The sequence below is a fragment of the Adiantum capillus-veneris genome, chromosome 13 (assembly GCF_014529385.1).
Source record: "Adiantum capillus-veneris isolate H3 chromosome 13, ASM1452938v2, whole genome shotgun sequence".
Taxonomy (NCBI): Eukaryota; Viridiplantae; Streptophyta; class Polypodiopsida; order Polypodiales; family Pteridaceae; genus Adiantum; species Adiantum capillus-veneris.
This window is the reverse complement of record NC_140943.1, coordinates 125,251,758-125,323,846: the sequence shown is the minus strand read 5'-3', so window position 1 is coordinate 125,323,846 and position 72,089 is coordinate 125,251,758.

Below are 72,089 nucleotides of genomic sequence, written 5' to 3'. Positions count from 1 at the left end.
GCGTCAAAGGCTAAGAAGGATGGGTCAAGAGCAAATGGAATCCTTACGAGAAGAGGTGGACAAGTTATTGAAGGTAGGGTTCATAGTCCCTATGGAGACCACAGAATGGGTGAGTCCAGTAGTAGTCAGTCCAAAGAAGCATGGGAAGTGGAGGATTTGTGTAGATTTTAAACCCTTAAATGCAGCCACTAAAAAGAACCCATATCCTCTTCCATTCATTGATCAGATCTTGGATTCAGTGGCAGGTTATGAGAGGTACAGTGTGTGTGATGGTTTTTCAGGCTATTTTCAATTGATGATTGCTCTTAAAGACCGCACAAAGACAACTTTCATTACGCCATGGGGCTGCTATTGCTACACAGTACTGCCATTTGGGTTGTCAAATGGACCTTCCTTCTATCAAGAGAGAGCAAATTGGGTGTTGGAACCATTCATTGGTAGTTGTGTTAAAGCTTTTATGGATGACTTCTGTGTCTATAGCAGTAGGGCTGATCACCATGAGAAGCTGCAGATGGTATTGGCTCAATATGATGAATGTGGAGGACAACTAAATCCAAAGAAATTTCATCTAGCACAGCCAAGGGTGAAGTTATTGGGCCATATGGTGTCAGAAAATGGCATTGAGGCTGATCCAGATAAGGTGAAGTCTATTATTCTTCTTCCATCACCTATGAGTACGAAGCAATTGGCAACCTTTATACACAAAGTGAAGTACATGGCACGGTTTATTCCATTGTCTTCGCAGCTTCTTTATCCATTACAGCAAGTGGCAAAGCATGATCCATTGCAATGGGATGACAAGTGTGAAGAAGTGTTTCAAGAGGTGAAAGAGGTGTTAGGGGGGTTGTCAGCCATGCAGGCTCCTGATTGGGAGAAAGTTTTTAATGTAAATCCATCATTAGGGGATGATACCATTGGAGCCATGCTATTTCAAAAGGGGAAGGGAAGCCATTATATGAGGCCACTGTATTGTGCAAGCCGAGTGAAGTTGGTAGCGGAGAGAAAGTTCTCGGAAGTAGAGCTAGTGATGGCCAGTGTAATATTTGTTTGTCGACGATTTTGTCATTACTTGCTACCATGACCTTTTGTTTTCTTGATGAGTTCTGCCTTTTTGCGACAGTTAATTAATGGTACTAACATGTCAAATGTGGTGAAGAAATGGGTAATTGAGCTGCAAGAGTTTGAGCTCTCTTTTCTAGTGGAAGACAGTACAAGGGCTAGCCTAGCTGATTTGTTGACCTACAAGGAGAATCCCCTTATTGTTAAGGAAGAGGTGGTGAGAAAGGTAGTTGAAGAAGTGCCACAGATCAGCAATTCACATGCTTTGTTCTTTGATGGCTCATACAAGAAGAGTCATGATGCGGCTTCAGGGGGTATAGCACTTTATGATCCAGAGAGGAAGCTAGTATGCAAGAGAGGGTTCAAATTGAATGCTCATAGTAACAATGAGGCTGAATATGCTACTTTGGAAGCCGGATTACACATTTTTTTGAAGCATGGGGTTAGAAGGTTGAGTATAAAAGGTGATGCCTTGTTAGTTGTGAAGCAAGTGTTGGGTGTGTGGAAGAGCAAGAACAACTCATTGAAGGAAATGTGTTTTAGAATTAAAGGCCTATTAAAAACGTTTGAGGCATGAAGCATCAGACACACTGAACATGCTCTAAACCGAGAGGCACATGAAGCAGCTCAAAGCATGATTGGGGAGTTATTTGTGTTGAGGACCACTTTACCTCTTTATCATGGCCGGGAAAGTTTGGCTCAAGAAGAGGAGTTTTTGCTGACAGGAATCATTCCAAAGAAGATTCAGAAGTCTAAGAAGTATGGTTTTGTGCATAGGGCATCCAGGTACAAATTGATTGGTGATGTATTGTACATGAAAGGGGATGATCTTGTGTTGAGACGTGTACCTTGGCGGGAGGAGATTTACAGACTGTTGGAAGAGAATCATGAAGGCGCATGCAACGGCCATTTTGCTCTAAAGATCACCTTGCATAAGATCTTGCAAGAGGGGTATGTATGGCCTACTTTGCACAAGGATGTTCACCATTGGTGTAGGTCTTGCAATAGGTGTCAAGCATTTTGGAAGAGAGTGTTGAAGCCAGAGCTACGAAAAACAATTATGGCGTTTGATGTGTTTGAAAAGTGGGGGATTGATGCAATAGGCCCGTTACCTATCACAAGCAGTGACAAAAGCTATATTTTGATGGTAGTGGACTATCTCTCTAGATGGGCAGAGGCTATAGCAGTAAAACAGATCACTGCAAAGGATGTGGCAAAATTTGTGTATGATGAAATATGTTGCAAGTTTGGGGGGCAAGATTTTGCGGAGTCGTGCACGAGTATTCCACAATAACGGTGCCACTAGAGCTACTTTGAGATAAGGGGCTAGGATTTAGAGCTAAACCGCTAGACTTTTTATGTGCACAGATGAAGATTAGGCATCAGCATACCACTCCTTATTACCCGCAGTGTAATGGCTTAATTGAAAGATTCAATGGTGAGTTGGTACAAATTCTTTCGAAAGTGACAGAGCAGCAAGGAAAGAATTGGGATTTGGAATTGCCTAGTGCATTATGGGCTTACCGTACTTCGGTGAAGACAGGTACAGGGTTTACTCCATTTCATTTGGTGTATGGAAAGGAAGCATTATTGCGTGTGGAGGTAGAGTTTCCTGCTGTCAAGATGTTAGAGAAGTTGCTTGGGCCGCCTAGTGATGCATTCAAAGAGAGGCTCTTACAGTTACAAGAGGTTCAGCTGGATAAGATGAGTGCATTGGAACATTATGGACAGATGCAGGATAGGGCTTTGGCAAAGATAAATGAAAAGGTCAAAAGTAAGGGTATCAAGAAGCATGACTTGGTTTTGGGCTACAACAGTAAGCTAAACAACACCTTCCAAAAGAATTTTCAAATTAAGTGGGAAGGTCCTTTCAAGGTAGTGGAGTATTTTCCGAATGGTACATATCAGCTGGCTAACCTGGATGGGATTTTACACAAGTCAAGGGTAAATGGATTGAGTCTTAAATTGTATCATGCTAGATTGATGATGGTGGAGCAAGATGAGCTGTCTGTGGAGCAAGTGATGTCTGTGAGGGATGAGGAGACCTGTGATGAGGCGAGCCTCATATCTCTTTTTGTTGCTGCTGATCATGAATGATCTAGCAGGCTAGGGGATGGGCAAATTATGTCAGGAGTTTTTTGGAGCAAGGGATTGCGCATATGTACATACACATGCATGATGCATCAAATAAAGGATTGCCCATTTTCCACAGCCAGGTGGTTACGTGGGGCCCACATGTGTACAGGTAGGACAGCATGTACATAGTGCATCGATTTTCATCATTACCAGTACCAGTGTGTCTTTTCTATAATAATGAGGAGTTGGTAGCACGTAAAACTTCTCAAGGAAGCTATCCGCGGGCCGATGACATGAGGTAAGCAGGTGCGTCAGAATCGGATCAATACTTGCACGTGGATATGTACAGACATGAAGTGGATGTTTTCTTGTGCTAATTATGCAAAAAGGTCATCATGAGGACCATATTTTGGGGCCACTTCATGTGGTGGCGGGATGAATTATTCGAAAAAGCTGAGTGCCAGGTGTAAGGATGATGCAAAAAGGTGACAACTATGCACTGCGAGGTTAGTTTTTGGTCTGTTTGGGGTTCGTTTGAGGTCATCTTAAAGGCCAAGGGTGCCCAAATAATAAAGCTAAGTGTGGGAGCTGGAAAAACATAGAGAAGACCAGAAAAACGTGGAGAAGAGAGGAGGAACAGCCGCAACTATGTTTTTGGGGTTTTTGAAGCTTGTTTTGGCCGTAAACTGCTCATCCGAGGTCGGATTTGAGCACTTTGACATTGTATATTGGGGTTTTGGGCCGTTTCGGACGCGATGGCGCTGTCCATTTTGCCAAATTCCTCACTCGTTTTCTGTTTTTTTGGCTGTGTAATTTTCTCCTATGAGCGAAGCTTCTGCTTCAATTTGTGGTTGTATCTGGCAAGTTTTTACCTATATTGTGTGAGCTATTTGCCCCATTGGTGTTGGCCCAAGCTCTATTGTATCTAAACATCAGAGGTTCTCCTTTTTTGAGCTGAGTTTTTGGGTGTGTGTGTGAGTGTCTCTCTGTGTGGAGTGGGTAAAAGGGTAGTCTCTCTCCTCTCACTCCATCGGTTTAGGGTTGTTATAGAGGCGTTCTGTGTGTTTCCATCCCTCCCACAACGCCTAAAAAAGTAAGCAATTAACCTTCGAGGTTATTATCTGACGCTTGTAGGGTGCCAAAGGCACATGCATATGCACTTTGGTCGTGTGCTAGAGATGGAGCAACTAAAGAGAATTTTGACTTGCGCGAGTTCTCATTATCCACCTACCTTAGGTTCCGGGCCCTCCGCGGGGACCCAAGGTAGTACAAACCAAGACCCAAACATAGTGGCTAGTAACTCTTCCTCTGACTATGACATCATGGAGGGTTTCCCAATGCCTAATCCCGATAGCTCAAGCCAAGACATGCATGCCATGGGCCCACGGCTTGAGTATGCTTAGCCGCTTGAAGGAAACTTTTAGTAGAGCCACTCACTCCGAACATGGAGTTAATGATGTAAATGAGGGGGGCCGGGAAGTAAATTCTCCATTCATGACCGACATAGACCCTATGCCCTTAGAGAGTGTGCACGTGAATACTTCATTCACTGCACCCCCTAACTCTTCAGAGCCATTCCCCTCCGAGGTCATATTACCTGATGGTATAATCCTTGCCGAAGTGCAAGAGGTTGAGTGAAATATCATTGCGACTAGGGAAAAGAAAATTGAGAGCTTACGCAAGGCGGAGCAATGATGAGAGTTAAAAGAGAAAGCTCCTATGTCAATATATTTGCTAGGAGAGCAATTGAGTGCTTTGGAATAAGCGACCACTAAGGGTCAACCCATAGAGAGCCACATTGCATCTAGTTCAAAGGACACCCCTAGCACGTCAAGTTTAGATGGAGCATTCTTAAATGAGAACTGGGTGTACGAAGTAGATACGAAAAACTCTAACTGACCTATACAAAGGTCACACCTATCACCTGGGTTGGTTAGATGTCCTACAATCCACAACAGGTGCTACTAGTGTGGAGGATCAACAACAAAGAGTTTGTGAGGTCATCCATAGGGTTATTGAGCTAGAGAGACAGAACAAGGGAATCCACATGCCTTCAACGGGTCTCATGAGATTCTTGGATACAGAGAAGGCTAAACAACCAACCTTATCGCAAATGGATACTCCCTCAATTAGTCTGATGGATCCTCCATATGTTGTTTTGCCAGGGATCTCAGTGCAATCTAAGCCCACAAGTGATAGCTTTAACTTTCCAAGTCTGGATCGTCATTCCCTTGATGACACCACGACTACCATGTGTACCCCAATGATGGGCACTCCGAGAAACATTCCATGGACTTCATTTGTTAGTGAAGCACCGCTACATGGTAGCTCAATGCCTGCAACAATACCTACAAGTGTGTACCAATTGTATACACCCATGGTCCTCGTTCTCATGTAGTCCCTACCCCTCCCATTGTTTCAACAACCTATGCTCCACAACCACAACACCCAAGTTCTTATTCCATGGGACTATACCGGCTAGCATTAGCATGTCACATTGGATGTCTGCTATGCCTAGGGCCACACATATGAACTTTGGGCCACCACATGGCACAACATCATACCCAACGTGGAACCCAAGGGCTTCCTATGCGCCAAGCCCAATGCAAATACCTACTCCACATGTAGTCTCTGGAGCACCTTCACCCATGGTGCCTGCTCACTTAGGGGACTTGGCAACATTTTCTCAAGCTATTGGTCGATCTATTGCTGAGAATATGAATAACACGCCTGATAGAGAGCCTAGAAGTAAGGTAGTACAGATAGCCAAGCTCACACAAAAATTTAGTGGAGACGGGGATGTGAGAAATCATATCGAAGTGTTTGAATAAATATGTGATTCTCTAGGAAAACACAATGACCTGCATAAGAATAATGCTTTGAGCCTAGCCTTAAGTGGAAAGGCTAGGGATTGGTATAGGACCCTAAGGGTGGAAGAAAAAACAATTTACCCTACTCTTAGGAGACTGTTCTTAAAAGAATACATACGAGAGGGAGTGCTTTGGGGTGTAGCCTCTCAGCTCCAGAAAGCCCAATGAGAGGAAGGAGAGTCGGTGAGAGACTTTATTAGTCGCTTAAAGCATTTGAATTCTCATTGTAATCGTAATGAGTGCTTCAATAATAATCAATTTCTTGATAGATTCATTAGGGGATTACGATATGAGGATGTCTACAATGGCCTAGTCATTAGAGGTATCCAATTGGAGGATAATTTAATTATTCAAGGAGAAAGAGTGTCTGTTGAGCCCAAATCTACTAGCTCGCAAGCATCGGGGAATCATCCAATGACCCTAAAGCCTATTGCTAAGGAGCCAAAGATATATGAGATGAATTTAATAGATCTCACCAAGGCCATTCAAGAGAGTCTTAGAGACAATCGTTCTCCGCAAAACAATCATATATATCCAAGAAGGGAGAAACAATGGTGCTCAGTATGCTATGGACCGCATAGTACTAGTGAATGCCCTACTTTTAGAGTAAAATTCAATGGGAACTGCAATGCCTGTGGGAGGTATGTTCATCAATCTAAGGATTGCATAGTATTTAAGCGCGCGATGGCCAATAGAACAACCTTAGCATGGATAGACACACCTCAAGTGCCTGCATTGACGCCGGCCCCACCTCTTGAACAAACGTCACAACACATGGTCCCTAGGGCCCAAAATGTTTTTCAAACAACACCCTTACCACCTGCAGTGCTAGGACCACAACCACCACATCCAAGAATCACTTCTATAAATCATTTAGGTTGTGAGTCATCCATTGCTTGTTTGGAAGGCTGTGAGGAAGATATAGACCCTAATATTTCCTATGGGATGGATGCGCTTGAAGAAAGTCCACTATATGGAGGACTATTGGGGACAAGTCAAACATGTCTATCAAGTAGTTTCTCTTGCGTCAAGAGGCTAAAATATCAATTACATTGCTAAGAGACCAACTCTTCAATGCTATGAGTGTGGAGGTCCACATCGTGTAGCCGCGTGTCCTATTAGGCTACAAAAGAATGCCACACTAATGCAAACCAATTAATCGAGCATGTCTACAATGCCAATACTCATGTGTAATCAATGTGGCATAGATCATTTGATTGCCCAATGTCCAAATAATCCAAATGCACCGAAGATCACACCATTAAACTTGATTGAGGTTATTGAGGAGCCATCACAAAGTACACCTGTGGTACTAGTAAACGTACTCATACGATAAATGCTCCAAAAACAAAATTATATTCTTGAAGAAAGAGACACGGCATCAATTTCCCAATCTCAAAAAAATAAGAAAACACGAAGGAAGAGATCGGAAAAAGCAGCGAAGTCAGACCCCAATTCAAGGACCAACATAGGGATTGGTGATGACCCCGTATATATGAACAACACTGAAGAGGATTCTGATTCAAGTGAAACCATGGAGACCAAAACGACCACTAAGATAGAAACCAACAAGGAAGATCTTCATGAGCCACAATGGCCAGGATCCAAGAAGAAAATAGGAACTTATCTAAACCCTACAAAGGAGATGGAGCGAGTCAAGCAATTAGGGAGTTTGGTAGAAGAAACCCAAAGGGATCTAGAACTAGCACCTAGGCAGATCTAGATTACAGACACAGTGTTACCTACGCAACAAGAAGCTCACCAAGTCCATAGACCCTTAGCCATACCTAATGTCATCCAAGAAGAAAGTGATCTAAAGTCATGGGAAAGTGGGCGTACTCACTTCTTGATAGAAAGAATGTTTACAGAGGCACTACCTAATCCTATCCAAGAAATGAAGATCTCATCTTCCCCACGTCAAGGGACTGAAGCCCAAATGGTGCCATTAAACATTGCCAAATTTATGGATTTCATGTCTTTAGAAGTTAGAACCACCATCATGTCCAAACTGTATAAAGACCTTGAGCTAGTCTCAGCTCTTCGAGTCTTCCTAAATCGAGAACTAAAGTTTAGGCTACCACAATTTGCACAGATGGATGGACCTGGGGAGATGCCAATAGAGGAGGAACACTTAGATCCACAACACAACCTACATGAGAACCTTGTTATAGAAATAATTGTTAACAAGTTGGGACAATGCTTTGAGGGTGATGAATCCAATGTGACCATACCAATCACAACTAAGGGACTAACTGTGATCGGAATCCTTGATGGTGGCACTGGGGTTAGCATTGTGACTAAAAATTGATGGGAAACTATGGGAAGACCTCACTTTGCAACCACAACCATAGTAGTGAAGATGGCCAATGGGTCTATTGGTAAACCTATTGGGATGCTAGAAGATCTCAAGATCAAGGTCTTTGGACATAAAGTAAGAGTTACCTTCATTGTTATGGATTTTTCCAAGTACACTATGGAATCTGAGATGATCTTAGGACGTCCTTTCATGAGGGAAGAAAAAATGATGCATGATTGGTCTAAAAACCATGTCTACTTGCAGTTCCAAGATTCTGTCATTCGAGTGTATCTTGTAACTAGCTGAGCACATCTCCTAGGAAACAAGTTTATAATTGATCATAGATCTGACACCACAGTTCACTCGGGCCCATTGCAGTATTGTTACACACGTAACGTGGACACTAATGGTGGGGAAGATTCTCCTTATATGGATGTACTACCTGGGATGATTGAGTCGGAGAATGTGGATTGGGTCCACCTAGCAGTAACCATAAACACTTTGGGGAACCGGGGGACGACCTAGGTAACACCTGAGGGGGATGAAATGCCACCACTCGTACCCTTAAATATGCTAGAAGCAATGCATATAGCTTCTAACAAGATTCCTCCTCTTATAACAAAGAAAACATACAAGTGGGTCCCTAAAGATTCTTTAACGACCATAGCTAGTGCTCAAAGACAGGAGCCTGGTAGGAGATGTCCAACCTGACCCAAGAAATGTAAAGAGAGGTTGTGTTGGATTCCTAAACGACTATTGTAAGCCCAAGGCTACTATCAAGGAAATGATCAAATCTGGGTGTCAAAACGTAGATTGTGTTCTTACTTGTCACCTGACCCATGTGAGTCCAATTATGTAGCTCCAAAATGAATTGAAGATCGTGGAAAGGAAAAAATCACAAAATGCTACACAGTCTCTCCAGAGCTAGTTTAGGTACCGAAGAAAGAACGATTTGTTCCACCTAGCTCAGGAACAGGGAAATCAAATGAAGCTTCTTGCTCTTCGTGTAGTTCTTATATGGAAACAGAAGCTTCGATACAACCTCCATCTACCATTGTACATATCTATACAAGCAGGAAAGAGATTGCACGTCCCGTTCTAAGTTCACCACCTACAACAATGTTGCAAATAAAATCATGGGAGAGTACCTTACCACCCTTGCAACTAGATGAAACGCATAGGGTGGTCGAAAACTATTGGTTAAAGCCTTCACCCATAACAGCTTGGAACAATTGGTTTCAAAAGGTGACGACATCATTCCAAAAGGTATGATCTACCCAAGGAAGGGGGGAGTGTTTGTTGACATCCATCATTCACTTGCTTCCCTCTCAACCTTCCTCCCCGACCTCTCAATATCCAATCTTAGGGAATGTATATATAAAGCCTTATACTCACAAAAACAAGATAAAAAAGTAAAAGAGAAAGAGCCATAACAAAAAATTAAAAAAACACATTATGCACAAGAACACAACCCTTGTAATATTTGCACTCTAACCATCATCTATTTGTGTGTACAGATACGGCTAGTATGCTAGAGTCATCCACTCCTGCCTTGGGTGAGAGGTATCCTCGTTACTTTTCACAAATGTTTCACATGGTCTTTCCGGTGCTTGTCTGTGAATGGGATTTGGTAGGTATGCTAGCATGTGAGAGGAATTTTGAGGAGTTAGAATGGCTGATACGTCTCTTGACCACGATTGATCCATACTTAGTATAGAGTGTATTTCCCATTGCACAAGCCTATCCTTTTGACCAAGATGGCTATAGGCATCTAGTGACCTTCTTAGTAAACATTGGTGCCTCTAATGATGAATAAGATTTACATGATTATACGGATGGCACATATGGTCTCATGGATGATGACTTTGTTATTCTCAACTATGAGGATAGGGGTTTAGCCTTAGGTTTTCCCCCCAATCTCTACAATATCCTATTCCCTTGACTCTCGAGGGAGAGTGCAAATAATTAGGTTTGGGTTCCTTATGTTTTTTAATTGTGTTCAATTGGTACCTTTTCCCAATGATGTGCCTCCTAGAGGTATTCTTTGTGTTTCCTAGTGTGTACAGGAAGCTGTTGCTGTTGTTAGGATTTGGACCTTCATGGAATCTTTCTCTCGTTCATACTTCAAATCAAACGTGATCATCAACATAAACAGGTGTTTCTTGTCCATTAGCATGGCCCCTTATATTTTTTGCATCTATGTTTGTCTGACTCAATTATGATGGGTAGCATAATATTCAAAGCATTTGCTTAGTATCAAACATTAAATTCAATGTAATTTTTTGTCATAACCCCTTGTCTAGGTTTAAAAATCAAGCAGTTGGACTAAGCTAGTTTGAACAAGCTAGGTGTTACAGATCTCCTCTTAATACCATGGGGAATGCCTTCCTAATAGTCAATGTTTACTTAGGTTCTTAATCCAATTTAAGCAGCATTGTGTGAAATGTACTAAGGCTTTCTAGTGGGCTTAGTCCCTATTGACCTTTAGCTTAAGTATTATAAAGGGATTTTACAAATGTGATGAGCCTGGGGAGGGTAACAATGTTGTATGACCCCCCAAAGTAACAAAATTAAAATGTTGAAAACGAACAAACAAAAAAATCAAAGTGCCACAATGTAAAATCTTAAGCTGGAAGAGAAACCTCGGCTTGATTTGGTACTCAACTCACATGTAGCACCTATGGTACTAGAGCCCTAGAGGTTCTAAGTGTGGGTGATTTTCCTTGAAAAGAAAAAAACCGTAGGCATACAAAATAAGCACGCACATTAAAATTGAATCTCTGTCAAAAGACTTTGGGGGGTCAAAGGAAAGTAAATAAGTCAGGCGATGATTTCATGAGAATTCCTTTTATCATAGCTTAACTACGAGGTCTTCTAGGCATAGCCTCTAGTCAGCCCTCGGACATGAAATACTTGGCTCTCGCGATTAAACAACTTAATTGACCAGAGAAAATTGAGAAGCTTGCCCATGGTATTGATAGTTGATCTTTAGTGCCTTTCTATCGTTAAATTAGCGACCCTAGACTTGTTTAACTTTCTATCTTAACAACTATTTATGCATTTGATTATATTGCAATTTAATATTTACTACTGACAAATGGTTTACAATTCTGCTACCAATCAAATTTTTTGCCTACAACTGCATATGCTTTTTAATTGTATATGAGAATGCAATTATTGTGCCAATGTTTTTTGATTTTGCAATGAGTGAAGAAGGCTAAGGACATTCGTCTCAAATGCTCTTCCACCTTGACGAACAAGCTTCAACTCAATGGCTTCCGAGGATGGAATCTAATTCAGGAAGGGGGACATGGTAACCCTCACGCACATTCCTATCACCTAAGACAGACGCCGTATTATAATTTATTTGGTAGAGTCAGGTACCTGTCTTGTCATTCCAATAGGAAAAGGGTAAGAGTGATCACCGATGAGAGGCGTACTCTAATTAGAACATTCAAGGGATTAGTTGGCTAAGCATGGGTGCCCAAGTGTGAATGGGGGGAGCTCATATAAAAGTCAACTAAACCTAAAATTCACTCATTCTTTCATTTGCGCAATTAAAGAGTGCTCTTGCTCCTTCTCCATATTCTTCTTCTTCATCTCCTTGGGCGTGTGTATGTGCATGTGAGAGAGAGTGTGTGTGTGTGTGTGATCGAGCATTGCGACGACGGCACGGTGGCGGTGAAGCGCGGCACAACAGTGGCTCCTTCTTCTTCGCGGCGAGGAATCCTCCATGAAGGTGAGTGTAGGGCGGTGAGTGACACACCATCTTCATCTTTGACAGATGCGCACAGACACCATCTTAGAAACCGTTACATATGCAAGGTGGGGGTCTATAGTTGCTCCCAACCATGCATATAAACCCATCAAAAACCATGGCAATAATGAGTTATACCAAAAATCATGATGGTCAGCCAAAAAACTAAAAGAAAACGATGGTGAAAATAGGGAACACTCTCTCATTCACAATGATAACAACGAGCTTTCATGACAAAACCTGAGTGGCAGGCATACACGCACAAGTGAGATCTACTTCATGTAGCTTCCACCTAGGGGATTCACTCTATATACAAAATAGGACACCACCTGCAGCGGACAACTTTGATAAAACCCCTATATACCACTCATATTAGGAAATATGACCCCCCTTTCTACGCTTATACGGAAATCAATGAAGAAAACTATCATACCCCTATCTTACATATAAAATCTAGGTCTCACATTATCTAATGGAGTAAAACTAGTCAAAGAGTGTGTAGCATAGTGACTGGCAATGTACTAAGGAACCACTTCTATTCATAATTAGATGTACCCTCAATGTGTCTTAATCTGACTTTCAAACTATGTGCCTGATCAACTTGCACTCTGGATACTCTGCAATTTTGACCCATTCAAAGCTGGTGTAAATCAACCCTTGACCTGCTCCAAATCAATCCTTATCTATGACCGGCTTGAAGAAAAATTTATTGTGTGACCTGATAAAAAACTTTCCCTAAATTCATCCAGGTTCTAGTGCACATTGGTGACCAATCATTACAAGTAATCAACCTGGGTCTTGGAAGAATCTGGTCGAAGCATAATTAAGGTGATGAGTATACAGACTTACCTCCCTTGGGTCTAGCCTCTTCGTATACTCACTTAGCTTAATTGGATGTCTTGGAAAAATATTCTTATTGGTGGTTTATGGTTACACACACACACACACACACACACACACACACACACACACGCACACACACATGTTCCTTGATATAATTCTATAGTGGGGTGGCTCTCCTTTAAACCTCTTAAAGACATTCCATACCAGTGGATAAACTGTCTAGCTTATCGAACCTGACTTTGGTTTTTAATAAGTATTGCTTAAAATTAAATATATGGCTTGAGGATGGGAGACGTTTGACTTGGGTAGTGAATGAGTGTTGGTTGGTCTTGGGTCAATCTCACCCCTTTACATATCTGTATAACCTTTCTATTGGCTTAGAACATCTTGTTTGTGTACATCTGATGGAACTCATCCCTATACTATATTTGACTAAACTGCCAAGACAGGTGAGAACACTACCTAAAACTTTCTTTTAATGGGTTTACTTCCCCTGGAATGATTTTGTACACACTCTTAAAGGGAGTCTCTCATCCCAAGCATGAGTTGATTGTGATACAAGTTGTGGACCTTGCCTATTGCATGAAAACTTTGTCCATGGCCCCCCTCCTTCTTCCTTCTTCCCTCTTCTCTCTTCTCTCTCCCACTTGCGCCATCACGGTGTACCTACATATTACACATGGAGCTGCAATATCAAACTCATAGATCCTCTTGTATACAGTGCCTTGGGGAAATTTCATGTGCTAATAGACTAGGCGGTCTTCTATTTTCTACTATTCATTAAGGTGAGGGTTGAACCTTCGTGGTTATGTGCTGATTCTAGGAGTAGAGCCTGCAAATGTTACCAGTCTTATCCAACTAATGGTAACTCTATATAAAGCTGTGGAATCCTCTCATCACTCACTTAGCCTTGAATCTCGTCTGTTTTGCATGATGTGAAGTTAGGAGCATGGTTTGCTTACTGGCTCACCGTCTGCATTGTGGAGATCTTTAAACTACTGTAACTTGGATTTGATGCTCTTTCCCAAATTGGATATTGTTTTACTCTATGATACAATAAAATCTACTGAGGCTTAACCTATTGATTAACAATTGCATTTGTTGTTATTATCATGTAACTGGTTACCTATCATTGATGGAAAGTTTATGCCAAACCGGGCCATGTTTTCTTCAAATTCTTCACAAATTGATATCTCCATGAGGATGATTGAGCAGTAAGAGCTCCTTCTTAGTGTTTTGAATTAGGTAATAATTTTTTGTGGTTATCGTTACATTCTATTGGCTCGGAGTGCTTGCCTAATTAACGAGCTTTTAAGCTTCTTTACTTGATATTGATTCTGCTTTTTAAAAACGGGGCACATTAGTTTTTTTTAGGGTTTAAAGGATATATTTTATCTCATAAAGAATTATTGGTTCACTCTTTGTTAAACTCATGGTTCTTAACCTACCTAGTGCTGGGTTGATAAACTAACTAAATTTAGGGCATTTTTTCACTACGTGATAACATTGGCCATCAGAGTAACGGCGACCATTTGTTGACTTGGTATGCCTGTCTAGAATGGTGTTATTAGGCTTTCCCACTTATCATTTGATAGACTTTAAAAAAATCCACATTTTCTTGCTGGGATGCCTAGCTGGGTTGAGATCAAGATATCTTTTTGATGATAGGATTAAATTTTGGTTCGCGTACTGGTAATAATTGGTTTTACCTGCTTACTATCATACCTACCTAGCTTATGATGCATACTTTGATGATGGTTATTTCATAACCTACTTGGTGCTTTGGAATTTGCAAGGAGCATTTGGACTTTGGAACAAACTAAACTAGGTGAAGCACTGCTGTTTTTAGAGTGTGTAACGAGAATTAGGGATCACTTACATAGTTTAGTTTTGAAATATTCTCACCTCATGTAAATGAGATATTCCTCAGAGTTTTTTCTACAAATTAAGGCTTTACATCCCTTCTTGGATTGGTTACTAATAAGGAACATGACTAGGTTTGTTATTACTTCTATTGCTTAGGTTAAAGATCATTGCAGGTTAGTGCATAGCTATTAATTTCCATGCTCCTGTTTATGGTACTTACACTCTAATTGAAAAATCAGATCCTAGTCACCCACTATGGTGCTGATCTGATAGCCTTAGATGGTTTCTCATAGACATTAAATTTGTTCTTAGTAAATAATTATGACTCTTGTTGATAAAAAACAATGCTAGTTCCTAATGCCTTCATTGGTCCGGTATTTATAGAAGTACTCGTCCCTTACTTCTGTTTTTTTGGTGTGCTTTAATGACACTAATAAATGTATATTATTATGTCCTGGAAATACTCAGGCATACTTTGTGGATTTATTATACCTGGTTGGGGCATTTGGGAGAGTCAAACCAAGAGAAACCTTCTTGTTAATAAATTTGTTTCCTCAATAGGCTTTATTAATATGATGAAGAATGCTAGACTCACACTTGGGGGATGTCTTCTATGATAAAAAAATTTGTATGTTCCTTAAAACAGGACTTAGGTTGTTATTTACTGGTTTGTTTTGGGCAATCTCGCTCCCTTAAGGGTAATACTTGGGATGGTATGGTCCTAGATCTACCCCTTGAATACAAAAACCACTTTAATTGTAGGAGGTTCAGTAATAAGGCGGATTCAAAACAATACCATTTGCCGGCTAAGAATACTTGTTGGTGGTCACTAACTGGCTAGATTACCTGGCTCACTTGGGGTTGATAGGCCTTCCTACTTAGTAATGTTTTGGTACTAGACTTGATAAACTGCTCACTTTTTCCCTTTTAGGCTATGAAGGGGTTTTTTCATCTCAAAACTATCTTATCACTAGCATTTCCATTGATGAATGTTGATTCATTACTTTACTAATGCTTGGTGGATAACTTCTTTTTTTTATATGTTCACTAGGAATGATTTAACATTTGTAAGTCTTGATTTATTTCTTAAAACCAACTAGCTATGTGGCATGGAAAGGGAGTAAGCCATTTTTTGGATTAAACCATAGATTTGTTTACTTGTAATTGATTAAACCTTTTCTTGACCATGAATTTCATTATAAGCAAGAACATCTTAGAAATTGAAGTGGTTTGACAAAAAGGCTTCATGGGACGGAAATGGTAAAACACTTGGATTCGGAAGGGGTGATGGCCTTTTGAAAAGAATTTAATCTAATTAAATATGTATAATTTCCTTAAAAAATGGGATATTTATTTACTTTTACAAACTATTCAAAAAATTCCACTTGGATCAAAGGGGGTGATGGCTTTCTAATCACAAGTCTAAAATAAAAATTAAGGAAACACACACACTTTACAATGAGGGGTTATGGCCCCCTGATCTCACTATGATAGACTCATAACATTTTTCAAGAATGGATACTTGCTGATATTTTACATTACAAGGATGGTAGGTATAACTTAAAAAGGTTTTGACTAGGACATGGATAACAATTGACAGGTTTGTTGACACGTGTAATATGTATGCAAGGCTAATGAATCTATTGTCTTGTTTATATGGATGCAAGTGAGGACTTTATCTTTATGTAGGATCTTTTTGGCTTTGCTGTTGTCTGCCAATGACATACTTGGCCTTGGTCACTTTAGTACTAGTTGTTCTTAACTATCTTATGTAAAAACCACTGGAATGATACCTCATTCTCACTATGATGTACAAGAATGCATCAAAGACTGGGTCGTTTTTGTGCTAATCTTTGTCCTTTGTCTAAAGCCAACTACCTTTTGAGTTGATATGTCCTTTTCTGTATAAGTAGTAGTTTAAAAACATCAGCACACATGTCCTAAACACAAGGTTCTCCTAGTTTACTAGGTAACTAGGATGTTGGCTTTGGAACTTTTTGTCTATAGACTTGGATTCACCCACTGTCGTTAATTCCTTGTTAGGTTGATAGGTGTTAGGTGATCCTTTCACGTCTATAGATTGGATTCCTTCTCACAGCTGTATTCTTTGATTCTGCTAGTTTTAGGAACAAAATTAATTTAAAATTACTTACCGTGGTTTAATTCTTTTTATTCTTATGATTTTAGGAATATTTTTCCTATAAACAAACTTCTCTTGGTTGGACGTTTCATTTGATGACTATCCATTAAGAGTGACAAAAGCATGAACAATTTCTATGACTGATTACGAACGTCATCCATACTATTTTCTACTAGGTAACAAAGCCTTAAAACATTGACTGGAGTATAACCTCCATGTTTACATTTTCAATTATTGCTCCAATAAGTTTCATGGATTTTTGGATATGATACAACTCTTCTATTTCAAGACTAAACGATTCTACTCTCATCAACTTGATGAGGGAATAGTCTCATACTCAATGGGCCTATTGCCGACTTATTGAGTATGGTGCCTGGGTTAATGTAGGCATGCCTGCGCGTGCGCACACACACACACACACACACACACACACACACACTTGGTCACCTTATCTGACTATGATTGCTTCATCCAGATACAAACACTTGTAACACCTGAGCTAGTGATATAGCTAGTGACTATTTTGTCTTGAAATAGAGGACTACCTTATGCCTGTGTCTTGGAAGAATCTGGTTGAAGCATAATTAAGGTGATGAGTATATGACCTTACCTCCCTTCGGTCTAGACTCTTCCTATACTGAGCTAGCTTAACTGGATGGCTTAGAAAAATATAGCTATTGGTGGTTGATTTGAAGATATTTCTTACCAATGGATAAATTTTTTGGCTTATCGAACCTGAATCTGGTTTTTTAAAAGTAATTCTTAAACTTCAATCTTTGGCTTGAGGATGGGAGCATTGTGGAGCTCTTGGCAAAAACAACTGCCAAAAATACTACATTTTTTTGGGCTAAGACCCTTTCTACAATAGCTTGGCTTGGGCAGTGCATGAGTGTCGGTTGGTCTTTGGTTGATCTCACCCAGCTGTATATATCTATATAAACTTCCTATTGGCCTGGAACATCCTTCTTGTGTACATTGTATTCCTAAATTATATTTGACTTAATTGGAACAACTTGAGGGTGAGAGCACTACCCAAAAATTTCTTTTAATGGGTTTATTACCCCTAGCATCATTTTGTACACACTCTTAAAGGGAGGTAAGTTGATTCTGATGCAAGTTGTTGACCTTGCCTATTGCATGAAAACTTTGTCCCTGGTTCTCCTCTTCCTTTTACCCTCTTCTATCTTCTCTCTCCCACCTGTGCCATTGCAGTGTACTTCCATACTACACATGGAGCTGCAATCTTAGACTCAAGCTGATCTTGTATACAAAGCCTTGGGGATATTTCCTACACTAAATAGACCAGGCGGGCTTTCATTTTCTACTATTCAATAAGGTGAGGGTTGAATCTTGTTGGTTCTGTGCTCATTTTTGGAGCAGAGTCTACAACCGTTGCAAGCCTTATCCAAATGATGGAAATCCTATATAAAGGTGAGGGATCCTTTCATACCTCACTTAGACTTGAATCTCATTTGTATTTTCATGATATGAAGTGAGGAGCGTGGTTGCTTATTGGCTCACCGTTTGCATTGTCAAAATCATTGATGATGCTAAAACCTCTCATGTTGGTGCCGATATTAATTTTTAATGATAATCTTTAGACTATTGCAACTTGGATTTGGTGCTCTTCCCCAAATTTGATATTGTTTTACTCCATGATAGAAGAAAATCTACTAAGGTTTAACGTGCTGATAAACAATTGCATTTGTTGTTATTATCATGTAAGTGGTTATCTATCATTGATGGAAAGGTCATGCCAAACCGGGCCATGCTTTTCTTCAAATTATTCACAAATTGATATCTCCATGAGGCTGATTGAGCAACAAGAGCTCCTTATCAGAGGTATGGATTAGCGTATAATTTTTGTGGTTATAGTTACATTTTGCTGGCTTGGAGTGCTTGCCTAATCAATGAGCTTTTGAGCTTTTTTACTTGATATTGAAATTTCTTTATTAAAACAGGGCACATTCATTTTGTATAGGGTTTTAAAGGATATATTTTATCTAAACAGAAACACTGGTTCATTCTTTGTTAAATTGATCATTATTAACTTACCTAGTACTGGGCTGATATATCGACTAAATTTAGGGTATTTTTTCACTAAGTGATAATATTATCCATCTTAGTGATGGCGGTTATCTATCGACTTGGTATGCTTGGCTGGAATGGTGTTATTAATCTTTCCCACTTATAGTTGATAGAATAAAACACAATTCATATTTTCTTGCTGGAATGCCTAGCTGGGTTAAGGTCAAAAAACTTTTTGTCTTTTTTTGATGATAGAATTAGATTTTGGTTCACATAATGGTAGTAATTGGTTTTACCTCCTTACTATCATACCTACCTAACTTATGATGCATACTTTGGTGATGGTTATTCCATAACATGCCTAGTGCTTCAAAATTTGCAAGGAGCATTTGGACTTTGCAACAAACTAAACTAGGTGAAGCACTGTTGTTTTTAGAGTGTGTAACGAGAATTAGGGATCACTTACATGATTTAATTTTGAAACATGCTTACCTCATGTAAATGAGATATTTCTCTGAGCTCTTTCTAAAGACATAAGGCTTTATATCCCCTTCTTGGATTGGTTACTAATAATGAACATGACTTGATTAATTATACTTCTACTACTTGGGTTAAAGATCATTGCAGATTACTGCCTGGCTATTAGTTTCCATGTTGTTGTTTATGGTACTTACACTCTAACTAAAAATCAGATCCTAGTCACCCCACTATGGTACTGACCTGATAGCCTTGGATGGCTACTCCTAGACATTAAAACTGTTCCTAGTAAAGAATTCTGGCTTTTGTTGGTAAAAACATTGTCGGTTCATGATGCCTTCATTGATCCGATATTTATACAATTATTGGTCCCTTAGATTTAGTTTTTGGTGTCCCTTTAATGACACAAATAAAGCTATATTATTATTTATTGGCAATACTCAGGCATAATTTGTGAATCTAATATACCTGGTTGGGGCATTTGAGAGTGTCAAACTAGGAGAAACTTTTTTGTTAATAGACTAGATGCCTCAATAGGATCCATTTATATGATGAATAACGCTACACTTGGGAGATGACTTCTATGATAATCTTTATTGTATGTTCCTCGAAACAAGATTTATGTGGGGATTTTATATTTGCGAGCTTTCATTTTTTAGATTTTGGAAGTGAGACATTATTTTTGAGCTTTTCAATGCTTGTATTACACTAATGATATCTTCAAATATTACAATGACGTGAGAAAAGTCTACTTTAATTATGAAATACTTCAATCAAAAAATAGTAAAATGTAACATGCATGCCTGTCTTTGCTTGTGGGAATGTATGCTCATGCATATCTCTTATTAGCCCGAGGTGTATTTTTTAAAAAAGCACCATTGTTTTGATCGAACAATCAATTTCAATGAATGTCCTTACTCAAATGTGGTACAGACAACAAGATCTTGAGAGCGGGCAAACAATTGTACCATGCGAGTGTTATCATAGGTGAAGAAATCTCTTAACACTAGGTTGGTAATGGGACACTTTTATGTCCTGTTAAGTGACCATTTTCCTTGGATTATGTCAAGAGTTTCAAAATGGATTTTGAGGTGCTATCTGTCTATAAAGCTGTCTCATGAGCTGAAAAAAACTCGACATTTTTTTGGAATATCAATTCCATCTTTAACCTTGTCCTTGCACAACATTTCACAACCTAAACTGTGTGAAAAAACAGGTCCTGTTTTTGGCTTTTTTCAACTTTTTGCAACTATACCACTCTAGAATTCATGTTTGTGAGGTCTATAATGCTAGAGAACTATCTTTAGTAGTCCTCAACATGTCCTGATGCTTCTAGGGAGAAATAAATGTTAAAGTTGTAAGTTATGGCCAAATTACAAAAAATGTCAAATCCTGTTTTTTAGCCAATTTTAGCTCTTCTATGATTTTTTTGGTGGCTTTCATGATATCCAAATGCAGTTTTGATTTTCTATGTCGCATATTGTAACATAAAGCTAATATTCCTTGAGTTTTGGGGCACCTAATACCCTATTTTGCATAGTAGACAACGATGGTTGATTTTTTCAATTATAGAAGAAAATGAAACATTCTAGTATATCAAGTATAGCTTTTTCAATATTGTTAGTTTCTTGTAACAACTACATGCATTTTGTAGGTAGTAACCATATCTAGTCATAAGGATCAAATTTGGCTAGATATTGAATAGTTTCTATGGGATTCTACAACTCATAATGTTGAACCCAGTTTTTTCATGTTTGTTGTATTTAGTACTTCATCTTTGTCCCCAAGATCCCCCTTGGTAAGAGATGTATTATTCTTTTGACATACTCCATGGCTCCTTATGAACCTAAAGGAAAATAGGGAACTAAGAAAACATGCATATAGTATTTGTATTCAGCGTGGCTATAGAAACTTTGATGATAGGTTTGCAGAATGGTAAAAATTCAACTTTTTTGTACCTATTTCTTTTGGAAAAACAAAAAATAGTGAGTGAGAAGCAATCATATGTTCTGATCACCAACCCATTGAAGTTAACTAGGGAATTTATCTCAAGTCCTACAAAAATCTGTAATCTTATTTTTATGCAACAAAACATAAGAAATGACTGTTTTGATGAAAATGTACTAGTCCATCAACTTTGGAGGCTTGGTGTGACCAAAAGATGAGAAATTTTACAAGTTTCTTATTTTTTCCATGTGTAGTAGGCCTTGAACTATAACCTCATGAAAGGATTTTACAAAATGAGTGGATCTACTATGGTTTTGGAGGTTTTTTTCAAAACCCTGAAAAGACACTTTTATGTCCTGTTAGGTTACCAACCTAGTGTTAAACAAGGTGGGACACATGGAGAAAAGAGTGCCACATTCAACATACATATCCACCAGTGAACATAGCATGAGAAAAATCTACGTCAAAATACAATCATGGATTAGCTATCTTATTGAGCACACCACCACAACACAAAAAATAACCTTGCTTGGAAATCTCATCACCAAATAACCCCAATTCCAACATTGGCTCTACGCATACAAGCATAGATCATATCAGATATAAGGATTTTCTCATGGAGAAAAATAGTCAAGAGCTTGTTGGCCTTGCGCAAGTGAAGTACACTTTGCTATCAAAGCAACATAAGGGACAACCCTACAAGAATGAATCTTCTCTAGTATACGTATCGTTGACATCAAAGAGATTCAAGAAAACCTTGCCTAGAAGTCTCATCATGGATATTCTTCCTCATTCCATGGGCTAATCCCAACATAGGGTCTAAGGGTACAATCATAGGCCATTTCAACTACAAGAATGTCATCATGACACAATTGAGTACATGTTGTTTTCAGAGAATTACAAAAGAATGCTAGGAGAAGGGAGATTCTTCAAGACACTTGATGTTGACATAGAGCACAACACTTGGAATACATATTAACAAGAGAATTAGTACACATTATGATACTTACTAAGCACTTTTTGAATCACCCCAGACCTAGATGAGCGTACCTTGTAGCCATAACACTCCAAGAAAGGATGATACACGAAGGTAGGGCAAGTTTCCGCTCGCCAAAATGTTTTCCTTCTATGTGAATAAAAAAACTCCAATACACGCAAGCATTGCCTTAAATACACTTGTGCATACCAAAGGTGTAACATTTAATGCATTAGTAACTTGTGTGTAGCGGAAATTGATAACATAGTGAGCATTTTGTTATGAACAAGTTCCTAATGAGCATAGAGAGAGTACTTAATTTGAGAAAACAACATAGCAATTTACACCTAGCTAATTTGGCATTGAAAATACCTGAAAAGGGAGAGAAATATAACAATTGACAACAATTGAGGACCAGATTTACATGGAGCCGGTCCCCCCTCCAAGTCCCCCCTCCATAAAGGCTTTGTATTATAGCTTCTCCCATCAAAGGAGACTTTTGTACAATACAATATTTGTTTTCCTTGACAAAACTAGTTGGTACAATGAAGATGGAAGCTTCATGCACCAAATTATGATTGAAAAACACACCTAGTGTCCCTTACCTCACTCCCAAGACCTCACATACCTTCAAAAATGGTGAGAGCTAGTAGGGAATGAGGATAGATTGAGAGGAAGAAGATGTATCTTGCAAGAAAGAATCACTCCAATAGCATAGCTTAGCTTAGTAATTAGCATGGTAGAGGAAATGAGCATGCCATTGAAGCTTGTCTCTTGGTTGGATTTGCATTCCATAGCCAAGAGTTATTGGTGTAGGATTCTTCTTGGGCTTCATCAATAACCTAATGTCATTTTATCCTCCTTTTCTTGGCTGCATGCATTCTTTCTAGCAATTCGTTGGTTAGCGGCAAATTGTACTTTTTTAAACGGCATCCGCTAATCCAATTAGCCATTGGTTCACCATCTAGGGTGGACAACTTAACTGCTCCACTTGGAGATACATCCTCAATGATAAACGATCCGTTTCCCCTTTTCTTAAACTTGGGAATGTGTTGCTAAGGGAATAGACTAAAACTAAGTCCCCTTTCTTGAATATTTTTGTAACTAGATGGGAATCAAAAAACTATTTTTGTTTTCTCTTCTATGCATAGATATAAGCTACAATAGTTAGCCTTTGCTCATCTAGCTTCTCTAAATCTTCAAATCTTTTTAACAATTCATGACCAGTCCACTCAAGTTTCTTTGCTACCCTTGGGGTCTCCAATAGAAATTCTATTGGCAGTATGGCATCAAGACCATAAACAAGGTTAAAGGGTGTAGAATTTAGAGCTGTTTTGAATGAAACTCGATAAGCCCATAGAGCAGCATGGAGATTCATTTCCCAGTCTGTCCTTCCTGAACTAACCACCTTAGTCAATACTGAGTTAAGGATCTTATTTGTATGCTCAGCTTGTCCGTTTGCTTGTGGGTGATAGGGAGATGACTTGTTATGGATGACCATAAATTCATTAAGCAGATACTCGATGACCTCATTGAGAAACTGAGTTCCCCTATCACTGACAATTTCTATTGGCAGACCATATCTTGTGAACATATACTCATATAAGAATGCGGCAGTGGTTCTGGAATCATTCTTTTAAGTTGCTTTAGCCTCGGCCCACTTAGTCAAATAATCCGTAGCTACAATAATATATTGAGCTTGGGTTCTACAAGCAGGTGGTTGTATTGGCCCAACAAAGTCTATACACCATTTTGCGAAATCTCTAGCTCCCATCATTGGTCTTAAGGATGCTATCTACTCCTGTTGGCATTTTTGCTCGTTGACAAGCATCACATCTTCAAACATATTCTTTTGCATTTGCAAAAAGTGTTGGCCACCATATGCCTGCCATCAAGATTGCTCTTGCGGTGGTCTCACTAGAAAAGTGACCTCCAACTAATCCGACATGTGGTTGTTCTATAATTGGAATATATTTGTCTTCATTTACACAAAGATGCAGATGTTGATCCTCACCTCTCCAATACAGTTGATTCCAATAAGAGCATAGTCTCTTGCTTCAATTTTAATTTCTCTTTGACGGCGTTTACTCATATCCTCAGGAAATGTTCGGCTCGATAGGTAAGTAACTAGATAGTTACTCCACTTAGGAACATGTGACATTTGAAAGAATATAACATGAGGTATGGGTGTGTGTTTTTGACATTGAGGACCATCCTTCACAAAAGAGCGAACATCACTCCTCATAGTAGGCCAAAATACTCCAAGTCTCAAGATCTTTAACATAGTTTGGTCTTCCGCAAAATGAAGTACCACTATGGTATATGTGCTTGACTTAGGTATTGGTCTTTCTCTTCTGGGTTAATGCATAAGAGAAATATTCCATCTCGGTTTCTTTTGTATAGCCTACCAGCTAGTAATTGATACATAGATGATTGCTCAATTAATCCAATTGTAATAGGAAGTGGTATTTGCAAATCCACTTGAGCTATGGTCATCAGTGATACCATATTTTCCAACCATTGAGGTATCATTTCCATGGAGAACAGATATGCATCTGGTAGATCATCATCTACTCCTTTAGGAGGTTCTCTTGAAACAATCCTAGACAAATGATCTGCTCTTTGATGAGTAGTGCCCTTTTTTACAACTACGGTGAAATCAAATTCCAGAAGAATGATGAACCATCTCACTATTCTTCATGTGTTGCATGGATTGTTGACTTATTACAATAAGGCTTGGTGGTCCACAAAGAACATAAATTTGTTTTCTAATAGGTAATGTCTATTATTTTTTACGACATAGATCATTCCTAATCCTTCCCTTTTAGTGGTGGTATAATTCGTTTCTACCATGTTTATACCGGCTTGCATAAGAATAAGGAAAATCAAAGTTTTCTTCTCCTGGTTGAGCTAGTATACACCCTATGGAAAAATTGGAAGCATCTACATGTATGTGGAATATCTTATTCCAATCTGGTGCTTTCAATATTGGAGCTGAGGTGAGAGTTTGCTTAAGCTTCATGAAGGATTCTTTACACTCATGAGTCCATTCAAAGTGTGTAATCAAGCTATACATGGGTTTTGCAATTATAGCATACATGTAAATGAACCGTCTGTAATATCCACAATGTCCATGAAGGCTTGAACCCCCTTGACTGTTGTTGGTTTAGGCATATTAGAAATAACATGATTTTATATCCATATGAGTAGCTATGCCATTTTTAGACACTATATGTCCAAGAACTTTTCCTTGTCTACCCATGAATTTGCACTTTTCAGGATTTAAGCAAATCCTATAAAGTCTACATTTTTTTGAATACCTTTTGAGGCATTCAAAATGATCAGCCCGGATTGACGCATAGATCATCCATATATACTTCCAATAATTTCCTTAGATATTCTTTAAAAGAATGACTCATCAATCTTTGAAATGTGGTGGGAGCATTAGTTAACCCAAAGGGCATAACCCGATAGGCAAAAATACCCCATTCCGTCGCAAAAGCAGTTTTATGCTAATCTTTTGGGTCAACCAAAAGTTGATCCCAAAAATCCATCTAAGAAGCTGTAAGTTTCTTTTCCTGCAACTCGTTCTATCACGTGCTCAGTTTTCAAAGAGAAAAGTTGTCTCTAATGATAGCCACAGTCACTTTCTCGAGGTTGACACACACTCGTAATTTTCCATTCTTCTTAGGTACGACCACAATTGAAGACACCCAATCTGTGTGTTCAATTTCATAAATGAATTTGGCTTCCTTTATTTTCTCAATATCTTCTTTGATCTTCTTGGAAAATGTTTCATTGTATGTGTATGGCCTTTGTCTACTTGGTTTCGCATCATCTATCACGGTGTGAGCGGGATGAAAACACACACAGCGCCTCTATAATGACCCGACACACACTCTTGGGAAGATACACACAGACACACACTATGGGGCACCACACGGCTTACACAACACACCTGGCCGAGACAGGGAACACACCTCTGGAGTGAGAGGAGAGAGACTATCCACTTGCCCACTCCACACAGACACACACACACACACACACACACACCCCCAAAAAACTCAGCTCAAAAGAGGAGAATCTCTGCTGTTTAGATACAATTGAGCTTGGGCCAACACCAATGGGGTAAATAGCTCACACAATATGGGTAAAATAAGCCAGTTACAATCACAAACTAGAGCAGAAACTTCGCTCATAGGAGAAACTTACACAGGAAAACAGCAGGGAAAGAGTGAGGAATTTGGCAAAATGGACAGCGCCATCGCGTTCGGAACGGCCCAAAACCCCAGTCTACAATGTCAAAGTGCTCAAATCCGATCTCGGATGAGAAACTTACACAGGAAAACAGCAGGGAAAGAGTGAGGAATTTGGCAAAATGGACAGCGCCATCGCGTTCGGAACGGCCCAAAACCCCAGTCTACAATGTCAAAGTGCTCAAATCCGATCTCGGATGAGAAACTTACACAGGAAAACAGCAGGGAAAGAGTGAGGAATTTGGCAAAATGGACAGCGCCATCGCGTTCGGAACGGCCCAAAACCCCAGTCTACAATGTCAAAGTGCTCAAATCCGATCTCGAATGAGCAGTTTTCGGCCAAAATAGGCTCCAAAATGAGCAAAAACACACCTGCAGTTGTTCCTCTTCTCTTCTCCACGTTTTTTCTGGTCTTCTCTCTTGTTTTTCAGTTCCCACACTTAGCTTTATTAGTTGGGCACCCTTGGCCTTTTAGATGACCTCAAACGGACCCCGAACAGGTCAAAAACTGACCTCGCAGTGGATAGTTGTCACCTTTTTGCATCATTCGCACACCTAGCACTCAGCTTTTTTCCAATAATGCATCTCGCCACCACGTGAAGTGGCCCCAAAAAAAGTTCCTCATGATGACCTTTCTGCATAATTCTCACAAGAAAACACCCGCGTTGTGTCCGTCCTCATCTGCGTGCAAATATTGACCCCGTTCGGCTTCCTGACGCCACTAGATGCCATCTGACGCACCTGCTTACCTCATGCCGCTGGCCCGTGGATAGCTTCCTTGAGAAGTTTTATGCGCCAACAAATCCTCTTTATTATAGAAAAAACACAGTGGTACTGGTAATAGTGAAAATCGATGCACTATTTACACCCTGTCCTACCTGTACACATGTGGGCCCCACATAACCACCTGGCTAAGGAAAATGGGCAATCCTTTATTTGATGCACCATGCATGTATATGTACATATGCGCAATCCCTTGCTCCAAAAAACTCCTGACATAATTTTCCCATCCCCTAGCCTGCTAGATCATTCATGATCAGCAGCAGCAAAGAGAGATATGAGACTCGCCGCATCACAGGTCTCCTCATCCCTCACCAACACTGCTTGATCCACAGACAGCTCATCTTGCTCCACCATCATCAATCTAGCATGATACAATTTAAGACGCAACCCATTTACCCTTGACTTATGTAGAACACCATCCAGGTTAGCCAGCTGATATGTGGCATTTGGAAAACACTCCACTACCTTGAAAGGGCCTTCCCACTTAATTTGAAACTTCTTTTGGAAGGTGTTTTCCAGCTTACTGTTGTAGCGCAAAACCAAGTCATGTTTCTTGATACCCTTACTTTTGACCTGTTCATTTATCTTTGCCAAAGCCTTTTCCTGCATCTGCCCATAATGCTCCAATGCGCTCATCCTATCCAACTGGACCTCTTGTAACTGCAAGAGCCTCTCTTTGAATGCATCACTAGGCGGCCCAAGCAACTTCTCTAACATCTTGACCGCAGGCAACTCTACTTCCACGGGCAATAGTGCTTCTTTTCCATACACCAAATGAAATGGAGTAAACCCTGTACCTGTCTTGACCGAAGTACGGTAAGCCCATAATGCACTAGGCAATTCCAAATCCCAATTCTTTCCTTGGTGCTCTGTCACTTTCGAAATAATCTGTACCAACTCACCATTGAATCTTTCATTTAAGCCATTACACTGTGGGTAATAAGGAGTGGTATGCTGGTGCTTAATCTTCATCTTTGTGCATAAGAAGTTTAGCAGTTTAGCTCTAAATCCTGGCCCCTTATCTGAAAGTAGCTCTAATGGCACCCCAAACTTGCAACATATTTCATCATACACAAATTTTGCCACATCCTTTGCAGTGATCTGTTTTACTGCTATAGCCTCTGCCCATCTAGAAAGATAGTCCACTGCCGTCAAAATATAGCTTTTGCCCCTGCTTGTGATAGGTAACGGGCCTATTGCATCAATCCCCCACTTTTCAAACACATCAAACGCCATAATGGTTTTTCGTAGCTCTGGCTTCAACACTCTCTTCCCAAATTCTTGACACCTATTGCAAGACCTACACCAATGGTGAACATCCTTGTGCAAACTAGGCCATACATACCCCTCTTGCAAAATCTTATGCAAGGTGATCTTTAGAGCAAAATGGCCACCACATGCGCCTTCATGATTCTCTTCCAACACTCTGTAAAGCTCCTCCCGCCAAGGTACACGTCTCAACACGAGATCAGCCCCTTTCATGTATAAGACATCACCAATCAATTTGTACCTGTATGCTCTACGCACAAAGCCATACTTTTTAGACTTCTGAATCTCCTTTGGAATGATTCCTGTTAGCAAAAACTCCTCTTCTTGAGCCAAACTTTCCCGGCCATGATAAAGAGGTAAATTGGTCCTCAACACGAATAGCTCCCCAATCATGCCTTGAGCTGCTTCATGTGCCTCTCCATTTAGAGCACGTTCAATGTGTCTGATGCTCCATGCTTCAAACTTTTTTAACAGGCCTTTAATTCTAAAGCACATTTCCTTCAATGAGGTGTTCTTGCTCTTCCACACACCCAGCACTTGCTTCACCACTAACAAGGCATCACCTTTTATGCTCAACCTTCGAACCCCATGCTTCAAACAAATGTGTAATCCGGCTTCCAATGTAGCATATTCAGCCTCATTGTTACTATGCGCATCCAATTTGAACCCTCTCTTGCATACTAGCTTCCCCTCTGGATCATAAAGTGCTATACCCCCTGAAGCTGCATCGTGGCTCTTTCTGTATGAACCATCAAATAACAACACATGTGCATTGCTGATCTGTGGAACTTCTTCAACTACCTTTCTCACCACCTCTTCCTTAACAATAAGGGGATTCTCCTTGTAGGTCAACAAATCAGCTAGGGTAGCCCTTGTACTATCTTCCACTAGAAAAGAGAACTCAAACTCTTGCAGCTCAATTACCCATTTATTCACCACATTTGACATGTTAATACCATTAATTAACTGTGGCAAAAAGGCATAACTCGTCAAGAAAACAAAAGGCCGTGGTAGCAAGTAATGACGAAATAGTCGACAAGCAAATATTACACTGGCCATCACTAGCTCTACTTCCGATAACTTTCTCTTCGCTACCAACTTCACTCGGCTTTCACAATACACTGGCCTCATATAATGGCTGCCCTTCCCCTTTTGCAATAACATGGCTCCAATGGCATCATCCCCTACTGATGGATTTACATAAAAAACTTTCTCCCAATCAGGAGCCTGCATGTCTGACAACCCCCCTAACACCTCTTTCACCTCTTGAAACACTTCTTCACACTTGTCATCCCATTGCAATGGATCATGCTTTGCCACTTGTTGTAATGGATAAAGAAGCTGCGAAGACAATGGAATAAACCGTGCCATGTACTTCACTTTGTGTATAAAGGTTGCCAATTGCTTCGTACTCATAGGTGATGGAAGAAGAATAATAGACTTAACCTTGTTTGGATCAGCCTCAATGCCATTTTCTGACACCATGTGGCCCAATAACTTCACCCTTGGCTGTGCTAGATGACATTTCTTTGGATTTAGTTGTCCTCCACATTCATCATATCGAGCCAATACCATCTGCAGCTTCTCCTGGTGATCAGCCCTACTGCTATAGACATAAAAGTCATCCATAAAAGCTTTAACACAACTACCAATGAATGGTTCCAACACCCAATTTTCTCTCTCTTGATAGAAGGAAGGTCCATTTGACAACCCAAATGGCAATACTGTGTAGCAATAGCAGTCCCATGGCGTAATAAAAGTTGTCTTTGTGCGGTCTTTAAGAGCAATCTTCAATTGAAAATAGCCTGAAAAACCATCACACACACTGTACCTCTCATAACCTGCCACTGAATCCAAGATCTGATCGATGAATGGAAGAGGATATGGGTTCTTCTTAGTGGCTGCGTTTAAGGGTTTAAAATCCACACAAATTCTCCACTTCCCATCCTTCTTTGGACTGACTACAACTGGACTCACCCATTCTGTGGTCTCCACTGGAACTGTGAACCCTGCCTTCAATAACTTGTCCACCTCTACCCGCAAGGCTTCCATTTGCTCTTGACCCATCCTTCTTAGCCTTTTCCGCACTGGCTTAGCACCTTCTTTCAGCTCTATATGCATCTCTTCACCCTTGAACCCTCTGATCTCTTCATATGAAGTAATGAACAAATCAGGGAAACTAGCCAGCATATGCAAATATATATCCTTCTCCATAGCTGAGAGGTCTCCACTGATCATTTGTGTCAACAATTCTTGCTTCTTTGACAACTCAACCTTGGTTTGCATCAGCCCTTCAATCACTTCATAAGGCCCTTCACTTTCATCTTCAACCTCATTCGCAAATGCAACTAAACCAATCTCCTGGATTTCTTTGTCCATCAAAAGAAATGCAATATCAGCATCCTCATCACTGCTGGTAGTGCTATCACTGTTCTCATCTGTCACCGTGGAAGAGTCTTCATCACTAGACTCATCCTCATCTTCATAAAGCTCCTCTAATCGTTTCCTTGTGTCCATATTATAAAGCTTCTTGGTACCTATCTTTCCATAGAGGCTAATCGTACCATGTCGCCAATCTTGAACAGCTCCCACTGCACGTAACCATGGTCTGCCTAGTATAATAGGATATGCTCCCAACCCTGCTGGCATCACATGAAAATAAACCACTACCTTTGCATCATATGCCTCCACTTCTAAGCTCTTTACAACGCCCAAGCATTTTACTTTTTGATGGTTTGCCAATCTGATCCGAAAACCTGACACCCCAGCCACTGTGAGACCCATCTTCTCAATGCATGAGTGTGTTATGACGCATATTTGGGCTCCGCCATCCACATAACCTTGTCCCAAATTTTTCCTTTTATGCCACACATCTACTATTGGACAAATGTCTGGTAGCTCGTCCATTGCCAACACCTTCAGTGAACCTCTCTCTGGCTCTTTTTCCATTGGGTTAACCATCCTCTTCCACTGTCGCTTTAGCTTAGGCACCATCTCTATAAGCTGCCCAAAAGTAACATCTGCCTTCCTGCTCATCAGATCCTCCTTCAAGTCATAGCTTAATTGCCCATCCCCTAGTGGAAAATCTGAAACATGAAACTTTCGACGAGCTCTCCTTTTCCTCTTAGCCTTGACATCCTCGCCTTCATGGCTCTTTCCTTTCTTCTTACTAGGACCTGGGGCACTTCCTCCTTCCTTATCCTCTGTGGTCCTCTTCCCAATAGGCATCACTAATGTATCCTCTAGATTTGATGCCTTCTCCAAGGTGACTACACTTAGCACTTTTGTCTTTCCCTTTTCCTCTTGGGTCAGTCCACTGGTTCCTTCGTCTCCCTTAATTTCGATGCCATAATCATTTGACCTAGTTAGCACCTGTCTTGGCAATGGATACATGTCTCCCCCCATCCTTGGTGGCTTATCACATTGCGGGCTGATGTGACCCAACTCTCCACAATTGTAACATGTGGGCGTCTGCCTCCAAAACCTACCATTGCTTTGTCCAACACCATTCCTAGGCCTTTCTTCACCTCCTGGCTGATTTGCAAACCTCCCTCGACCTCGATTATTTCCCACTTGACCTAGCATGTTTAGGCTGAGATTCTTCATCAAATCTACCATTTGCCTCATGTCTTGCCTTAGCCCATCATCTTGCACTGCTGTAGTGACCACTGCTGGCATAACCTGAGTACTAACAGGAACCACTGGTTCGTGATGAACCCCTGACATGCGACCTTGTAAAGACTCTATAGGCTGAAATTCAGACCTCATGGGCAAAGACTCCACCCCTAACTGGCTCATTTTCCTCAACTTCCACTCTTTGTTCCTTGATACCTCTAGTGCATCTTCATATGTCCTAGGCTTCTTTAGCTCCACTCTCCAACGTATATTCTCCCAAAGACCAGCCAAGAACCTGTCCTTCTTCATCATGTTAGGTGGGGGTACCTGTGGTGCTAAAGCCTTGCACATTCGCTCCCATGCCAATGAAAACTTACGTATGTACGCATCTACTGGCTCACCTTCCTTTTGCACCAAAGCCTGTACTTCTTGCCACACCTTGTCAGGATCTTCTATCTTCACAAACTCCACTTCCAACCCATGTCGTAGATTGTCCCAACTCAACCTTACAGGTGGATCAGCCAAACGCAACTCCTCTTCAAATGCTTTAGACCAAACTCGTGCATCACTCTTCAAACAAATTTGGAGAAGGCGTAACATTTGTGTAGGGTCATGAATCTGGTTGCTAATGCAGGCAACCTCCATCTTTTCCAAAAATTCTTCCACATCTTCATCACTTCTTCCATGAAACTCGGGATAAGAGAAAGCCATGGCTACCCAAATTATGATGCTTTGAGAACCCCTTCAAACACACGTGCAAGAACCCAAAACTTTTCACTACCCAATCCCTAGAAACTTCAATGGAGCTCAGCTTTAGATAAGGACAAACACATGCACATCAAATGAGTTTTCACAGTTGATCATTGGAATTACAACATGCAAAGGACATTCCAGGATCTCTCTCAATCTTCTTGGCCCAAACATAAAGACTATGCGCTGCTGGAAAAAGATCTTCCTGGACACATGAACATTAATCTGAATTCTTTGAGTTAGATGAAAAGGAGTGAATTGAGGGCCATTTTGATCATCCATTAAAGCCAACCATGAATCTCCCAAGAAGGCACATCTGACTCAACCTCTGATTTTGTCAAAATTTCAGCAGCATAACAGCATAAATGGCTCAAAATACCAAAAAACCAGCCATCATAACTTGGGAAAATTTCGACAGAGTTTCCCCAGAAGTAGAGCAGTAGGAACCCAAAATATAGACTGTCTATGTATGCATAAACTGTCAACAATAGAACCCGAGCATCAAGTAGGACTCACTAGTACATAGCCTATGGCAAGGTCACAAAAAGGGTGCTCTAGCTACTTGTATCATCGAAAGGATCTCCACATTTGAGAATCCCCTAGCTCAATAAAAACCTCACGCTATCGACCCTCACACGAAGGCTAATGCAAATCGCATATAGGCATCTCAGAAATGACTATCTTCCAGACCAAGTCTTAGAAATGGCTGGGACTGCCAAATACAACCAAGTATGGCTCCACAAATGCGTACAATGGCAGTTACCACAAGTAACGTACAATCCAGTAGACAATGCGCTCAAATAGGCGCCAAGTGATGCATTCCCACAACAACTACAAGTGACATCACTGCTAGTATATCACTGTACTCCAGCTACCTGTACCTGTGTGAATCACCTGTACCTGTACCTGTCCCTGTAACCTGTAACCTGTAGCCCTGAATCTCGAAGCTTGAAGCTCGAAGCAAAAGGTACTCGAAGAAGATCCTCCGTGGGGGCGCCAAAAGAATGTGAGCGGGATGAAAACACACACAGCGCCTCTATAACGACCCGACACACACTCTTGGGAAGATACACACACACACTATGGGGCACCACTCGGCTTACACAACACACCTGGCCGAGACAGGGAACACACCTCTGGAGTGAGAGGAGAGAGACTATCCACTTGCCCACTCCACACAAACACACACACACACACACACACCCAAAAAACTCAGCTCAAAAGAGGAGAATCTCTGATGTTTAGATACAATTGAGCTTGGGCCAACACCAATGGGGCAAATAGCTCACACAATATGGGTAAAATAAGCCAGTTACAATTACAAACTAGAGCAGAAACTTTGCTCATAGGAGAAACTTACACAGAAAAACAACAAGAAAAGAGTGAGAAATTTGGCAAAATGGACAGCGCCATCGCGTCTGGAACGGCCCAAAACCCCAGTCTACATTGTCAAAGTGCTCAAATCCGACCTCGGATGAGCAGTTTTCGGCCAAAATAGGCTCCAAAATGAGCAAAAACACACCTGCGGTTGTTCCTCTTCTCTTCTCCACGTTTTTTCTGGTCTTCTCTCTTTTTTTTCAGTTCCCACACTTAGCTTTATTAGTTGGGCACCCTTGGCCTTTTAGATGACCTCAAACGGACCCCGAACAGGTCAAAAACTGACCTCGCAGTGCATAGTTGTCACCTTTTTGCATCATTCGCACACCTAGCACTCAGCTTTTTTCCAATAATGCATCTCGCCACCACATGAAGTGGCCCCAAAAAAATTTCCTCATGATGACCTTTCTGCATAATTCTCACAAGAAAACACCCACGTTGTTTCCGTCCTCATTTGCGTGTAAATATTGACCCCGTTCGGCTTCCTGACGCCACTAGATGCCATCTGACGCACCTGCTTACCTCATGCCGCTGGCCCATGGATAGCTTCCTCCAGAAGTTTTACGCGCCAACAACTCCTCTTTATTATAGAAAAAACACAGTGGTACTGGTAATAGTGAAAATCGACGCACTATGTACACCCTATCCTACCTGTACACATGTGGGCCCCACATAACCACCTGACTAAGGAAAATGGGCAATCCTTTATTTGATGCACCAGCATGTACATGTACATATGCGCAATCCCTTGCTCCAAAAAACTCCTGACAACGGGTATGGTATGTTGACAGATTTTTGGATCAACACCCTTGAGATCCTTGTAATACCAAGAGAAGATATCTCGGTATTCCCTTAGTAAGATTAGTAAAAGCTCTTCTTCTTCTTCTTCTGTTAGGTCATTTGCAATGTAGGAAGGCCTAGTTTCTTCTCCTGGCTCAGCCAAGTCTATCTTTTTTGTGTTCTCAGGCCCTTCATAGGACTCGCCTTGTTTTCGTAGTTCTCTAGCAGGTTGTTCGCCTATGATTTTTTTGTCTTGGAAAGTGTATTTTTTGTAATGGAATGGAACACTCGTTACATCTTTACCATCCTCTTTTGTGGTTTCTCTTTGGGTTGTATATATCTCCTTTAGAGATTTTTTCAACTCTTGATATTTCTTTTTCCGCTCAACTCGTGTCATGGCTGGCTCCTTGTCTTGTTTGTTTGGCTTTGCTTGAGTATCCTTCCTTTTTTTCTCAATGTTCTCGACATTTTTGGATTTTCGGTTGAAGGATATTTGCTAGTGCTTTTTTCCTTGAGGTCTTGTTTTCACGTCTCCGATGTCTCTTTTTCGTCTATACCATTTTTGTCTTCTTGATTTCTGGTTAGGAAAGTGAAAAAAAATTTCCTCCCCTCCTTTCAGGAGTAGCTTAGCTCTCACGTGTTCTTTTTCTAACCCCGAATCCTCTGAGGTAGCTGAGTGTTCTTCTAACTCATCTGCTGCATCATAGTAGACGTCTAAAAAGACTTGTTGAGATTTCATCAAGTCCTTGGGTTCCTCAATTTCATCTTCAATGTGGATGGTTGAAATCATTTGGATGGGAATTATTTCATAGTTGTCCTCATTGCAAAATTGAGTTGGCATAGACGTATTCACACATACATCCATTATCGCTATCTCGGGGGGTTCACTATGTGTAAAACTACCATATCACGTGCGTTCAAGACATGTTTGTAAAACCCCTTATCTGTGAATTTTGCTCGGAATATAATGTACCCTTTTCTTTTAAAATCTATAAGTTTTTTTCAAATTTGAAAAAATAATGCCCTTCTGTATATATATTTCTGTAACTTTCAAGAACTTTAAATACCCTTCTGTTGAACTCATGTGATAAGCTACATTTTTATTAGGTGACCTCCGCGGGGTCGCTATAATGTGAGTCCACTCAAATGGCTAAAACAAATGTTATAGAAAGGGTTCAGGTACATAGGCTTCGTCTGTCCAATCCCTTTCTAAGGTACATTCTTCTCGTCTTAAGCTCCCATTTTCTGAAGCTCTATACATTCAAATAGGAGTGTCTTTGTTTAACCACGAAGGAAGCTTAGTTTCAGCCAAAGAGACTGGATCAAACTCTTGTATGGGCGTTTTCATGACATCTCTATAAATGTGATCTTTTAAATTAACCCTTGTTATAGATCCCACTTGCTTCAAGTACAGATAGTTGTTTTCCAAATCTTGGATAAGTTGTACCTGCCGCATGAAAGGTCTTCTCAATATGATTTCATAATTGAGCTTCTTTCCAAAGTCTACTATGGCAAAAGTGTGTTGATATTCAATCCCAGAGGAATTAAGTATCACTTTTTCTAGCAGTCTTAAGGGTCTTTCAATATGTCCATCAGCCAATTGCAATTTCATTTGATTTTGTCTAATGGCTGGTTGTCCCGCTATCTAGTATTGCCATGGTTTCAATGTAATCATATTTCACTGGAAGGGTGATGTTTCCTTCTTCCCCTTCGTAATATTCTCCAAATTTGTTCATTGGAACATATTGAATCTCTTTGTTATCCATTTCGTGTTTCAATCTTTCCAAATTGTTTACGATGAGCCCTGTTATCCCCACCTTTTCTAGGGTTTTTTGTAGGTCATTCTATAAATATGGTCTGGATTTTAACAGTTCTCCCAAAGTAAGAGTGCATAGGATGGGTGTAGTCTACATGATTGAATCAATATTGTCTACTTCTAGGGTCTGTTCCACTTTTTTTACTTGAGTGGTTTTACACACTATGGATTCATCTACATTATCTCCCAAGTAAGAGGGTAATGTTTTCAAGGTCAATGGTTTAGACATTCCTGAAGCTTCAAATCCACAATACCTGTACAAGGATTGTACATCCATGTACATATCAGGAGGTAGGTTGTTTAACCAAACTTCCTCTATAGGAGTTGACTTTAGAGTTAGGCTCCCATCATTGATCTCTCGAACTTTTTTCCATAAGTGTCCTGGCCAGTCTTCCTCTACAAATGGAATTCCATCTAAGGCATCTTCGCTGTCCGACACTATAAGTTTTGGCTCTTTTGGGTTCAGGTAGGGTTCTACCACCACTTTGGATTTTTCTTGATTGTCTCTTACCACAAGCTCCTCACGTTTTGCCATACTTTTGAGCTTGGGTTTTTGTTTTTCAAGCATCTCTTGCGTGATTCTTACCAAAGCTTGATAAGCTTCAAGCTTAGCTGCTTCCATGTCTGGAGAAGAATAGTTTTTCCATTTGTTTTCCATGTTTTGGCCTACTTTAAGTCCTGCTTGGTAGGCTTCCAAGGCTGCATTAATAGGCTCAAAAATTTTATCAACCAATATTGATCCTCCAGATTTCACGATTGTTTCTTTGATTTCACTTCCAGGTTCTTTTACCTTTTCCTAGATTAGCTTTTTGCTTTCTCCTCAATTTCAGTTCGTTGTTTCTATTTTCTCAACTCATACCTTTTGCTTCTGCTTCTTTTGGTCTTTTGAGAGGCAAATTTTGTATTCTCAAAATCATCGGAGGAGTTTTGTTTCTTTTTCTTAGCCTGGGCTCTATTGATTACCTTGATTGGAACCATCGGTTCAATCTCAGTTGAGCTACTTGGTATCACTTGACTACATTTACTATGGTTTTACCCTTGTTTAAAGGATTTTTAGTACAATCTTCTGGGAAGTCATCCCTTTTTACAACATTGTATGAAATAAGCTTCAACCGGCTTGAGGTTTTTGTGAGGCTCTGGGAATTCATTTTTCCAATGATCATTTGCACCACAGTTGTGACAGTTTCCCATTCTTGACTTAATCATGGGTCTTACCATAGGAGGTCTAACACCTTGATTAGCTACAAAATACATTAGTGCGAGCTCTGATGGATCATAAGTCATAGGTTCTTCCATTGGTGGTGGATGTGAATTATACCAATCTCCTTCTACCATTACTGTAGATGGACTAGGCTCAACATAGGGTGTAATAGGCACTAGTGCTTGTTCATCTATGACTCCTTCTGAATGCATGTACTTTACAGGCATTGCATTATGTCTTGGATACGGAGGTTGTTGACCCAACACGGGTTGAGGTCTTTCCATAACCATCGATGGTCTTTGAGTTCGTTACATGTTAGGCTAGTATATGTACATGGGTTGTCCTTGTGGCCTCATGGACACAACCTGAACATTCCCATCATACTTTGGTCGATAGTAGCACTCATTGGTCTCATGGTTGGTCCATTTACCCTCAATTTCACACCATTTCTGCAGTTTAATTGGTTGTCCCTATTGAGGTATCCCTTGCCCTGGTCCCCTCATAGGTCCTTTTTACATGTTATTCATCATGTCATTCATCATTTTGAGCATGTCTTCTATGGCTGAAAGTGGTGTTGCAGCAGCCGTTCCCACTTCTGCTGGTTTAGTGGATGTTGTTTTCTCACTTTGGTTATCCTTAGGGACATCTTCTTTGTTGAAAATATCACAATTGTCTCCTAAGTCAATCGCACCTAACACACATGCTTCTAGGGTTGTATGCTTCTTGCTATACAGTAGAGCGTGAAGTTCTTTGTTTAGCAGTCCCTCTAGAAACAATGATACTAGTCGTTCTTCTGTAGGTATCTCTAGCTCTGGCATCTAGTAATGTATTGTTTCATTCGAGTTGCACAATCCCTAACAAACTCACCTTGTTTATTTTTAAAGCTGTAGATTTGAGCTACAATATTGTGTTTGATCCCCGTTTTGGAACAAGCAGCTACAAATCCTTGAGCTAACGTGTTCAAGTCCATGATTGACCTTGGTGGAATGTTTTGGAACCATGTCAATGCTTTTTCTTCTAATGTCATTCCCAACCCCTTGAATTGAGTATGGAAATCGAATATCCATTCTACTCTTAGCACTTGCTTAAAGCTTGCTAAGTGGTTATATGGATCCCTAGATCCACTGTATTGTCTGACCCATTTCTAAAAATCAGCTGGTTTGACGCCTCTATTTGTTTCAACTCCCGGTCTTCTCGCAGTTGGTCCTGTTCCAAGTCCTTCAAACTAGTCTATCATAAATAGTGACTCATGTAGCCGTGGACTAGCCTTACTGTCACCCTGTTTTTTGCATGATGAGGTGGTTTTTGATTTCTTAACATTACTCTCAAAAGATCTCTCATGATGTTTATCTCTTGGAGAATCCGGTCCTTGGCCCAAGATCCAATCCCTTATGGAATATCCTTGATATTTGTTTTGTTCCACCTCCTTAGGGGTCATCATAACAAAGTTGTTGTTATAACAATCCCTAAACAGGTAGGTTGGTAGATCTGCTAGCCCCTTTTCTTTAATCTTGAAGATATAGATGATCTTCATGGGTGTTAGTTGTCCTGATTTGGCATGTGAAGTCCATAGAAGAAATTTTACGTTTCTATCCTCCCAACAGTAGGCTCCAATCCTAGGATTATCAGTACTAAGCCGTTTCAAAGGCTTCAAATCAACTTGATCGTATCCCTCAAATTCTAAGGTTGGTGGTCCTTTTGCGACCATATCTAGAATTATTGTATTTACTTCTAACCCTCATTTGTCTATCACGTCAGGGTTTTTGACTTGTAAATATTGAGTTCCGTTTCGATCTATGTACACTTTTCCTTGTTTATTTGCCTTGATTTACTCTTCGGACTCAATACCATGGTCATCAATACGAATATCATAATCTTCATTAGGATCCAAGTAAATGTGAGCTCCATGACGATTAGTCTTATAAAAAGAGAGTATATGCTTATAACGCATTGTCGTTCCGGTTTCTGAGTGAGTCAAATAAGAAGACATTTCGGACGTCAAATCGAAAAAGGTGTCTGAGACTTCTTCCGGGATAGTGTGCAAGGAACTGCCTTGATTCACGCTTTCTTCGGTGGATACTCTAATGGAGGTTTCTCTAAATATGCCCCGATCTCCTAGTACAAGACCAGATCTAAAGTTTATAAGGACTTATGAAGCCCTGGATAGAGTACTTACCTTTGCATTGACTTGTTGTCAATTTCTTCCGCTTGACTTGATTGCACTTTCTCTCAAGCTACTGATTCCTTGTTTGCAACTTGATTTCTCTACAAATTTGATCAAGTTAGCTATTCTTTCACAAAGAAATTATAATGTTTGCTAACCATTGTGATTGGTCTATGTGCATCTCTTCAAATAGAGCTAATTTAGTCACAGCAGTTGAAACTAGACTTTGGAAAAAATCAAAGGATTAATCTGCAACCTAGAAACTGAGTGAACATGTACCAATTTGGATCCGATTGAATCCAAAATTTCCTAGTGGCTTTGTGTTATGTTGGTCTAACACTGTACAGGTTCAAAAGTAAAAAATGGTGGCTCTGTGTAGCAATAGTAAATAATTATGATTATTTACTTATGTCATCTTTTAACACTTTTTTGCCTGGTTTGCCAAGGATACAACCTCTTAAGGTCCTTGGACAAGTTTCAACAAGTTTGGACAAAATCTGTTCAAGTTTATCAACTGTTTCGTATCCGCAGACTCTGATTTCAAGAATCTGGCTTAAGTCTCACTTTTGTGATCCTAATTTCATTAAAAATGATTTGTGAGGTCTACTTGCTATGCTTCACCTTATGGTATGCTCAAATATGCAAGATTGTCAATTTTTGGAGCAGATGTAAATAATCGCAATATTGTTTTGTATGTTTTTATTCCAACCTTGACACAGATCAGTTAAGCACCTCTACTTAAGGTCTCTAGCCAAGTTTCATCAAGTTTGGACAAATTTCGATCAAATGATCGTCAGATTTTTGTCCGTAGTAACTTTGCAAATTTGGTCACAATTTTCAATCCAAAGATCCAAATCTCACCAAATTTGGTTTCTGGGCTTATTACAACATGGTAAAACTAGTGGTATGCTAACTTGGTCAAAAAAGTTGATAAATGAGGCAGATGTAAATAATTGCGATTATTTACTTCTGGCAAATTTTTGCATCTTTTTGGTCAACTGAGCATGTACACCTGTCTATCATATCAATTCAAGCCTATGAATCAAATTTCATCAAGTTTGGACTATTTTTTTCCAATTTACACTCAAGTCTTCAAAAGTCAATACAAACTTTAGTTTTTACTCAGTTTTTTGCCAGTTTCGTGATCCAAATCCAATGTGCCTTTACAAAAGTTTTTTGTACACATGCAATGAGTCACTGGTATCAACTTTCGTCAAATTTGAGCTAAAAGTAGATAGTTGTGATTATTGACTTTAGGCTTCAAATGAACCAATTTTTGTACTTTTTTCAAGGACGGTCATTTCATGAATTATTTTAACCCTATGAATCAAGTCAGAAGTTCAGTTGGCCTAAAATATCAAGAAAAAGCAAATAATCTGAGTTTTGGCATTAGGAAAATTTTGAACTCATTTTTGGGCCTTTTAAGAGTGCCACATCATCAAAGTTGTACAAAAGAAAGCAACCCGGTAGACCCCTCTAAATATTGCTTAGAACCCCATGATATGACCTATCATTGGAAAGTTCTTGAAAAATGGATTCTAAAGAGCCAAGGTCTGAAAAGTTTGGATGACTTCTATGAAAGTTATGCCATTTTTTTTCAATCAGCCAGGTTTTGTTACCGTTACGGTAATCTAAAATCACCTTTTTCTAGATCTACATGAAGGCAATGTCCGATACATGCATGCTATATATCAATAGATAGCATTTGAAGAGTAGATTCTAAATATCCAACCTCCGACAAGTTTGGATCTTATTTGCAAAAAATTTACCGATCCCCACTTTTTGAAAGCTATGCCACATCAACAATTCTTACAAGGCCCATTTTTGAGTCCAAACTTTTCCTAATGCCAACTCTTGAAATTTTCACCTCAAAGTGTCCTTGAGCTTACCCATTGGTTCATACAACTTTTAAGCTTACTCTCCAGTCAGATTGAGTGGTTTGGAGTCTTTTTGTGCTATTTCTAGCCGTAGACCTGAAATTTTGCAACTTCAAATACAACTCATAATGATTCTTTCAGAGAGAGCAATGTTCTGAAATCCACCTTGGATCTTACTTACCCTACTCCTAGGTTCTTATGCCATGGGGTTGTGGAAAGTGTCCACAAACACTCATTTTCTTGTTTTTTATGGTTTTTTGAGCTTTGATCCTAAGGCTTGTATCATCTATCAATCATTCTCAAATCTTAATATAGCTCTACAATCCTACAATCCTAAAGGCACACGACAAGTACAACTTACCTCCAAGCTATCTCCACACAACAAAAGACAAAAATCTTAAGCTATGCGGTTTCTAAAAGAAAGTTTTTGACTCTAGGAGATCCTTGAGGAAGTTAAAGGATAACGTCACAAGGCGATCATGTTTTTCTCTAGTTTAGGTCTCTTTGATCCCCGGCAGCAGCGCCAAATGTGGGACAGTTGTATAACCTCATTATCCTATCTTATTGCAGTTTTAGCGAGAACCACGATTAAATTGTCAATGCATGGGACAAAGCTAATTTGACTGGTGCATAGAGGCTACAAGAGATTGCCAATCTCTTAGAAAACAACAAACAACTCGAATCTAACTCAAGCTACACTCAAGTGACTGAAATCACCAAAAGCCAATCGCTCATTGGCAAACAATTCACATCCGTTATAGCATCAAATGACATTCAAACGTAATGAGACTTCTAGGACAAGTTTATAATACCTAAGCACACATGCTTATAGTCTCAAACCCCACTTTAGGTCAAGTGCCAAAATCGTGATTATTAACAGCCGTGGATTTTTGACCTTGTCGTTTTCAACCCAGAATGCACCTAAATGCTTAGCAATGATGCCCCAATACCCCACCTATGCTTAGTTTTAGATTTTGAAGTGTAGATTCCTATATATGATGAAATTAGGCCGCGGGTCGGCGACGTCAAAAGCTACGAATTACTGTGATGTGTTTACGTCAATGCATAGAGCTCTTACCTGCGGTTGCAATGCAAGAAAAGCGACTGCAATGTGACAACCGGGTAGGGAGTAGGAAGCACAAGGAGGAGAGAACTGAGCACCGTTAGCTCACAATGTGTATTTCATTATCCAAAAACTTACAAATAACTTACAAAAATTGGATTTTATACCTTAGCCAAGGTTTTTGGTGGTCAAAACTAATAATTTGGGACCTTTAACTAAAGATAGGTAATGACAGGTTGATACAATCTGGCAGCTTGTAGCCCCGGCTCATCAATTACAAGGTTTATTCAAAAAATAGAAGTTACAATATTCTTGATTTACAAAAAATAATAAGTGTTTTACAATGAGAGCTTCAAAAATGGTATTCGTGGTATCCGTGTTAGCTTGCTGTGCTAGCAGTGAGAGAAACAAAGCCACATTTAATGAAGTATTGGCCAAAGTTAGAGCCACTACCTCTATAAGTGGCCGATTTATCTTCCCCAATGACAAACCACCTTCGAAAACCTCTTTAAAAAACCCTCTCTCATCTCTCAAATAGGCTAGCTACGACTATCATACCTTGTATAAACCCCATTCCTCTACCCTCCTTTCTCCTCCATCTCTCTCTTCCCCTACTATTTTCTCTCTATGGACCTCTATCACAAGCATCATTGCATCAGACATGGCTGACCCATGGTCACATGTTGTAGGTCACGTCCCAATTAAAATATAGAAAAATTCCAGTCTCTTTTCCTATATAAGAAGGGGTCTCTATCAGCAAAAGACACAACGCTCTCACCAAAGCACAAGCTCTAAGTTATTAGAGCTTATGAGTATTTTGAGGCTAATCAGCATGCCTCCACACTTCTAATATAGTTAGAAGTGTTAGTCCATCTAGAATGGAATTGGGAGACACCATCACACCACAAGGGTAAAGAGGTTATGCACACACAACCTACTCATCAACACACATCCCACCTCAATCATCATCAACTACCACGCCTTGGTGCAATTCAAAGTGGAGGATTTGGCATTCAGCAAGAGTGAAGGTTACCCTCACGCTAGTCCTTGACATCATCTCCACCCACCATGGTCTCCTCCTTCCTCTCTTGCCCCTCTCTATCCATTATATCTCTCCCCCAGAAATAATCTACTCTTTTTGTTATGTCATTATTTTTATTGTGTTGAATTTGTGAGTATGTCACATAGTTCTTTATTTATTTTTCTTTCTATGTAGAGGTGTGTGGGTTTGCCACCTCTCATGTGAATAGTAGTCCACCCACCTATATTCACAACTCTCACTATCTATCTCCACTTCTTTCTTTGCTACCTCGTACCAAAATTCATAACAATGTGTTCAGCTGCGTGATATGGTGCATGGTGTGCTGTATAGTATTTTCATTGCATCCTAGCCAGATTCCAAGATAGGTGGTGCCCCTATTGTTTGCGTTTCATAATGAGGCCGTCATGTGTTAGCCCTTGTGCTGAGGCCACCGGGTCTATCCTACAAAGCCGCCTCTCAGTTGGTGCCCTCACTGAAGAGGGCTCCTGAAACCTTCAGTTTTTAAGACTGATGTGTTTACCTCTCTTCATGGATGAGCGGCTTCTTGAATCCTCCAACAAGACCACCAAAGAGGAGGAGCTTCAAGAAAGCTTGACACAAGTCATCAAGACACTCTTGCTAGGGTGCTGTATTGTTAGCATAGAAGAGGTGGTAAGACCCTCTTTCCCTACTCACAATTTTTACATTTATCATCATCCCCACAAGCATAAAAACAAGTCACAAGCCACATCGTGCTCATATTTCTGCCAAAAACCACACTTTCAACATGAGCGTAGACCAAAGTGAAAAAAAAAAGGCATCATTTTACCCTTGACATCCGCACAGGTGTTTTGACTTTGGTAGGCTTTCAAGTAGCAACAGGCTTCTCTACACCTACGCCCCCATCTTTGCCACCTATTCCACCTATGCCCATGACAAGCCTTTGCAACTTGAGGAAGCTACTACAAACACGTGGTCCCTCCCTCTCCCTTGCAGCAAAAGATTCAAGGGTGTTCCAGCGTCGGCAATCACCATTTCTTCAAAACAAAAGGGTAAATCTTTTAAAGACTTTTTGTACCTCACTTTCATCTCATCAGCCCCAATGACTAGAGATAGTAGCATGGATTCTACGTCGTCTACAAAGTGAAGTGGCGGAGCTTATCATCGACAAGGTCTTTGACATGGGGTTTTCTTGGAGGAAATACAAGACCCTCCACCTTCAAGAAGTGTTACTTGTGGATCACAGCTATGATGATGACTTTATAGCTTGCTATGTATCAATCCAACTTGGATTAATACAAGTGGTAAGACTCACCACCTAGCTCATCATATCTGTGTATGCACTGGATGTCACTCTATCTTGCAAGAAAGTGATGTTTCTTAGAGAGAGAGAGAGAGAGAGAGAGAGAGTTGAAGCTTTTCCAAGAGATTGCTAGAGGGGCATTCCTAGAGCTAGAAGACGAAGAAAGCCTTGTCCTGTGGTGGTACTACAAATTTGACCTCGACTAGCAAGAGCTCTACACCTCTGACTATAACCTTCCACCACAAAGGAGGGAGCCTTTCTGTACTATCATGTGATGGATCCAACACATCAACCTTTTGCAAGGGACCAAACTTATGCACCACAAAGAATTAAATCAACCAAAGTAATCTTAGAACTCAAGATGCTTTATCAATAACTCATTACAACCATGTTTGGTAGAGAAAAACTGCAAGCGATAAACAACTCTTTTCTACCCTTTATCCTCCCTATGATTAACCATAAAGTATCTTTTGATGTAGTTATTTTCATCCTTGTATAGTATGTTTTCCATCTACCAAGAACCCATGTATTGAATCTTTAAAAACAAAAAATATTTTTAAGTGGAGTTAGTTTTTGCACTCTCACAATGACAAGTGTAGCATTTCCAACCTTTACTGGTAAGGTGGGTGATGATGTTGACAACTTGGAAATAGCCTGTGTCATCGCTAGGAGAGATGATGATACTTCATGCTTGCAGATCTTCCCACTTATAATGAAGGTGGAGGCAAGGTCATGGTTTTGGCACAAGCAACCAAGGAACGGTGGGACTTATTAAGAGCAGCCTTTGTCAAGAGTTTCTGGAGAGGGCACAACATCAGAGAAGCTAGGAAAATTGTTGACGGAGTTGAAGCAAGGATGCATGCTAGAGTACACATCATACGAGTCAAAGTTTGTAGATCTATGGGGGCGATGGGTTGCATCGCTAAGAGAGGATGAGGGGGAACCTGATTTTAGTGAAGAAGGATCAGCTTGTGGCTGGGTTATGGCCAACTCTTAAAGAGAAGGTAAAGTGAAGGTTTCCTCCTACGTATGAGCTAGAAGTTGAAGTGGCCCATACAAAAGACAAGAAGTTGCACCTACAAGCCACGAATGCCAATGAAGAGGAAGCCGTTAGGACCCGGCCACCTCTAGCATTACCTACACAGTCGCCCACCAGAGGAGTCAACCACAAAAACCAATTGAAGATCAACAAACCCTGCTCAATTAAATCACCAACCAGCTTGAGAATCTCTCAGCCCATTTCGTGCAACAAGGGCATGCACATAATCGCAACCAAGATCAAGGGACAGGTTAACAAAGACAGAACCAAGAATACCACAGGTACAATTGTGGAGAAGACGGTCATGGTACGTATTATTGCCCACTCCCAAGGAGACATAATTTCAATAGAGGAGCAAGGCAAAACCAAAACAGCACCACAACAAGCACCACCAGTGCAAATTCTACAACCACCATTTCAACCACACCCACCACCACCACAACCTCTCATTCCATCCTTACCTCCACAACCAGCCGACAACTACACGTAGTGAGTGCTATCAGCCTTGAAGGTAAAAGAAAGGCAAAAGTGGAGGAACACATCAAAGGAGTTGCAAAAAGTAAGACCAAGGTAGAAGGAAAGACACCTTGGGGGTAAAGCGTGCTAGGCATGGTGAATCTTCCCAAAAGGAAGAAAAGATGAAAGCCAAGGGGGAATCTAGAAAAAAGCCATCCAAGTCTTGATGTAAAATTGACATTGTAGATTCTCTTTGGGTGAATGTTCAAAACTGTATGATTTGGCTCAAGAAGTCTCTATGCAGGGCCTAAAGATCACTTGGCCTCAACTACTTCACCTTGCACCTAGGTGAGGAGACAATGGACAAAGATGGTTAGCACAACATGGCCAAAGCCAAAGATAGTTGGGCTATCTTTGGGAGGAACCTAGAGGATATACTATTAGTGATGGATGCTTACACCAAAGGGAAACACATCCCCAATAACTACATCAATGGTGGCACACAAATATGTGTCATGAGTGAAAAAATGATGCACTATTTGGGCTAAGAAGTGAGTAGGCTGGTACCATGCCGAGCCAAAATGGAAAATAATGTAAAAGTTCAATGTGTTGACATTGTGAATGCAGTTAGGGTAAAGGCGTTCAACACCGAGGTGGACGTGGACATCCTTGTCATGACACATAAAGGGAAGGGATATCTATCATTCTAGAGAGGCCTTGGCTTATGGCTATGAAAGCTAAACAAGATTGGGACAACAACGTAATCTAGATGAAGGATGCAAAAGAGAAGCCAATACTTTACCACATGAAGATAGGTCAACCACGCAACATGGATATAGAAACCTCCGAGGATGAGTTCTCTATGGCTCTTCAACCACTTCAGAGGGAACCAACAATGACTGCAGAAAGTGATACTAGCATTGAGGTGATGGGCATCGTTCTCAAGGACCCGAAGACAATGAAGCAACTTGATGCATCATCATCAAACCAAGGGGAGCCACCAGGTATACAACCTTTGGTAGAAGCAAGTAAGCTACATCGAATGCTCTCTTGTGAGTTGTATGGAAAGGAGCGTCAATATTATGCTTTGATGGTAAGTAAATTTACCACAATGTTCATTGATGAATGTGATAAAATCATTGGCATCACAGTAGTCCAAAATCACATCAAGATCAAGGAGGGAATTAAAAACATAGTGCATAAGCTCAGACATCTAGGAGTAATTCAGCAAGAGGCCTTGCTCAAGGAGGTGAGAAAATTGTTAGAATCAGGTTTCATCTATCTCGTTGAAGACTCAGAGTGGGTTTCTCCGGTGGTAGTCACACCAAAGAAGAATGGTAAGTGGGTTTGTGTTGATTACAAGCCCCTTAATGCATCCACAAACAGGGACCATTTCCCTCTCCCTTTCAAAGATGAAATTCTCAATGAAGTAGCATGACGTGGGCGCTACACAATATGTGATGGCTACTCAGGATACTTCCAAATTAGCATCAATGTGAAGAAGATAAAAAAAGGACAACTTTCATCACACCATGGGGATGTTTTGCTTACAAAGTTATGCCTTTTGGTCTCACCAATGCTCCAACCACTTTTCAACACTATGTGACATTTTTTTTTAGCCATTCTTTGGAAAATCAATTTGTGTTTTTATTGATGAGTTTTGTATCTACAGCTCTCACTCTCTTCATTTGAAGAAAGTCTATGAAGGTCTAGCCAGGCTACAGGCTTTGGGTGGCCAACTCAATATAGAAAAGTGCCACATTGGTGAAAGCAAGGTTACTCTTCTTGGTTATGTAATCTCGGACAAAGGTATTGAAGTTGACCCAAGAAAAGTTCAAGTTTTGGTGTCTTTACTATCACCCACTACGACCAAACACTTGGTCTCATTTCTTCGAAAGGTAAGGTATTTGAGCATGTTCATTCACTTGCTCTCCCAAATGGTTCTCCCTTTGCAACAAGTTACCTATCAAGAGATCTTCACTTGGAGTGAAGAGAATGAGTACCAATTTCATTGAGGTAAAACAAATCTTAGCCTCACTACCCATCAAGAGATCTTCACTCGGAGTGAAGAGAATGAGCATAAATTCATTGAGGTAAAATAAATCTTAGCCTCACTACACACCATTGCACCTCCAAAGTGGGATTGGGCCATTTTATGTTAATCCTAGTGTGGGCAATGACACACTGATGGGGGCTTTTCACAAGCCAAGCTCCCATACCCCTCTTCTCTCGTCCCCACCCCATGAAAACCCCCTCTTAGGGAGGGAGTGATAAAAGGCATTGGAAAAGTAAGAAAAAAAATAAAGTATGATTATGTAAATATATAAGAAAGGTAAAATAGGCCACCTCATGCCTGCGGGGTAGCCCATCCCCACCTTGCCTCCTTTTTCTTCACTGTTGCCCCGCCGTGTGTCCCTTTTCCTCTCCTCCACTCAAAAGGTCAGCCCCCTCTCTCTTCCCCTTGTCCTTTCTCCTTTCTCTCTCCCCTCAAGCTACCCCACCTCTCACCAATAATGCATTATAACTCACCAATAATGCACCCTAACTCACACGCAACTTACCCTATCTTCCAAAATAGTATACCCCACCCCCTCTTTCTCTCTCCTATCATATCCCATGACCCAAATACCCCCCTCTCTCTCTCTAAAGGGCGCCATATCTCTTCTCTTGTAGCTAAATACCCTTCCCCACACTCACACACACTCAGTTTCACTGAAAAAGGTGCCCACAGACCCATCCCTACCCAGTGGTTACCTGATTTTTCTTGTGTTCACACATCTGCACACAGATTCACCTCTGAACACACTCCCCTCTCTCCCCTCTTGTAATTACTTTATTCTCCATGTCACCTCTCACTTTATTTCATCAACCCATCTCTCTATCTCTCTTAGTCTCTCTCTCATGAGACTGCTGTTCTGGCACATATACACACAGCCAGACAAGTGGGGCCCACAGTCGCATGGCCTATGTAGATAATGATTTCTTCATTTCTAAATTCTAGAGTTCCTTCCCCCTCCTCCCCTATATAAAGAGGGGTCACCATCACACTAAATACACACACACCACCACCAAAGAGTACACTATGCACTGTGTGTCCCTAGTGCACACACACACACCCACACCATCACCATCACCGCAATCACCATGCTCGTCTTGAGCATGACCTCTACACCCTTGGGCTATGGAAGATGAAGGGAAACTAAATGAAGGATGATGGCCATAACCGTCGTGCGAGTCTTCGCCATCAACTCCCACCTATCCGCCATGTGCTCTACCACGCTCTCCCTTCTCATTCCCCTACCCTATGCTCCCCATTTCATCGCCTTATTCTCTAAATAAAGCTTGAGGTTTTGTGAGTATGTCTTCTTGCAATGTTTTGCCCATGTGAGGTGTGCGGAATCGCCACCTAGTCTTGTGTTTGGAGTGAGCTTGTGTATGTGTGAAGGGTGTGCGGATTCGCCATCCTTTTGTGGTGCCTAAGTACTAAGACGCTATACCCCCTCCCTCTCTCTCTCTCTCTCTCTCTCTCTCTCTCACTTGATCTCATTCCCTTTCCTCCTCATCATTACTCCCAAGCATCCATCTCTCTTGGATGAAAACTTTGTTATGGTGGTGTGTTGTTTGCGTCCTAGCCGCTGAAGCTAGGTGGTGCCCCCTGTTTTCTTTACCATGACAGGCTCGAGGCACGCCATTCGGTCCCCGGTGTTTTAGAGGCCATCGGGGTTCGGGGTTCGCTTTGCTCCCGTCAACACTTGAGGTGGTACTATTGCAAAAGGACCTCAAACTTGTTTAATGCGTCCTATCTACTTCTCTAGTCGCATGATGACTCCATCAGAGAAGGGATACACAGCAGTGGAGCACATGGTGATTGCATTAATGTTTTCTACCACCAAGTTTTTCTCTTATGTAGTGTCTAGATCATTCATAATCTTAACAATGGAAGAAGTGTTTCCTTATGTGATGCAGCACATGGATGTTTCTCCTAGGATTTCCAAGTGGCTCACAAGGTTGCAAGAGGTTGATTACACAATGCAAGTGGAGAACTCCTCAAGGGCCAGTCTAGGAGGCATTCTCACTCATCACCACTTCAAGAAGAAGCTAAAGATAAAGCCAAATGATCAAGAGATTACACTGATGGCCGGTTTTCAAAACCGCGATCGCAAGAACCAACCCCAATCGGGGAGGAGCACAATACGAGAAAACAATGAAAAAAACATTTTTACATGCACCTTCAACATGGTAGGCCGCCCTTCAGTTTGGCCACACCCCTCCATTATCAGCAGAGGACAGCTCCTCTCTCTCGTGCTCGGCTTGCCAACCCACCATCTCTCTCTCTTACCTTGCTTCTATGTCACCTAGCCCAATGGGTACATAAAACAAGCTTCCACCCTCTTTCTTCCACTGACAGGCTGCCATGCTTTCACAAAAGTCTCCCTCTCTCTCTTTCATTATCAGTATTAGCACTCTCTCTCTCTCTCTCTCTCTCTCTCTCTCTCTCTCTCTCTCTCTCTCTCTCTCTCTCTCTCTCTCTCTCTCTCTCTCTCTCTCTCTCTCTCTCTCTCTCTCGCGTCCATACTCCCTCTGGCAGGCCGCCATACCTCACCCCCCCCCTCTCCCCTCTCCTCTCCTCTTGTTTTACTACCTTGGCGGACAGCCATACCACCCTCCTCTCTCCCACTCTCTTGCCACCTCACCAACCCCCTCTTATTTGACATACAGCGGGCCGACCCTCTCTTTCACACAATCTCTCTCTCTCTCTCTCTCTCTCTCTCTCTCTCTCTCTCTCTCTCTCTCTCTCTCTCTCCTCTAACCCCCTCACACTACTCCCTCCCTGCCACACTCACTCTCTCTCTCTTTCCCTAGTCTCTCTCTCCCTCCCTTGCTCTCTCTCTCTCTCTCTCTCTCTCTCTCTCTCTCTCTCTCTCTCTCTCTCTCTCTCGTAACACACGCACACGCCTCACCCCTCAACCCCACCCTCATCACCCCCCTTGGCTCGCTACCACCCCATCCCATTGACCAACCCCCCCCCCCCCCCCCCCCCCCCCCCCCCAAAGATTTCTATCGGCCACGTGCAGCCTGATCCTGTTCTCTCTCTTTCACTCCCGTGCTCTCTCTTCGTCAAGCCCGCAGGCATTGCAGCCTAACCAACACATCTCTCTCTCTCTCTCTCTCTCTCTCTCTCTCTCTCTCTCTCTCTCTCTCTCTCTCTCTCTCTCTCTCTCTCTCTCTCTCTCTCTCTCTCTCTCTCTCTCTCTCTCTCTCTCTCTCTCTCTCTCTACACACAGAAACACCCACGCTCTTAGCCCCTCGCCATCCCCCCCCCCCCCAGCTCACTCACGCCATCGCCCCCATTCTGCACGTAAGTAGCTAAACAAATTATATATATATATATATATATATATATATATATATATATATATATATATATATATATATATATATATATATATATATATATATATATATATATATATATATATATAAATTACTCTCTCTCTCTCTCTCTCGTTCCCATGCCACATCTCTACCACCATTGTCTACATTCACACATTACACACACACACACACACACACACACACACACACACACACATGCTCGCATACATCCATGAGCACGCCTACATACACTCACATATACACACAGTACACGCATGAATATACGCACACACAAGAGAAAAAAATTAAAAAAACAAAGAATCGACATCGACGCCCAATGAACAAAGAAGGCCTAGACGTGCAATGACGACACCCAATGAAGGAAAGACGCCGAAGGCATGCCCCAACCTCGAAACTGGCTAGCACACTACACCGACGCATTAGCGAGGCCCGCTGTTCGCCGGCATCTCATCCACGATGCATCTTTGCAGTAATATCCGTAGGTTATCATTATTTTTCCAGTTTCAAGCCAAAATCTTGTAAAAAACCCCTTGTAAACTGACACCTCTCTCTAGGTGATGGTCATAAAGGCCCACCTAGGAGTTTTCATTTTAAAGTTCTCTAAAGACAAAGCAAGGGTCAACCATCTAGGATCCAACTCCTTGCTTTGTCTCTCCTTATTAGGGCCCTAAACCTAATTAGATTACCCTAACCTAATGCAACTTGCACCTATAAAAAGGCACTGAGAGGTTACTATCGTGGGGGTCAGGGTCAACACTTGGTAGCATTTTGGTGGGAGGGATTGGCAACACTTGCATCAAGAGAGAGGGGATTTTAGTGTATCATTTTGGGAATTGGCACTATGTGAAGAATCCATGTGTACACCTTCACTCCAATGGTCGCCACACACTCATGATAGTAGAAATCTCTGTGTTTGTGAGTCACCTCTAGAGAACGCATTATAGGCTCACTATCTCTCTCTACATCTCTCGATTACCATGGTTGCCACCTTGCTAAAGATAAGGATACTGTAAATATTGCATTAAATCAGTCTCCCCTCACACCCCGAGGGGTTTTCATCACATGCGTCACTCTCTCTCTCTCTCTCTCTCTCTCTCTCTCTCTCTCTCTCTCTCTCTCTCTCTCTCTGTGTGTGTGTGCAGAGTTTGTGTTATTTCAAATCACCGTTGTCTGCGTCCTAGCTGCTCAAAGCTAGGTGGTGCCCCCTGTTCATCTCACCGTGGCCAGCTCGGCGTGCATCGACTCCTGGCGTTTGAGTCCATCAGGGTCATTGTCGTGCTTTGCGCATCATTTGGTGCCCCCACTGACGACTTCTTTGAAACCTCTGGTTTACAGTGCTGAAGACAATGCAGATCGTCGGCCATGGATGAATGGATGTAATAATTCTCCAATTGGAGAATGGAAGAGAAGTAAATTGAGGAAACATTGACCGCCTTCATTGAGGTGCTATTGCCAGGTTGTAGCATTGTCAGTATCCAACAGGTAAGCTCCCCATCTCGTATTGCTCATGCTAACCACAAATTTAGAGCATCAGGTTGGAAGGCCACAAAATGCCATCACTGTTGTCAACCAAAGCACACGATCAATGAATGCCAGCAACGAAGGTAACGGGGAGGTAGAAATCATCTACATCGACATTCACTGCGAGGAGGTCATCCATATCAAAGGAGGAAAAAGATTGTTAAGTCCTCTCTTCCCTAAGGAATCTGCAAGTAAAGTTATAGCCACTACTCCTAAGTGGACAAAAGGGGTTGCTCGAGCCAAAGGAAAGGAAGGGCTAGGACAGTCTTGAAACACATGACCCCAAAGGAAGAAGCACCTGGCCACACGAGTGCTTCAAGTTTGGGAAGCAGAGTTGTGCCTAGTTTTCCAAAAAGAAGGTCATTCGAGGCGAAGGGGCGGAAGGTCGCCTATCAATTTGCACGGCGCATGTGAGTGCTGCTAGTCCATTTTGACAACCCCAAAGCAAAAGTGGTAAGAAGGTTCCCATGCCCTAAGGAGGAGTGGTTGGGTTACTGCCCTTGCTGCTTTGGAGGACGGGTAGAGGGTCTTCCTCCTCTCCTCGTACAGCTCATCCTGAAGAAACTCTCCACCACGGGTGAGACCCAGTGGGTTGGAGACGAGTTACAACTGAATGGACTGGAGTTCATGCAACACACCGACTACGGTAATTACTTGCAGCTGCTCCTAGATAAAAGGCTAGGAGTAGTCAAATGTGTCTCCATCACCCTGTACGTGCTGAGTGACAAAGAAAAAGTGGAGCCTATGAAGGGCAACGACCTCCTGTGGATGTGTTGACTCATCAACAATGGCACGGTAAGAGTATAATTAAGTGCTCCACATTTTGTGCATCATGGATAACGGACCAACCGCCTTCCCGTTTAGGTTTTTTCAAAACATGCATGTGCATATTTATGTAGATAGGAAAATCTTCTACCAACAAAAGATTGTGTATCTGTTTGGTGCTGCGGTGCTAGGAGAAATCCTTAGCTCCCCAAACCCTATTATTCTCCCTGTATTAGATTACTACTACTCTTTCAATGTTTCCATTTTTATCCTGTTTTAAATCTATCCACCCAACCCTGTAAGAAAGCCTCTATGCGCTGCTAAGTCATTTGTGATTTTTTCTATTAAAAAAAGTTTATATTTTCCTGCTCATTGAGTTACTACCATGGCAAGTGTCTCTTTTCCCACATTCAGTGGAAAAAAGAGAGAAGATATCACCACTGATTTTTTGGATGACTTTGACATCGCTTGTGTGGCTTCCAACAAGGATGAAGACGCCTTATGGATACGTATTTTTCCTCTACTGATGAAAGTAGAGGCCAAGTCTTGGTACAATGATTTTTCCCAAGCTACCAAGAGTGCTTGGGATGTACTTTGTGTTGCCTTTGTGAAGAGGTTTGGTGGAGGCACAACCTCAAAAAGGTTATGGCAGCTCTGCTTCTGACAGAGTAGTTAAAGCAAGGAGATTTGATAGAGTATGCCACTTAAAAATTCAAGTTTGTGGATGTGTGAGAGCAATGGGTTGCCTCACTAGAGGAAGGTGAAGGAGCGCCTAATTTCCTGAAGAAGGACCATTTCATTGTTGGTCTGTGATCACGACTTAAAGAGAAGGTGAAGGGGAGATTCCCTGCAACATATGAGTTGGAAGAAAATTTGGACTCACAAAGGGGCCTTATAAGGAGTTTGACTTCCTCTCTCATGTCCAAAACGAGCATGCGGTAAAAACTTTGCAAATCAACTCTAAACTTGGCAGAGATTTCACAATTAGAATCTACTCTTCAAGATCTTTCTATTAACATATAGCACGCCATGAGATTCCTCATATTTTGAAAGATTCCATTTTTTATTCTCTTGTGATGTGACAACTCCGTCTAGAATCTAAAGAATAAAAAATAGAATCTTTCAGAATATGAGGAATCTCATGGCGTGCTATATATCAATAGAAAGAGCTTGAAGAGTAGATTCTAACTGCCAAATCTCCGCCAAGTTTAGAGTTGATTTGCAAAAATTTTACTGCACGCTCGTTTTGGACATGAGAGAGAAAGTCAAACTCCTTATACGGCCCCTTTGTGAGTCCAGATTTTTCCTAATGGACAAGAAGTTGTACATGCAAGCAAGAGTCAACGAGTTAGATGAATCGAGCTCAGTTCAACTAACCCTAGTGACCTATTGAGTCACATCAATATGCAGCTTGAAAGTTTATCCGTGCATCTGGTGCAGCAAGGGCATGCACCTGTCAAAAATCCAGAGCAAGGGAGAGAACAACGAAGGCAAAACCAAGAATACCACTACTACAATTGCGGGGAAGACGGCCATGGCATGTACTGCCCACATCGAAAAAGGTAGAACTTCAATAGAGGAGGAAGGCAGAATTAGAACTCCCCACTAAGGGCAATACCACCACCACCCAGACAACCAGGGCAAATTCCACCGGTCCAAATCCTTCGACCACCTGTACAACAACCACCACCATCACAACCTCTGACCTCTTTTTTGCCTTTTTCTTCTCTTGTTTTCTGTCATCCCTCTTTGAATTATGGTGTGGAGAAGTGTACGATGGTCTTCTCCGTTTTGGAGGTGATGGAGAGTGTTTTGTCTGCGTCTTCGTGGAGCCATTTCTGCCGAGGTGGTAGGAGACTCACTTCTTTCTTGTTCCTCTGGTGGAGGCTCTGAGTTCTCCTTTGGGAAGGAGATGCGTCATCAAGAAGAAAATTTTTGAGCCCTTCGTATCAATCCTTTTTTTCTTCCAGAATCGGAGAGAGGGCTCTTTTGGAGCCTCACAAGGAGGCTTCCTAGGTACTCTCTTGTCATCGTGGGGAGCTTGGAGAATCCCATGAGCACGAACCTGCCATTGCACTTCACTTTGAAGGGATGGATTGCACTTGGCTTGTTGAAGCCTAGAAACAAGGTAGTTAACAAGCTTAGGGGCATCATTAGTAGCCTCCTCATTAGCAAAATCAAAGCTAACATTAATTTCACTCTCTTTACTATTGTCAGCCATTCTAACAACTTCTAGGTGTACTTTGGCACTTCAAGCACAAGCTACTATACCCGTGGGGCTAGAATATCATTAATTGCAAGGAATAGAAGAGAGGGTCTTTCAACACAAAAATAGTACCGGCTCCTGTCAAGCTTCTAATAGCTCAATGGTGGTTAAGCCGTAGGCAAGCCCCGTAAGACTCTTCTGAGCTATGAAGACCATAGCTCTCGACAGTGATGCCCCATTATCTGCACGAAGGTAGGTGCACTACAAGGCTGAAAAATCCCTATTCTACTTACTCAATTGCAATTAATAACAACAACCATTTATAGCTAGCTTGATGACCTCCCTTCTTGAGCGAGAAAAGAGAAACCTTGTGCTCTGATACCAATGTAGCATTTAATGGCCTAGTAACTTGTCTGTAGCAGAAAATAGCATGAACATAGTGAGAATTTCATTAGACTAGATTCCTAATGAGCATAACAAGAGTGCTTGGGTGGAGAGAGCAACAAAAAGCATAACACCTAGTTAGATAGGCATGAACAATACTTCAAAAGAGAGAGAAATTAAGCTATTGAAAATAGTTGAGGACCGGATTTTCATGGAGCCGGTCCCCTCTCCAAAAGGCTTTGTATTATAGGTTTCCCCCATAAAGGGAGACATTTTACAATACAATTCTTTGTGTTCCTTCTATAACTAGCTAGTGCAATGAATATGGAAACTTCAAGCACTAATCAAACACTTATAAAACACAACATCAATTCCCTCACGGTCTCAGGCCCAAGACCTCACACACCTTTTAAGATGGCGAGAGCTAGTCGGGTATGAGAGTAGATTGAGAGGAAGAAGGAGTAGTCTTATGAGAAGGAAGTACATCTCCTCACATGATCACTCATATTAGCATAGAATAGCTTGGTAATTATCATGGTAGAGGAGATGAGCATGAAGCTTGGCTCTTGGTTGGATTTTCATCACAAAGCCAAGAGTGGTTGGTGTAGCCCTCCCTTCTCACAATCTTGGAGTATGTGATAAGCTTTCCATTAAAGCTTGAGAAGGAGAGAGAGAGTCTTCTTGATTCACACATCAGCTAGTGTGAGTGTGTGTGGAATAATGCCTTTGAAAAATCAGCCCCCTCTCTCTCTTGGTCGACCCCTCTTGCTAGCGCCTCATTGGACCTCTCCAAGCTTAGCCAATACGATTTAAGAAGCATAAGTGATAGACTTCTGACATGTGTCCACCTTTCCCCTTTTCTGAGAGCTTTAGGTAATTAATCAATGCAAGTAAACTGTCCTTGGACCCCTTTGTCTCTTGGGCAACAGGAATCAGGCAAGCCATTGGGCTGCTAAATGCTCATTGGACCCCTTGGGAGACTGTCCAATAGCTTCTAGAGAGCTTAATTCTTATTGGTTCTTTCATTAAGTGTTTTTGAATGAATTAAACTAGATTTACTCTAGCCTAATACTCATTGTTCCACCTCCATGGCCGTCCAATAGGATTTGAGTGCACCTTGTGGGGAATTTGGCCTAGGGAGCTGACATATGTCCCTCATTCCCTTTGTGTAAAGGGAGCCTATGAGTGTGTGTGTGTGTGTGTGTGTGTGTGTGTGTGTGTGTGTTTCTCTCTCATCCACTATATACAGGTCTTGCCCACTCCTATGTAGGAGCCTTGAAGACTTTTTTGACACACTCACCAAGCATCCAATTTTACTAAGCTCGACCATTGGACACAACCTTTGAATTTTGGAACCTTAGCATTTTGGAAGTCTTAATGGGCTGAACCTTAGGGTCTTTAAAGCCCATTGTTGCACGTTTCTCTTTTGCAAATGGGCTCCCCTTTGGATCCCTACTGTGGCGGGCCGGTTTGCCAGCTTAACCAATATTCTAGCTAATTGTACCATGGCACTTCCCCATATTAAATGATCAGTTTAACATGAGAAAATCATTTAGGAGAATTAGATATTAGTTTTTATGACACCATTTTTTCTATTAAATATATTAATTTTTTTCCAATTTCATTTTACGGTATGCTTTTGTATATGAAAATGAGAAAAATAAAACTTAATAACCCCTTTTGCTGCACTCACGTGATAGTCATATAACTATTAAGTGACCCCCCAAGGTGCTCTTCATCAACATCATGGCCGAAATATTTACGTACTCTCATTGCTCTCTTGTGCTAAAGAAATCTAAAGCCTTCCAACCACCGATAATCACTTTTCAATCACCTCGTCAATCACGATAAGAAGTGTAATGGAAATGGTCTATGAACTTTGAGAGTAGCAAAATTAGGAAACTAGATAAATCAATTTTGTGATATTACTTTGTGATCATAGCGGGTGAACTTAATTGATGGTAGCAACATAGACATGGTACTTAGTTAACTTGGCATGACTAATACTTTTCCAAGAGAGAGAGTTTAGAGAACATGACAACATTTGAGGACCGGATTTATGTGGAGCCGGTCCCCCTTCCAATAGGCATTTGTATTATAGTTTCTCCCATCAAGAGAGACTTAGTACAACACAATGTTTGTGTTCCTTGTGACCTAGGTGATTCCATGAATATGGAAAGCTTTATGCATCATGAGCATAACATAAACTTTATAGAAAGCATTAACTATCCCAAGCCTCAGTCCCAAGGCCTCAAACACCTTCGAAGGTGGAGAGAGCTAGCGGCGGGGAATGAGGGTAGGGAGGAAGAGGAAGAAGAAACATTTCATAGGAGAAAGAAATAGTTACTCAATTATCATCACTCTTCTTGCTAGCATACATAATACCATAGTAATGAAGATGGAGAAGATGGAAACATTAAGCATTAAAGCATGGCTCCTGGTTGGATTTGAATTCCATAGCCAAGAGTGTTGGTGTAGGCACTCAATTTCTCAACAAGCTTGGAGAAGGAGATGGAGGTCCTCTACTTTCACCAAGTGAGAATGTACTAAAAAAGTGAGTGTGTGAGAGGTGTATACCCCCCAAGCATACCCCTTGATTTCTTTGGGCGAGCCCCCCTTTTTGCTCAAGCTTTGAGCTTATTGGACCCCTCTCCCCCTAGACAATCACACGCAACATTCATTTCAAGCACATGGGTAGTGTTTGGACAAGTGTCCTCCTTACCCCTTTGAGAGAGAGAGCCTGAAAATATCTAAATATTTGTTGAATGGAAATAGAATCTCATTGGACCCCTCTTTAGCCCAGCCAATAGGTTTCAAACACACCATGTGGCTAAGCATAGGGAGAGTCTGACATGTGTCCATGCGACCCTTGAGAAAGGGGTTGCCCTTTGGCTGAGTGAGAGGTTAAGTCAAAGATTCCCCTAACTTCCAGGGACTTTCCCTTCATTTGTAGGCTCTTTTTGACTCAAGCACCTTACCCCTCATGCATGGGAAGCTTCTCGAGCACCTTCCTCATCAAGCATGACAAGCACCTCAAGCATCAAGCACGACAAGAACCTCAAGCACCTTAGTCATCAAGCACGACAAGCACCTTAGCCATCAAGCACGACATGCACCTTAGCCATCAAGCACGACAAACACCTTATCCATCAAGCATGACAAACACCTCAAGCTTAGGTCAGGTTCCCACCTCAAGCTAAGTCCTAGCTTGCCTAAGTTCAAAGGACTTTTAACACTAACCTTGGAGGCCTTTAATGAAGCTAACCCTAAGGTCTTTTAAGCTCCATTAGCTAGCCTTGCTCTTTGACCGACCACCTCTCATTTGGACCCCTTTACCATTGGCCCCGTGTTGAGATAGATACGTAAACACTTTCTTTGATGACTTCTGGTCAAGGAGTATATGTGAACAAGATCATCCTCTTGAAGTTCCATTGGAATATGGTCTAGATGAAGTACTTGATGTAATTGAGGGCCCCTATTGTGTTCTAATGCGCAAAAAACCTGCTAAGGAGTTCAACCCAAGTCTTGATGCGGCAAAGGGAGACTTTGTACTGGTGCAACCTTGTGATGAAAATTACCCAATTTGGTTAGGAGTAACAACAACAGATATTGATCAGAACAATGACTCAACAACCTACCTTCAAGTCAAGATAGAATACTGGGCACCAATTTCAAGGAAGAAGAATGCAAGTGATGTGGAGGTTTACAAGGATTGTTGGAACAAGTATTGGAGAGAGAACATCAATGATCCTCAACACTGGGAAGACACTACCTGCATCATTTGGGCATGGAAGCCCAAGGGTGGACGAATTCCCGAAAAAGTTAAGATTCCAAAGGCAATAATCCTCGAGGTCAAAGAGAGTCAGTTGAAACTTGATGAACACGAGGCACCATCAAATATCAATGCAAATGGGGAGGAATGATTGCTTAGCATTGGCCTTTCACCTTTGTAATCTTCTACCAATGGTTCAAATTAGTCCACCCATAGCTAGGGTCATTGTCAACATTGATATTGGCATCCCACCTTTGTAATCTTCAAGAAATTTTATTCAGTATGAGTGGTGTTTTTTTCATTTTAGTCACCCAAGTTTTTCTTGCAACTTACATTTTAGTTGTTTTATCAAATGGAACATGTGTGGGAAGAAAATTTACTTTTGGGTGCGTAAGGAGTGCACGCACGCACGCGTGTGTGTGTATTTGTAAACTATCATGTACAAAAACACTATAGTGTATAGTATGGTTGTTGAAAATGGACCATAATGGATCTTGAAGACTCATAAGCATCCACTAAACGTATATTAGATCTTGAAGACTCATAAGCATCCACTAAATGTTGTATCACGGTTTTCATATGTGCAACAACCTAGCACAATACAACCTTACCTCAAGTCCATGAGAAACAAAGAATCGTCCCAAATTTGTGAAATTTTCCCTATTTTCTTAAATATATGTTAAGAGATTTTAGCTCTTCTACATGCCCTACACATATAGAACCACTGTCTATTGGGGACTCCATTTATTTTACGAACATACCACCAAAGTTTCACGTACTGCATGATGCAAGCCAAGCTTTTCAATAAACAAATGAGGTGGGCAAATTTTCTTTTGCAATTTTATTTTCATATTGCTCACATCGCTGCACAATCAAGTGGCCGATGCACTTTCACAAGGACCAAAAGTTAATGCGGTATCTATAGCTACTCACACAATGATCGATCTTCTATGATAGATGAGTATGCCATTGACCCTGACTTTAAAGACATAATGTGAGCCCTTGCTTTGGGAAATAAAAAGGAAACATTAACCTTGCAGGATGGTTATCTTCTCCATGAAAATAGGCTATGTGTTATCCAATCCCTTGGTGAGAAAGTTATGTATGAATCTCATGCTCCTACCTATGCAGGGCATAGAGGCATTCAACCTACTCTTTGAGGTGTAGAGACATAATTCGATTGGCCTACCATGAAAGTGGACATACAAGAGTATGTTTCAAAATGTGTGGTATGCCAAAAGACTAAGTATGATACAGGGAAGCAACCTGGATTACTCCATCCACTTCCAATCATTAACTCACCATGGAAGATTATATCCATGAATTTTATCTTTGGATTACCCAAGTCTATCCATGGGAATATGGAGATATGGACAATAGTCGACAGGTTTAGCAAGCAAGCACACTTTATTCCTGTCAAAAAGACTATTAAGGCACACCAAATGGCAACTCTTTTCATATCTTAGATTTTCAAACACCATGGATTACCAACATCCATCGTGTCGGATAGAGATCCTAGAATGACCAATAATTTTTGGAAAGGTCTTGTTGAAAATCTAGGTACAAGATTGAATTTCTCTTCCGCCTATCACCCACAAATGGATGGCCAAAGTGAGATAGCCAATCTTATGATTCTCAATCTACTAAAGACTTATGTTACAGAAGTAGATCAACACTCACAATGGAAAAATTACTTACACCTTGTAGAGTATGCATGATTTTCATGTGAGAATATTTAAGTTCTACAAAGGAGAGCCACCAAGTGAACCAATTATTGAAGACCCTCCAAAATCGAAAACCAATAAGTGGTGCTACAACCCAAAGCTATCCTTCGGCATGAAGACAAGGTACTGCAACATGGTAAGATTATCCAATGGTATCTTATTAAGTTAAAAAATTGTCCTTTTAAATATGCTAGATGGATGCAAGGAATACAACTTAAGGATAGTACGAACCTTGGCAATTCTTACAATGCTACATTAGAGTAAGCAAGTGTACATATTTCTTTAAAATTACCTATATTTTTGTGTTATAAGACAAATTCTTTTTTTTATTGTGCACAAATTTAAACAGTATGCAAGCTTTTTATCATGTTTGTGATGATGATGTCTCTCAAACACCAAGTAGAATTTGTCACTCTACTTTGGGAGAATGAAATGAACCAAAGAGCATACATGCTTGCGGCAACTACGTCTCCCAAGCACCAAATGGATTAGTCATCTATCTTGGAATGATGTTGTAGGATAAAAAGGGATCCTCTACCCGCTAAGAAGCATTCACTAATGACTAAGGCTTTATCTCTTCTACCTCATAGTAGCTCATAGTCAAGTACAGTTATGATTTCAAGAGAGATGTAATGTCCTAAAATCTAATATCTAACCAACCCAGATAATTTCCTCATATTAAAATGATCATTTAATGTGGGAGAAACAAGAACAAGGGTTAGAATATAGACATGTGCTTATGGATCTATCTCAACACAGGACCAAGGTTAAAGGGTTCCAAATGAGAGATGATCTGTAAGAGAAAGTCTAGCTAATGGATCTTAAAATACCTGAGGGTTAGCTTCATTAAAGACCTCCAATAATTAATGTTAAAAGTCCTTTGACCTTAGGCAAGCTAGGGTTGTGCTTGAGGTGCTTGCTGAATAAGGTGCTTGAGGTGCTTAATTACTAAGGTGCTTGAGGGGTTAAGGTGTTCAAAAGTCTGAGCATCCCTACTCATGATGGGAGATCTCTCTTTATAGGATCTAGAGAGAGGACACACCCACCCTCCCACAAGTCAAGCTTGGTACCTAGAAAGAAAATAGGACACTTGTCAATCTTCTCTTCATGTTTCCCTCATGGTGTGCCTAAAGCCTATTGGTTGGCCTCCCAAGGGATCCAATGATAATTTTGTTAATTTAACTAATTATTTATGCATTTATCAAGTTATCTCTCTCAAAGGGGACAGGGAGACAGTTGTCCCAAGGCTACCCTTGTTGCATGATATGCACTAAGCATGTAATTGGCAAGAGGAGGTCCAATCAAGTGAAAGCTAGTGCTAGAAGAGGGGGCCGACCAAAGCAAGGAGGGGGATAGCTTGGGGGGTCTACTCTCTCTCTCTCTCTCTCTCTCTCTCTCTCTCTCTCTCTCTCTCATGGTGTGAGCTACAAAGTGCAAGAGCTCCATCTCCTTCTTCAAGATTGTAGAGAAGTTGAGAGCCTACACCAACACTCTTGGCTATGGAATGCAAATCCAACCAAGAGCCATACTCCAATGCTTAAGCTTCCCATATTCTCCATCTTCATTACTATGCTATTATGTATGCTATGCAAGAAGAGTGATGGTAAGTGAGGACCTATTTCTTTCTCCTATGAATGTTTCGTCTTCCTCTTCCCTACTCTCATTCCCCGCTAGCTCTCTCCACATTTGAATGTGTTTGAGGCCTTGTGTTGGTGGATACAAGCGTATGCCAACAAAACACTCAATTTTTTGAAGAAATCCATGTAATTCAGCCTATGATGAGTTGTAATTTTGATGTATTAGACAATACCCTCTCTACTTCTCTGAGTCTACACCCTTGTAAGAGGCCGGATGGCCATGGGAAAGCCCCCTTAAATTTTAAAGTCAAAACCCTTAGTTTGGAGAGGAGAATTATCATTAGCTAGAAGGTTTTTCAAACGTGCACTGTGGGAGCCTCTTACCCCTACAAATTGTAATCTTCTTTTCTCCTGAACTGGTAATCATTAGGTGAAATTTGGACTCACAAAGTGGCCCTTTAAGGAGTTTGACTATACCTCTCTCTACCAAAATGGGCGCATTGATAATTTTTTGCAAACAAACTCCAAAGTTGGCGGAGGTTTGACACTTAGAATGTCCTCTTCAAGATCTATCTACTGATATATAGCACACCATGAGATTCCTCATATTTTAGAAGACTCTTTTTTTTATTCACTTTTGATGTGACAACTCTGTTGGAATCTAAGTGAATCAAAAAAAGAATCTTCTAAAATATGAGGAGTTTCATGGCGTGCTATATATCAGTAGATAGAGCTTAAAGAGGACATTCTAAGTGTCAAACCTCCACCAAGTTTGGAGTTTGTTTGCAAAAAATTATCCATGTGTCCATTTTGGTAGAGAGAGGTAAAGTCAAACTGCTTAAAGGGACCCTTTGTGAGTCCAAATTTCACCTAATGCAGAATTCGTTTCTGAATAGCACATTGTGTTCCTTGTCTCTTGCTCTAAAATCTAAGTTTAATCATTTTCAATTCTGTTGTGGTTCGCGACGCATTGTTTGTGAGCTAAATGCATTGATTTGGAGGTTAGAATGGTTGTTTTTTGATGTTTTGACCATGGATAAGTGTTTCTATGCTTAAGGAGGACCTTCCCGAGTACTTCTCTTTCAGTTTTTTGCAAATTTTTTGTGATGGATCGTGATTTATGTACCTTCCTAGATGGTGACAGAACTTGGCAGGATTAAGCCCTTAAGTGTTCTGATACCTCTCCTTAAGTTCTGTTGCATTCCGGATCCATTTGGATACCGAAAAGGCGTGATAGCCTAGAGCGGTGAGATTGGACGCATACTGATTGTCTAACTAGGAAGTGGTTGATTTGCTTTTGTAGTAGAATGAGTAGACCTATGAGTTCACTTTGGTGAGATTGACACTCTTCATTAAGTCTCTGTGCCCCATCCTGAGACGCTTCCTTGCATATTGACATTATGTTAGTACAAAAGAGCTATGATGCACTCGTCTGTCACGGCGATCCGCTAACATTGGTGCCGCTGCTAAGAAAACCGATCCTTAGGTGATGAGTGACTCAGTGTACAAAAAAAAATCTCCCTTCAAAGCTTTTGATACCCATTCTGCTTACACATAGACAGTGAAGCAGCTAGACATAGGTTTAGTGCCTGGTAGAGACTAGAGTTCCAGACTAGCCATTGCTATTCCTTAAGAGCAAAGAAAGTTGTGAGTGACGTACAAGATAGTATTTTGTTCTTTGATTTTCACATGCTTGGAAAGGGGCTATTCCACCACACACTTTGTTGTTATTTTTGTACTGTTAAGTTCATTTATCTTTGCAAACTCATTTCAATAGTAGGTTAGGAAACAAATTACACCATCATTTGGGGCCAAAAGGACCGAGGAAAAAACCATCAGACTATAACTCTGAAAAGTTGAAGAAGTGTTGGTCAGAGCTTCAAAACTGGACCAAACCCAACAAAACCTTCAAAAGGGGGATAAAAACACTTGTTGAACAAGACTGTGCAGAAAATTTCCAAATTGCCCGTCCAACATGGATCGCGATCCACGTACCTTTTTGGCAAAATGTGCTAAAACTTTTTCCTTTGCTTAGAATAGGCTCTCAGGCATCAGAACCTTGAGTTTGGTCAGAAATAGAATGTTAGAAGATCATAAAAATCAAAAGATTGATATGAGCAGAGAAAAACCTTGTAAATTTGGAAAATCAGAAAAAAAATGAACTTTTACTTGTCCAAATTCAAAAAGGGATGCGAATTGGGATCAACTAGAAGTAGGGAACCAACAGAACCAAATTTCATGTCCAGATGTTTCCCAACATGGATTGCGATCCATGTTCCAGGTAGAAATCTGATAGTAAGATTTAACCAGTGTACTCTTGATTACTAGTTGAACAACTTTTCCAAAAAGATCCATAGACAAAAAGTGAAAAAATCTTATCAAAATACCAAAAAGAGAGTTTTTTGCCAAAAAACGTAAAACATACACAAAATCTTGCTTTTCACTTGGAAAAACATGATCAAATCCAAAAAGATTTGGGTAATAGCATCCCCATACCTTGTGTGATCATCTCACAAAGTATTAGCCCAAAATCTTGCCAAACATGGATTGCGATCCATGTACCTTTTTGGAATTTTGAGCTGATAATAGGCAAGGAGAGAAGTGATAACAATTGAAACAGTTTCTCCCAAAGGACCCTTATCAAAAAAGTTCAAAAAGAGGGCAAAAGGGGGAAGAAATCAGAGCAATGGGAAAACCATTAAAACAAACCCTAAAACTGACTTCTGGCTGACCTAAAAAACTCCAAAACATTAAAAAACCATATAGCCAACATCACTAGGCCAATGACTAGTTGTGGGCCAAGTTTCACTACATACTGACACTAAGGAACACGGGTTGCGATCCATGTTCCCCTGACACGTTTTGACACCAAACTGGCACCATAGCTAGAGGGCATTACAGAGAGTCTAGTGGTCATTCCAGAGTTGAATTTGGATGCAAAAACCATCCCAAAAGCCCAAAACTGGCAGAAGCTCAGGCAAAGTGACAGAATCAACCTAGCTTCCAATCCAAAGGTTCATTTCTAAAAAAATTGATACCATAAGACCTCTTAATTATGTTGAACCTAATGGTATCAACAAAAGTTGATTTGGTTTTCCAACATGGATCGCGATCCATGTACCTCTGAGTGAGAACAAAATAGAATTTTACCACACAAAGAGCGAGTCCACAATAACCTCGTGGTTCTTTTAAAATTGAAATTGGACCTAAATTGTTGATGTTGTGTGAAGAGTTGTGTGCTACTTAAAGACCTAGCTAAATTTTGTTGATTAAAAGCAAGAACTAACAAGAAGGCTGTCAGCTCACAACTATCAAGCAAATTTTTTACAGGGTGCAAGTATTAGAGGATACTACCTAGCAAGCAAGATCAAATGGGAGATTCAAACTAGCTAATGAGGTAACTCGGTTTGGATTTTGTATTACCAATTCTTCATGAGTTTGCGATCAGGAAGATTATACCAAAATAGGAATCCCATCACCTTTGACCAAGGGAGCAATCACTCGACGGAAGAAAGTGTGAATCAGAGACCACGGCCGCCTTTGGAACCCATTTTAGAGGAGAGTTTCTCTAACACTTTGTCTGAGAGATCATACAGCCTCATGAATGAATATTATAACAAGTCAAACCCTAAGGGAATAGCTTCGATGGGTGCAGGTCCTTCTTAGCCTACATATGATGTAAAATTGTTGTATTTGAAGTTTCAATTTGAAAATGTGCTTAAGGACAAATTCTATAAGGATGGAATGGACCGCTACTGTGTTAAGTTGGAAAATAAGCTGAGCGAGTTCAGAGACCTTGTAGATGTTGATTATGACGGGGATAGATATTTTGACCAAGAGGGAATAATGTACCTGGTGGTTCATAACCCTTTTATTGTGGATAAATGGGGAATGATTGGCACCAAGGACAAGGTAGAGAATGAGCAGGCTGATGAACCACCCAAATTGGAGAAACAAAACGCGGTACTCAAACGCACCAATGAGACAGAGCGCCTTAATACAAACAACACATATGTGGGGATTTCTAAGTTCAATAATGGATAACAAACACTCTATTATAGATGTGACGAGCCCCGCATCAAAGAATTGATGGACCGAAAAATCTTGTATGTTTACACTACACGGAGGGGAGAAGTATTCAGGTGGTCATTATAATAGACAAGTATGGCTGAAAGTACTCTCCAATAGATCGTACGGAGTTAGAGAAATATACATATTTTGGAGGACCACTCCACCAATACTATGCAAATGCTGAAGAGGTAAAAACCACGACTACTCACACAAGACCTGAGACTATACATGTGAGCCCCTTAAGAACCAGGGTGGAGGAGTCTTTTAGACTGTATGAACGAGTCCCAAACATAGGGCCTTTAGGATCAACGGCATCTAGGGCATCCATGAACACACAAAGATGCAATACTGCTTCTGATGTCACTTACACCACTAGAATCCCTCCGACTATTACACGAGATCGACTTGATGTGCGTATAGCGAATAGGATACCACTGGTAGTACCAAGAGGAGATTATAAACCTAGAGAAGCCACACCATGTGGAACAGGTGTTGTTCGAATGGTTTCAGAGTCCAGACGTATGAGACCATCTCAGGCGAAAAAATGCATACCCAAAAAGTATAATGGATCCGGAGATCCGTATGCCCATGTTTCAATCTTTGAACAAGTGTTGAGAGCAGAACAGGTAATTGATTTCCACACTCAATATGAAGGTTTTGGGTTGAAATTAGAAGTTACTGCCTTGACTTGGTTCCAACCATTAAACAACTTGGAATTCCCAAGTATTGAGTAACTTCTCTGAGAATTCACTGAGGAATTCTCAAAGAGGGGGATCAAGCATAACACTGTCTCCCAGGTCTATGCATTTAGGTAAAGGAGAAAGAGAAAGTGAAGGAAGAATCACTTTGTTTCAAGCAGTACATAGAAAGATTCCCTACTTGAGAACTACCTCTGGATGAAAGACTATCACTCCTTTTCATAGAAGTATTGCAAAATGACACGCTCAAAAAGGACTTGCACTTGAAGGCATCTGTAACTTTTTAGCAAGTCATGAAAGAGGCGTTGTATCTGGTAGATAACTGCAAGTCATATGGGGAGGTGACTGAAGACATAGATCAGGGGACGGGTAGCACCTCTTCAACCACTAGTGAGTCCATGATGAAACTGGGAGGGCAAAACCCAACTGTGTCGGACGTTGATCAAATGATCGAGAAAGTGATCAGAAGGATAAACCAAGGAAACAGGACAAACCCAAACACACGACAATCTCCCACCCAAAAATGCGACACTTGTGGAGGAGATCATCCCACCCATTGGTGCAACCTTCAACAAAGGCTAGGAGTAAATGCACAGCAAATACTCAAAGTTTTGTGCTACCGAACAAAAATGGACAACCATGAAACTCACGAATGTTTCTATAATTGGAACTATGTTAGAGAGAGACAATACGGACCACATGGAGGACAACAATTTCCACCCCCTCCAAGGTACCAAGTAGGGACAAATAATGCAATCTTCAGGCAAGAGAAAGCTCAACCTGTGTTGGGACATCAACCTCCCTTACCTCAGGAAAAAAGGGCTATGGTAAGGATTTCTCAACCCATAGAACCACCTTCTGATCAAAGTATGGTCCAAGTAGTCTCATACTGGGAAGATTCAAACAATACTCATGAGAAGGGATTTGATGGGAATGCATATGCTCCAGAGGGACACAATCCATGGATATTTCTTGAAGAGATTCCCGAGCCCTCATACATATCACAAACAACTAAAAACCATTACTTGGTTGATGAGAATATGCTCATATTCATGGAAAATCAAGTCTACAAACCTAGGGGCTATCCTCCTAGAGCAGGACAGCTGATGGGGGCTCCAAAAGCTTCTCCATCACCTGTAGGACCATGCTATGAGTGTGGCAGTGATCATTGAGTGAGATTTTGTCCGAACAAAGGAGAACAGGTAAAACTTTTTGGATTCTGTGATGGATGCACGACCGACCATCTCATTCCACACTATCCAAAAAACCCTGACAACAAAGGAAAGGCAACCATGAACAAAATGGGGATTGTGTCAAGCTCAAGTGGATGAGAAACAAAACCGAACATTCCGCTAAACACGGCCACTAGAGCTCAAGCACATGAGGCAGCAAGGAACGTCCCAACCATCCAAACAGAGATAAAAAAATTGTATGTTCGAACCCCTAGAAAATCCTAGAAGGCAGAACGAGACAAGATGAAAGCCAAAAAAGAAAAGAAAAAAATGGCATTGGAAACCAAATTATTGAAAATAGAGGAACAACTTCAAAGGGAAAGAGACCTTAAGGGAAACAATGAGATAAAGAAACCATCAGATATACCATCTGGAGGATCTGTCTTAGTAGACAAGGTGTTTGAACCTTTGGACGCAATTTTAAAAGCTTAAGAGGCCAAGCTAAAGCCTAATCAAACCCAGGAGGATAGATGGTTAACGTACCCACATTCGGACTATGAGAAAGAGAGGCTAAAGATGTGCAAGGAGCTCATCCAAGCCGCTCAAGCGCTTATGGAACCATCAGTTCCTACGGCTCCAAAAACTGAGGTACTAATCCGAGAAAAGATTCAAGAGTTAGAGGGGCGGGGAATTGAAAAGAATAACCGACCGTATCTACGAAACACCATTGGGTACGAGGGTGGTAGCCAATACAACAGAGGGAATGTATTCTCAAGCACTACTGCCACTTTTGGAAGTAGAAGAACAATGGCCTCAAGAGCTATGGGAACATATTAGGAATAGAAAATATGGAAGTGCCACACTTTTGTCAGCTCCCATCCCAGAAATCCACTTGGAGCATGATCTCTACACAAATGACATCAGCTCACTATATGGCGATGCAGGTACAACGATGTTGGAAGTCAGTAAACCGCATACGTTGAAGACTTTACAGTCATTTATTGGTAACCATGAAACTCGATCGAAGGTAAAGAAAGTACCATCTTAATGGAATGCCAATCCTAAGATGATGGATACTAAAACTCTTCACGAGCTGATGTCATACCCTATCCGTTGTACACTGACTCTGTCAGAGTTACTACATATTAGACCGCATCTTTGGGACGAGGTCGGGAAAAATTTGAAAAAAATAGGGTTGGTAACTCTACCACCTAATGCTTCTCCAAACACATTGAAGACACAACCCTCAAAACAAACTAAACATGAGCGAGTACCAGTGAATAAGGTAGGGGATTCTTGTGAAGGTGAAGAAGGAAATACTACCTTGTCGGTGGAGTACAAAGAGGTCAAGTCGATAGCAATATTGGATAGTGGTGCTGGAATAGCCATAGCTACCAAAGCAATGTCAGAAAACTGCTCTCTGGAAGACTAGAATGAAACTTCAATTGGCAAATGGGTATCTGGAAAGACCCATTGGAATCTTGGAGCAGATTGTGGTAACCTCTTGCGGCATTTCATATGAACACACTTTTGCTATTATGAATTTCAATGAGAGAAAAAAATTTGACATCATATTGGGCAGACCATTCATGTGTCAGCTCAAAATGGTGCAAGATTGGGGTTACAACTATATCTATCTAAGGAACAAGGATGTCACTACGAAAATTTGTGTCATAGATCATAGCTATAGAGATGTA